The sequence below is a fragment of the Anomaloglossus baeobatrachus genome, chromosome 4 (assembly GCF_048569485.1).
Source record: "Anomaloglossus baeobatrachus isolate aAnoBae1 chromosome 4, aAnoBae1.hap1, whole genome shotgun sequence".
NCBI lineage: Eukaryota > Metazoa > Chordata > Amphibia > Anura > Aromobatidae > Anomaloglossus > Anomaloglossus baeobatrachus.
In genome coordinates this window covers 665,034,074-665,093,591 of record NC_134356.1, presented here as the reverse complement: position 1 = coordinate 665,093,591, position 59,518 = coordinate 665,034,074, and the positions used below count along the sequence as shown (strand labels likewise).

General features: G+C 46.5%; 2 protein-coding genes across 2 annotated transcripts; one reads left to right on the top strand and one right to left on the bottom strand.

Annotated features, from left to right (window-relative positions):
• Positions 1–6,824: 6,824 nt before the first annotated feature.
• Positions 6,825–13,546, bottom strand: LOC142302790 (uncharacterized). The gene is made up of 10 exons (XM_075343898.1): positions 13,397–13,546; positions 13,185–13,320; positions 12,888–13,021; positions 11,892–12,065; positions 11,546–11,657; positions 10,883–11,042; positions 10,373–10,473; positions 9,466–9,634; positions 8,680–9,335; positions 6,825–6,871 (listed from the first exon to the last, which is right to left on the bottom strand). The coding sequence occupies exons 1-10, from the start codon at positions 13,544–13,546 to the stop codon at positions 6,825–6,827; spliced, it is 1,839 nt and encodes a 612-aa protein (XP_075200013.1).
• A 10,593-nt stretch (positions 13,547–24,139) lies between these two features.
• Positions 24,140–34,034, top strand: ALKBH7 (alkB homolog 7). The gene is made up of 4 exons (XM_075343144.1): positions 24,140–24,447; positions 25,569–25,742; positions 25,813–25,937; positions 33,499–34,034. The coding sequence occupies exons 1-4, from the start codon at positions 24,160–24,162 to the stop codon at positions 33,620–33,622; spliced, it is 711 nt and encodes a 236-aa protein (XP_075199259.1). The 5' UTR covers positions 24,140–24,159; the 3' UTR covers positions 33,623–34,034.
• Positions 34,035–59,518: the final 25,484 nt, after the last annotated feature.

Genomic DNA, 59,518 nt, shown 5'->3' with positions numbered 1-59,518 from the left:
GAGATAAGATCCCGTGATCCCAATGTATGGTAACAGTCTATAAATCACTTGTAAGGCCACATCTGGAATATGGGATCTCTGTTTTGGGCTCCACATTTTAAAAAGGACATTAAGAAGTTAGTCAGTACAAAGGCGGGAAACTAGAGTACTACAAGCAATGGAGGCCGCCCGTATGATGAGAGGTTGGAAAAGACGTCTCAGAGTAGATCTCATTTAGGCCTAAAACCCACATCCGTGAAAACCACGCACGTGTAAAACGGGCCGTTTTTTGGGTCCGTTTTCCGTTTTTTAGGTCCGTTTTTATGGTATGTGTGGCCTGCGTGTGTATCCCGTATGTGCGTGTGGAATGTCCGTGTGTGCGTGAGTGAAATAACTGACGTGTGTGTGTTGTCCGTGTGAAATGTACGTGTGTGATGCAAAATGTCGTTACTACATGTCGGAAGACAGAGTAGCGGGATGAGAATGAACTTGGGTGAACTTCACCCGACTTCATTGTCATGCCGCAGCTCTGTCTGTGCCGTGTACTGATTAGCGGTCACCTGTGAAGGATTCACCGGTGACCGCTAATCCCCCGAGTGAATGAAGTGTCCCCCCCCCCTCTCTCATACTCACCGATCCCCGATCACCGGCGCTACACGGCGTTCACACTGCTCCAGCGGCTTTTTCTAATTTGAAAAAGCCGGCCGCTCATTAAACAATCTCGTATTCCCTGCTTTCTCCCCCCACCGGCGCCTATGATTGGTTGCAGTGAGACACGCCCCCACGCTGAGTGACAGGTGTCTCACTGCACCCAATCACAGCAGCTGGTGGGCGTGTCACTATGGAGTATTGAAATAAATAATTAAAAAAAACGGCGTGCGGTCCCCCCCCATTTTAATACCAGCCAGATAAAGCCATACGGCTCAAGGCTGGTATTCTCAGGATGGTGATCCCCCCCCAGCCTAACTATCAGTCAGCAGCCGCCCAGAATTGCCGCATACATTAGATGCGACGGTTCTGGGACTGTACCCGGCTCTTCCAGATTTGCTCTGGTGCATTGGCAAATCGGGGTAATAAGGAGTTATTGGCAGCCCATAGCTGCCAATAAGTCCTAGATTAATCATGTCAGGCGTCTCCCCGAGATACCTTCCATGATTAATCTGTAAGTGACAGTTAAAAAACACACACACACCCGAAAAAATAAATTATTAGAAATAAAAAAGACTAACAAAGTCCCTCATCACCAATTTATTAACCCCAACAAAGCCCTCCATGTCCGGCGTAATCCACGGACCTCCAGCGTCGCATCCAGCTCTGCTGCATGCAGGTGACAGGAGCAGCAGAATACACAGCAGAATAGTAGCGCGATCAGCTAAGCTGTCACTGAGGTTGCCCGCGGCCACCGCTGGATCCAGCGGTGGCCGCGAGTTACCTGACTGACAGCAGCTGATCGCGCTACTCACCTCAGTTGCTGCGTGGATCTGACAGGAGCGGCGGTGTATTCTGCTGCTCCTGTCACCTGCATGCAGCAGAGCTGGATGCGACGCTGGAGGTCCGTGGATTACGCCGGACATGGAGGGCTTTGTCGGGGTTAATAAATTGGTGATGAGGGACTTTGTTAGTCTTTTTTATTTCTAATAAATTATTTGTTCGGGTGTGTGTTTTTTAACTGTAATTTACAGATTAATCATGGAAGGTATCTCGGGGAGACGCCTGACATGATTAATCTAGGATTTAGTGGCAGCTATGGGCTGCCAAAAACTCCTTATTACCCCGATTTGCCAACGCACCAGGGCAAATCGGGAAGAGCCGGGTACAGTCCCAGAACTGTCGCATATAATGTATGCGGCAATTCTGGGTGGCTGCTGGCTGATATTGTTAGGCTGGGGGGCTCCCCATAACGTTGAGCTCCCCATCCTGAGAATACCAGCCTTCAGCCGTATGGCTTTATCTGGCTGGTATTAAAATGGGGGGGGACCGCACGCCGTTTTTTTTAATTATTTATTTATTTATTTTACTGCACAGTATAGACACGCCCACCGGCTGCTGTGATTGGGTGCAGTGACACAGCTGTCACTCAGCGTGGTGGGCGTGTGTGACTGCAACCAATCACAGGCGCCGGTGCGCGGGGAAAGCAGGGAATACGAGATTGATTAATGGGCGGCCGGCTTTTTCAAAATAGTAAAAGCCGCCGGAGTTTTTATAACAGCCGTGCAGCGCTGCGCCGGGGAACGGTAAGTATGAGAGAGGGGGGGATCTGACCGACAGACAGCGAGAGGGACAGATAAGACAGAGAGACCGACCGACGGACATAGAGACCGACCGACGGACTGAGGGAGAGAACGAAACAGAAAAAGAAAAAGACCGACATCACATGAAAAAAAGCACAAAACGTACAGGGAGCAAACAGAGATGCGTCCGTGTCATTCGGACGTGCACACAGACCCATTGACTTTCATTGGGTCCGTGCTGCGTGTTGCGTGCAGAAAACGGACATGCTTCCATGCAAAACGCACACAGGTACGGATCACGGACAAACGGACATGCATCAAAAACGCACGTGGAGCTTTTATCATACAATAACATTGGTGCACGTTTGGCCGTGTCTCCAGTATACACGGAAATGGACCAAACACGCACGTGTTTCACGGATGTGTGTTTCAGGCCTTATATGTATAAATACATGTGTGGTCAATATAAAGGACTGGCACATGACTTATTTCTTCCAAAGACAACACTAAGGACCAGGGGGCACTCACTGCGAGTGGAAGAAAAGCGATTCCGGCAGCTAAATAGGAAAGGGTTCTTTACAGTTAGAGCAGTCAGACTGTGGAATGCGACCACAAGAGGTAGTAATGGCAGATACTATAACAGCTTTATATCAGGGCTGGAGGATTTCCTCAGTACACAACATTGTTGGTTATAAATGACTTGGGGACACAATGTAGAATTGGTGGAGGAACGGGAACTAGATGGACCGAGGGCTTTTTTTCCAACCTAAGTAACTATGTAAAATGTTCACAATCTGGGGGTTGTTGCTTCTAGAAGAAATGACGGTGCAGTGCGAGATCGGCCATGGCAGCTTTTACTGGAAAAATTAAAGCAGCTGTACTCCATCCATGATGCTATGGCCACCTAATTGGTCCAAACACCAGGCTGTGATTTGATTTAGACTATGGCCGCCATGTTTCTCAGCCAATCAAGACGCTGCTTTTTCATAAATATCGTCAAATTGGCTCAGCCTCTTTAAATTGGCCTGTCCATCTTTATAAATTGGATAGCACTTGTAAATACAAGCACTTTTGTAATTTCCTGCTTATTAAAATTTTAATCTGTTCGTGAGATAAACACTTTTCTACATCTCATTGCCTTGGAGACCGACCACCACTGCCAGACAGCAGAACACAAGCCACGCTTACAAGCTCTTTCCTATCGAGCTTGTAAATCACTGTTTTAAAGCTGGCCAGGATCAGCAGAGCACAATATTACCTCCAAATCCTGGCCAGTTTCAGTATAGTACTTGCAAATGAAATACCAGCGGTGGTCGGTCTCCTTGATAACGAGTGATAACAGTGTTAATATCTCAAGAACGGCTAAAAATTTGAGCAGCAATAAATGGTAAAAGTATCCAACAGCTATGGCATTAACCCTTTAATTTGCTCAAAGACTCAGTAATACTGATGTGACCGCATAGTGCAGCGCCATTGTTGGATGTACAATATTCTGGAATTGTTCTATGCTGGACTTACATCATCTACTTCTTCTGTTAAGTTTTTTTTGGCCATTTTTTTTTGTCTTTTAGAATTCATTTAAAGGATTTTTTTATTTTATTTTTTTGTGTACAATCAAAAATGCACAAAATTTTACCACAATTTTTAACCATACAGATAAAACCTTTTATTTAACTTTAAAAACCACTTACGTTTTTTGATCGTGTGGTCGGCAGAGTCCAAAGTCAATGCCCCCTTAAGCTGTAGTCACAGCATTTTGCAGCACTTTTTATTTTAATTTTTTGGTACTTTTCGCTGCTGCAATCAGTAATTTCTTACATAAGTCATGTGGCCAAAAATGTTTCCAGGGCCCGCCAATTTTAGAGCAGTGATCAAGAGAAATTCAAGGGGGTTGGAAGAAACGCTTTTATAGTTCAATACTGGGCCATTTACCCCCTGTTCCTGACAAGGACCACTGTGTTTTCCCCCCCTATACATGTGGCTTCCATTTGTGTTTTCCATTTTATGATCAGAAAAAATTGCTAAAATATTTTTTCAAATTTCCCCTTTCTGTAACAATTTTATCTTTCGAACTTTTTTTTTTTTATACAGCAGTGGCGCTTGTAACTGGAATTTTGAGTGTAAGTGCTGTTTTTTTGTTTGTTTGTTTTTTTTACATTATTAATTTTATGTCCTTATTTTACAAAAGACTTTGGAGGGACATTACAATATTAAAATGTTTATTTTATTTCCCCTGTAACTGGAGCGGATATATTGGCACCAGTTACAGGGGAAATGCCACCTCTTGGCTGTACAGTATAGCTTTAAGGAATAACGTTTGGAACTCCATTCTATGTCTGAACTGGGTGCAAAAAACCTAAAAAACATCACTATGGGGAGATAAGGTATGCACACCAGTGACTATGGAAGGGGAATACATGTAATAGCAGAAACTGCTGTGTGAATACTGACATGAAAAATTCAATAGCTATATGGAAGAATGAAATGTGAAAAATGGAATCTGCATTACTGCCATGAATATATGAATAAAGAGAAATTTAGCTACTGAATTGATCAATGCAATAGAGCCCCAACACTACGCCAAAGTATTTCTCTACGTTGGGGTCCCTAGCTTGTGTGTTATTCCTTAATGTTAGTCGTTTTTCGTTTGTGAACCCTCCCCATACACACCTATTGCCAATCCACATCGTATATATAGCCTGGGTCTCAGCTTCCCATACAAGGTAGGTTTTTTAACTGCATGAGAGGACACACACAAGCTAGGGACCCCAACGTAGAGAAATACTTTGGCGTAGTGTTGGGGCTCTATTGCATTGATCAATTCAGTAGCTAAATTTCTCTTTATTCATATATTCATGGCAGTAATGCAGATTCCATTTTTCACATTTCATTCTTCCATATAGCTATTGAATTTTTCATGTCAGTATTCACACAGCAGTTTCTGCTATTACATGTATTCCCCTTCCATAGTCACTGGTGTGCATACCTTATCTCCCCATAGTACAGTATAGCTGACTGTCTCCTCTGACCGAGCATCCTCTGTTCTTCTCCATATACATGAGCGCTGTGTGTGGAGAAAGAATCACTGTCAGTGCAGATGAGCAAACCCGTTCGGGTGCTTTACTTATGCGGACTACACTCAAGAGCATTTTTGTACGCCGGTTGTCAAGGTTTTAGAGTTTCTCCCATGCTAGCCCCACGTTCAGGGTGCCATTTTGTTAGGGTGAACTCTTACAAAGTTCCACAAGTTGCCTACTGCCTGATTCTAATTGGTGTGGATCGAGTGCATGCTTCAAAAGTGAGATCAGACACACAGTCGGATATTCAGCTTTCCTCGACCAAAGTCGGTCCAGACTCAGAGATTTATTCAAGAACATGCCTTTATAAAAACTAGGAAAAGGGGCATGGTCAGCCCTACAGTGGGCATACTTGGATGGGTCCATTGGTCAGTGGGTTGAACAATGTGTTAGTCCATGAGCTGATTGGTTGTCATCATCATAGGCAGGTCTATGACCTCATTGGATGGATCCATGCTGATGGGAGGGTCTATGATGTCATAGACCCTTTTGAAAACCTGGCTCATGTAAGGCAAATTGACATTTCCCACAATCCCTTGTCAAGAGGTTAATCAAGTATTTGATCTAATGGCTCTCCTCAACAAGCCCAGTGCGAGCTGCTTGCTGTGTTTGAATGGCTTGCACTGGGGGGGGTAAAATCTGCGTTATCAGATGTAGCGTACACCAAAAAAAAAAAAAAAAAAAAAAAAAATATCCTGCCCACCCTCACCCAGCAGTGCTCTAATAATGGCTGGCCGCATGTGAAAGGAGTCCTAAACTGCCCATGTCAAGGGAGAGATTTGGGTAAGACTGCTAATGGAGTCTTTGTTCAGGGCAAATCCAGAGGTACAGGCCAAATTAGCGATCTGTGCAGATATGAGACTCAATCAACGAACACAGGACATGTTCTCGATTGAGCCCAGGCTTGCGTCTAAACTCGTGTATTCAATGGATCAGATATCAGCATTATATTTCAACCTTCAGACATGTACAAAAAGTATCTATCTTTTCACACACATCGAAACAGTACAGGGAGATGCGTAGGGACATAGAATCTCACATTTCATCCCATGGATGATACATTCTCTCTTTGTGTGAAACCATTAATAAGCATGAATACCTTCTCTGTTCATTGTTTGTACATTTGTACTTTGTTAACTCTTTCTTGACCACACAGCTTAGAATCATATTATGGCGTCTGTGCAATTGTCATATAGACACACATAATTATTCAATGACATCTATATTTTGATTATTTACATAATCTTATTACATTTGAACAAACGATCTATAGCCCAGGCTACCTTCACACCAGATTAGTGACTTCTATTGGGGTTCAGGTCAAGTCCGGGTCCCAACCAGAATTTTATCTAAAGGCGAACCGAACTTGCACTGAACTGCCCACTCATCTCTAGCAATGAAGAAGGCAGAGTTGGTAATAAACAGTCTCTGTATTTTCTGTAGGGACTGTCTTTGAGAGTCTGCTCCCTACTCCTCAAGGTCCATGGTGCTGCACTATTATACAGTGATGTTTTAGGATGGCACCGCAGGGTCGTTGTCAAGCTACCCAGATGTGTAATGACAGTCCAGAAGTAGTTAAGCATTCTGAACAATTAAAATAAAATTAAAGGGTAGACAATCCCTTTAAATGAACATTCCAAAACAGCGCCATACTAGTCCTTGGGTGACAGGTGGTATTACAGTTCCATTGAGGTGAACAAGCTGCTGTACTGAATGTGCAGCAAAATCTTTGAAATTGTAGGACAAGTGACTAAATAGAGGAGTCCGCTGTCTACACCCCAGTAGTCCGAACCCCCTTTTTATAGGCATACACCAGTCCATTGAACAATCATCTCTCCCAACTCCCCCGTACAAGAAGACGCTTTGCTCGGCCAGGAGCCCCTTTATCCCTCATGAGCACCAGTACAAGACTCATGGAAGTGGCTGATCAAGGCTCCAAACCAAGGGGGTCAGTAGTTTAGATTAAACCGGCCAAATCCTTATCTGTCAGAGGGGAAGTGGGGATCAGGTGACCCCCCCCCCATATACATTAGATGATCAGCATGTATTGTGGACACGCTGGAGGATCCTGCACATTTGTTGGTCTGACGCACCCCTGTGTAGTACTTACGGCTGGCAGATACCCCAAAAATTAAAGGAAATACTGGTAAACACAAATTTAAGTTTTTATTATTATTTTCAGAACATTAAAACACAAAACTTTAATTTTTTCATTATTGTGGTTTGGCCCCGACATCTGGAGCCTTAGCGTGCCTTTAGTGAGAGGGATGGGCGGACACATGTAAAAATTAGAGGATTTGTTTATTACGGGTATAAAAGCAAAAAATGTTAGCCGTGCATAACTGGGATTCCTCCACCGCCGGACGAAACTAGTGAATGAGGTCCATGAATGAACGCAGGTATGCGAGCGCAGGGCGGCCACCCCATCCGTCATGTGCCGTCTCATCACCATAGATCACCGGCATTACACCTGGTATGTGATCGCTCTTCTGAAGGGCTGAGCTCCATCGTGCACTCAATGGGTCAAAGTCACCAATTCCTGCTCAGTAATCGGAAGGTTCTCGTACCCAATACTACGGCAGTGCCCATTGCAGAAAACTTATTTTTTTTAAAAAAAAACATCGTAATTTACGTAACCCCAAATGCAAACCCTATTGTCAAACGTGCAAAAAAGGTGCTCTCTGGTCTATAAAACGAGAGGTCTGATCCGTTACCGTTTCCCAAAAAAAATATGGTCCACCAGTGGGAGTTCCTGCACCAAAAAATAACTACACAACCACAAACTTCTCATATTCCCATCAGTGGGAGTACGAGGGCATATATTGGATTTATCATTCCTCAAAAAACTGGATCTAGGATCTAGGATCTCCCCCCCCCCCCCACCCCCACCCCCAATGCCATGATGGATGGAGGTTAAGAGACCCCCTTTTAAGTGCCTTCAAAGTAGGAAGTCCAAATCCAAAAGTGATAATCTGGGAACCTCGAAAAAAAAAAAATGGTGGCACGTCTATATAAATAAACGGGTTCAATAATTTAAAGGGTGTTGTCCTCTAAAAGTGATCAAAGCTTTCCCAATTATCTAAGATCAGAGTCTTTCCAGGAACAATCCAAAAAGTGGCTGATCAGGTCAGCACACAGGGTTCCTGGCACCATATATTCGGTAGTGCACGGCGCCGCAATTCGGACAGATGGGCACGAGTGGCGTAAATGGAGAGGTGAACACCCCAAGCCTGAGGTGCATAGGGGTTCTCTGCAATGACTAGAGGATCTTTTTTGGAGAGAATGGGTCTCTTTCGGCTGGGCTTTGCAGTCTTGTTTGTGGTGAAGAGAGTCCAGGGATCTTCTCCTCTTGGGTGGGCCGTGAGAAGGTGCCTCGTTTCTTTCCACAGTACCATCAGAATGGAAAGCTACTTTGGTCTGGTGGCAGGGGAGGCTTCTGCGGCGAAGGTCTTCCTTGGACCTAGTTCTACATCTGTCTTTAGAGGGTCGTCTTTTTGGTGACCTCCTTCTGCAAGCATCCTGAGGATGGAGGGTCTCATGAGATCCACAGTCATCAGCATGGATGGTCACTTTTGGCTTTTTCTTCATATTGCTATTAGCATACAGCCTGTTGACAAACTTCTCCTTCTCTATCTCTTCACATTGCCACAAGCTTTGGTCAACGTCTTGGTGGCAGCAGTGGTCATCAACCCTAAGATGAGGCACGTTGTCTCCATACTGGATGTAGGTGGTGTCATGAAGTGGAGTCACTCTGTACAAAGAGTCATTGTCAAAACTTTCAGAGTTCTCGATCGTAGAGGACAGCGCTTCACTACAGGGGGTGTCCGCTTCTCCGTGCGTCTGTCTGGTATCGTCAGAAGACAGAGAATCCATCTCACAATGTGCTCTAGAGAACTCATAAGGACAATTTGGAGTCTCCTCGCTTCTCCTGACACCATCATTGTAACAAGGGGACTCCGCAGCCTTGGAGAGGCTGGCTCTGCGGTGGGAATGATGGAGGAGGGATCTTCTTAATTCATCCCCATGTCCCCTCTTTACTGAGGGTATGCTACAAGCCAAGAGGAGAGAGTCATCAGCACAAAATGTCTTCCCCCCCAAAATAAATAGTTCACCCATTATGTTAATTTATCCCGCCACCCGGAGTCTACATTTTTATTTTTTTTACTTTTACCCCTCACCTTTCAGCCGGAGTAAGGTGCAAGGTTCTGATGAGCTCTGCAGTAGTGGGAGTGCGAGGCTCAGCGTGGCTGCGAGGCAAGCTCACAGGGGTGGGCCTGGGGCGGAGGTAAGGGGTCATGCTCACCCTAAATGGAATCACGTATTGAGGAAGAGGGCGTAATTCTGGAGCTAGAAGAAGAAGACATAAAATCATTGTAAGATTAATAGTAGAAAAAGAACCCGAAACAGATCAAGAATTCTATACAGCAGTATTATAGTAGTTATATTCTTGTACATAAGAGCAGTATTATAGTAGTTATATTCTTGTACATAGGCGGCAGTATTATAGTAGTTATATTCTTGTACCTAGGGGGCAGTATTATTGTAGTTATATTCTTGTGTATATAGGGGCAGTATTATAGTAGTTATATTCTTGTGTATATAGGGGCAGTATTATAGTAGTTATATTCTTGTACATAAGAGCAGTATTATAGTAGTTATATTCTTATACATAAGAGCAGTATTATAGTAGTTATATTCTTGTACCTAGGGGGCAGTATTATTGTAGTTATATTCTTGTGTATATAGGGGCAGTATTATTGTAGTTATATTCTTGTGTATATAGGGGCAGTATTATAGTAGTTATATTCTTGTGTATATAGGGGCAGTATTATAGTAGTTATATTCTTGTACATAGGCGGCAGCATTATAGTAGTTATATTCTTGTACATAGGCGGCAGTATTATAGTAGTTATATTCTTGTACATAGCGGCAGTATTATAGCAGTTATATTCTTGTACATAGGAGCAGTATTATACTAGTTATATTCTTGTACATAGGGAGCAGTATTATAGTAGTTATATTCTTGCACATAGCGGCAGTATTGTAGTGGGTATATTTAGGAAATCAGAGCTGGATGTGTCTTACATTCGCAGCTTGGTGACAGGCTGTCACTCCATCTCTGGCTGCTCTCCTCTGACTCTGTGTCTTGGTGATTGCTGCTATCACGTCTTTGAGGCTTCGTGGACCTGGAGAAAAAAAAACAAACCAAAAACATTAAGCATTTATATAGATTATAAAAAAAAAACAAAAAACAAAAAAAAAGTGTATATATAAGGATATCCCTATGAGCTGCAACAGTTGTAGCAGTGCAAATCTCCTCCCGGCCTGAGGGTGCGCTAAAGAGCATCAGTCTGCTATAGCATTGTGTAGGCTGGAGACAATGCAGCAGATGCTCTGCTGTGAGAAGTATTATGTCTATTGGTAACAGGTCAGACACATACATGATTTTAGTGTGTAACCTTTGATGCACAGGTTAGCAGGGGAAATCTGTGCACAATATGGCAGAGGACAATTCGCACGTCACTTCTTGTAGGTGTAAATGTACAATAGTGTAATAATTCATGTATAAGTAATGTGTGATGTCCGTCTTGTCACCTGTTGGGGGTCACCAGCTTCAGGACCCGGTACAGCTCCTCCGTGCTTGGTGTCCCAGGATCTGATGAAGAAAAACCTCTGCGAGATTTACCGACACAGGACTGGCCACCCGTGGCCGTGTGTTTGGGGTTATTGGAGGCTCTTTTTGGGGTGTCCTCTGCTGTAGATTTAGAATATAATAATTCTTTATAGCCAATTTTGAGCCAGTCAAAAAATCCACAACATTTAGCCTGTAAATCAAGAATTACAATCTGCTTATCACCCTCAAGAACAAAGGATCGGGCATGTAAAAATTCAAGATGCCCAATCCTTCTTTTACAATATCTGCTATTGGACCGGAGGGGGCTCTCCGACTCAGACGACCACAATACACAATAAATTGTCTTCCGATCCCACCGATATTGAGGCGTTTGGCAAATGCTTGTCTGTTTACGGAGAGACTAATGTTGGAAATCCATTGTTGAATCTGGTGGATTTTGGTGTGACCCATAGAAGTGCAGGATTAGGCGGACCACATGTCATGGCATGGGTGCCCATCATCCACCCCATTAGGCCTCACGTGACACTTGAAAAATAAAAGGGTCAATTAAGTAGTAATCCAAGTGTTTTGTCCCAAATGCCGGCCATGTCCTATACACAACCTCAGAGTATAAACGTACTTACTAATAGTTGACCATGGAGGAGTCGTCTTCCAAGGAGGAGTCCCCAGACCAGGAGTCATATTCAAGAACTGCTGCTTCATGAAAAGAGCCTGATCGGCCTTAAACTGGAGACGCTGCAGAAGACATTACTCACTGGTCAATGTAAAGACTTGCTGGGATCCCAAGACGGCCATGTTATGTAGTTCTCCTCAATGGCTAGATATGGCAGTAATAGGGGAGAGAGCCTCCCCAAACTATAGGGTCTTTATTCCCCCTCAGAAGCTTAGTTTAGTCTGACAATATGCGTAAGAGTTGGAGATCAAGTGGTGGAGCCCCGGCCCTTTTATGAGTAGTAACGCTGCTGTTACCTCTCTCCCCAGACGGATAGCCGCCTCTGTGAACTTATCCCGCTCATCCTGGAAAGCCAACTTCTGCTCCTCAAAGGTCGTCCGGTCTTGTTCTAACCTCAGCTGTTCTTCCAAGAAGTATGCATCCCAGAGCGGAGACTGCTGTCCCTCACCGGGCTGGGGCATCAACTGGTCCTGTGCAAGACAAAACAACCTTCATTACTTCCACTAGAGTCACCAGAACTTATTCTAATGATGGTTTCCTTACTGGTTATCGCTACGTCTTAGTTGGCACCACATGCAGCTAGGCCCTGGACAAATTGTCATGTTGACCTCAGCTAGAAAACATTTGGGATGTACATTTCGATCTCCTACAAAACGAGCAAAGTGGGTCCAGACGTCTGCCTGGTTCTGCCATTGGCTCCACTTTCCCACCATGAACCATTGCAGTCATTTGTTCCAGTTTCTTCAATCAACCATTGCCACCATTCGTTCAGCTTTCCCACCACCAACCATTGTCTCAGTTTTCCACCATCAACTATTCTCACCATTGGCTCTGCTTTCCCACCAAACACTGGCTGTGCATTACCACCATAATGCATTTCCACCACTTGTCCGCCATAAACCATTGTCACCATTGGCTCCACCTTCCCGCCACCGGCTGCGCCTTCCCGCCACCAGCCACCACCGGCGCCTTCCCACCACCAGCCACCACCGGTGCCTTCCCGCCACCAGCGGCGCCTTCCCGTCACCAACCACTGGCGGCAACATCCCGACACCAACCATTGCTAGCAACATCCCGACACCAACCATTGCTGCCATTGGCTCCGCTTTTCCACCATTGCCAGTTCCCATTACCCGTACATAAAAAAATAATATGTATTGCCTTTTCAAATTATGTATTCACACAATTTCCATGTTCCCACAACCTATAACATCTGATCCATGATCCAAAATTGCCATTTAGGCAACCAAAACCCCAAAATCCTGTATCACCCCATCAGTGCACCCGCAGACCTGTAACAGCTGCTGCTGTTGACTGATCAGCTCCTGGCTCTGTCCTAGCTCCTCTTTAAGCTCCTCCATCTCCTTCTTGAGTCGGGTCAGTTCCTTCTCATGGTCGGTCACACTAATCACATTGGACTGTGTTGCTGGACAGAAGATACAGGGAAAAAAAAAAAAAAATGATGAAGCCTCGACAAAAAGCACCAAACTGGAGGGTGCGCCAGGCTAGGGACAAATTACTACCAAGTCCCGAGTGCCAGCCTGTGCCCACCACTTCCACACAGGGTGGAAATATTTCATTCTCCTCACCGCGTGTCTCCAGTATCTCCACCAGCTGTTTGAGGTTGTTCCACTGTCTCCTGAGGCTTCCCGTTATCCCAACATCCCCGACACGGTTGGGCCTCGAACGTCCGACCCCCGCACGCCTGTTTACTGATACAGAGTCCTCAAGAACATACACAAGAAAAAATAAACCTACAGGTGGAAGTCAAGGTGAAATAAGAGGCCGCGGCCTGACGTACATCTATGGTCACCCGGTCAAGGACGCCTTCATGTCTGCCAAGGATGGCCAACACCTCTCTCTTCATCTGCTCATAGAATTTCTTCAGCTCTGTGTTCTCTGACATGACTTCACGGACATTTTTCTCTGCCATCCATGATGAGCGATGCATGGCTCCTAATATCTCAAAGGGGCAGAAATTCATTACCCAGAAGAGGAACCCCCCACCCCCCCAAAAAAAAAAAAAAACCACACAACATCAGTTGTAAACCTAAATCCATAAAATGTCTCCTAGTATCCCAAAGCCTGACAGTTTACATATCCGGCTCCTGATCCTCTTATTTTATTAGAGCAAACTCGGCTCCTGATCCTCTTATTACAGTAACCCGGCTCCTGATCCTCTTATTACAGTAACCCGGCTCCTGATCCTCTTATTACCCCTGTAACCTTTTATTACAGTAACCCGGCTCCTGATCCTCTTATTACCCCTGTAACCTTTTATTACAGTAACCCGGCTCCTGATCCTCTTATTACCCCTGTAACCTTTTATTACAGTAACCCGGCTCCTGATCCTCTTATTACCCCTGTAACCTCTTATTACAGTAACCCGGCTCCTGATCCTCTTATTACTCCTGTAACCTCTTATTACAGTAACCCGGCTCCTGATCCTCTTATTACCCCTGTAACCTCTTATTACAGTAACCCGGCTCCTGATCCTCTTATTACCCCTGTAACCTCTTATTACAGTAACCCGGCTCCTGATCCTCTTATTACCCCTGTAACCTCTTATTACAGTAACCCGGCTCCTGATCCTCTTATTACCCCTGTAACCTCTTATTACAGTAACCCGGCTCCTGATCCTCTTATTACCCCTGTAACCTCTTATTACAGTAACCCGGCTCCTGATCCTCTTATTACCCCTGTATCCTCTTATTACAGTAACCCGGCTCCTGATCCTCTTATTACCCCTGTAACCTCTTATTACAGTAACCCGGCTCCTGATCCTCTTATTACCCCTGTAACCTCTTATTACAGTAACCCCCCTCTATGGCTTGTTGGCGGTTACCTGGCACCTCGGTCACCCGCTATACCACACATACAGCACGGTTATATACAGCAGCCAGCACATTAGCTATTGTGAGCGGACTCTATACGGTAAACACCATCCAGCTATAATATTTCCATATACAAATACACTAATGCAAATGACAAGCAAAGTGAGGACAAGTCATTTCCATAGCGTCAGTGAGGCCATCGGTGCACTATAGCGTCTAGGAGTATTCACACTTTGGGGTCACGGTGGGTTTTGCCAGTTTTTGGGGGGAAAAAAATAACGCAGCAATGACTGAATAGATCATTAATACTAGGAACAATATGACAAACCTCAAAATAATACAGAATATGCTGAAGCGCGGCCGGGGGCCAAACTGACACCCGACTTATTAAAAGGCTCATGCCCAGGAGGGAGTCCAGGATGGCACCTGAAGGGTGAATCAAAATGGCGTGACACTAGTGATATGTAACCCCCAGTGAGTATGCCCATTGGAGACAGCACCCCTTACCAGTGTCTGTTGATTGTCAGCTCTTGGGACAAGGTGCAGCTACAGTGAAGTATTAGATTTGTCCATATAACACTCTTGATTTCTCACCAGTGGGAGAGAGAGAGAAAAAAAAATGGCCACAATAGCCATGGTGATATTAACAACTCCCTCAATTGCCCACTGGGGATCAGCTGAAAACTATTAACTCCTGCCCTGCTGGTGAGAAATCAGGTGTGATGGTAATCCGACATCCAGGAGACGGACCTGACAATCAGTTTGGTCATTCCTATAATAATGTTATTATGGGGGCACTGTGGATGTCACTTATTATGGGACACTGTAGACATTGCTGTTATTATGGAGGCACTGTGGATATCGCTGTTATTATGGGGGCACTGTGGATATCGCTGTTATTATGGAGGCACTGTGGATATTGCTGTTATTATGGGGGCGCTGTGGATATCACTGTTATTATGGGGGCGCTGTGGATATCACTGTTATTATGGGGGCACTGTGGATATAGCTATTATTATGGGGGCACTGTGGATATCACTGTTATTATGAAGGCACTGTGGATGTCACTTATTATGGGACACTGTAGACATTGCTGTTATTATGGAGGCACTGTGGATATCGCTGTTATTATGGGGGCACTGTGGATATCACTGTTATTATGGAGGCACTGTGGATGTCACTTATTATGGGACACTGTAGACATTGCTGTTATTATGGAGGCACTGTGGATATCGCTGTTATTATGGGGGCACTGTGGATATCGCTGTTATTATGGAGGCACTGTGGATATTGCTGTTATTATGGGGGCGCTGTGGATATCACTGTTATTATGAAGGCACTGTGGATATTGCTGTTATTATGGGGGCGCTGTGGATATCACTGTTATTATGGAGGCACTGTGGATATTGCTGTTATTATGGGGGCACTGTGGATATCACTGTTATTATGGAGGCACTGTGGATATTGCTGTTATTATGGGGGCACTGTGGATATCACTGTTATTATGAAGGCACTGTGGCTAATGCTGTTATTATGGGGGCACTGTGGATATCGCTGTTATTATGGGGGCACTGTGGATATTGCTGTTATTATGGGGGCGCTGTGGATATCACTGTTATTATGGGGGCACTGTGGATATAGCTATTATTATGGGGGCACTGTGGATATCACTGTTATTATGAAGGCACTGTGGATATTGCTGTTATTATGGGGGCGCTGTGGATATCACTGTTATTATGGAGGCACTGTGGATATTGCTGTTATTATGGGGGCACTGTGGATATCACTGTTATTATGGAGGCACTGTGGATATTGCTGTTATTATGGGGGCACTGTGGATATCACTGTTATTATGAAGGCACTGTGGCTAATGCTGTTATTATGGGGGCACTGTGGATATAGCTGTTATTATGGGGGCACTGTGGATATAGCTATTATTATGGGGGCACTGTGGATATCACTGTTATTATGGGGGCGCTGTGGATGTCACTTATTATGGGACACTGTGGACATTGCTGTTATTATGGGGGCACTGTGGATATCGCTGTTATTATGGGGGCACTGTGGATATCACTGTTATTATGAAGGCACTGTGGATATAGCTGTTATTATGGGGGCACTGTGGATATAGCTGTTATTATGTGGGCACTGTGGATATAGCTGTTATTATGTGGGCACTGTGGATATAGCTGTTATTATGGGGGCACTGTGGATATAGCTGTTATTATGGGGGCACTGTGGATATCGCTGTTATTATGGGGGCATTGTGGATATAGCTGTTATTATGGGGGCACTGTGGATATAGCTATTATTATGGGGGCACTGTGGATATCACTGTTATTATGGGGGCGCTGTGGATGTCACTTATTATGGGACACTGTGGACATTGCTGTTATTATGGGGGCACTGTGGATATCGCTGTAATTATGGGGGCACTGTGGATGTCACTTATTATGGGACACTGTGGACATTGCTGTTATTATGGGGGCACTGTGGATATCGCTGTTATTATGGGGGCACTGTGGATATCGCTGTTATTATGGAGGCACTGTGGATATTGCTGTTATTATGGGGGCGCTGTGGATATCACTGTTATTATGGGGGCACTGTGGATATCACTGTTATTATGAAGGCACTGTGGCTAATGCTGTTATTATGGGGGCACTGTGGATATAGCTGTTATTATGGGGGCACTGTGGATATCGCTGTTATTATGTGGGCACTGTGGATATAGCTGTTATTATGGGGGCACTGTGGATATCGCTGTTATTATGTGGGCACTGTGGATATAGCTGTTATTATGGGGGCACTGTGGATATAGCTGTTATTATGGGGGCACTGTGGATATAGATGTTATTATGGGGGCACTGTGGATATCACTGTTATTATGGGGGCCCTGTGGATATAGCTGTTATTATGGGGGCACTGTGGATATAGCTGTTATTATGGGGGCACTGTGGATATCGCTGTTATTATGGGGGCATTGTGGATATAGCTGTTATTATGGGGGCACTGTGGATATAGCTATTATTATGGGGGCACTGTGGATATCACTGTTATTATGGGAGCGCTGTGGATGTCACTTATTATGGGACACTGTGGACATTGCTGTTATTATGGGGGCACTGTGGATATCGCTGTTATTATGGGGGCACTGTGGATGTCACTGTTATTATGGAGGCACTGTGGATATCGCTGTTATTATGGGGACACTGTGGATATCACTGTTATTATGAAGGCACTGTGGCTAATGCTGTTATTATGGGGGCACTGTGGATATCACTTATTATGGGGCACTGTGGAAATCGCTGTTATTATGGAGGCGCTGTGGATATCGCTGTTATTATGGAGGCACTGTGGATATAGCTGTTATTATGGGGGCACTGTGGATATCACTGTTATTATGGGGGCACTGTGGATATCGCTGTTATTATGGGGGCACTGTGGATATCGCTGTTATTATGGGGGCACTGTGGATATAGCTGTTATTATGGGGGCACTGTGGATATAGCTGTTATTATGGGGGCACTGTGGATATCGCTGTTATTATGGGGGCACTGTGGATATCGCTGTTATTATGGGGGCACTGTGAATGTCACTGTTATTATGGGGGCACTGTGGATATCGCTGTTATTATGGGGAGCACTGTGGATATCACTGTTATTATGGGGGCACTGTGGATATCGCTGTTATTATGGGGGCACTGTGGATATCGCTGTTATTATGGGGGCACTGTGGATATCGCTGTTATTATGGGGGCACTGTGGATGTCGCTGTTATTATGTGGGCACTGTGGATGTCGCTGTTATTATGGGGCACTGTGGATGTCGCTGTTATTATGGGGGCACTGTAGATATCGCTGTTATTATGGGGGCACTGTGGATGTCACTGTTATTATGGGGGCACTGTGGATATAGCTGTTATTATGGGGGCACTGTGGATGTCGCTGTTATTATGGGGCACTGTGGATGTCGCTGTTATTATGGGGGCACTGTAGATATCGCTGTTATTATGGGGGCACTGTGGATGTCACTGTTATTATGGGGGCACTGTGGATGTCACTGTTATTATGGAGGCACTGTGGATATCGCTGTTATTATGGGGAGCACTGTGGATATCACTGTTATTATGGGGGCACTGTGGATATCGCTGTTATTATGGGGGCACTGTGGATGTCACTGTTATTATGGGGGCACTGTGGATGTCGCTGTTATTATGGGGGCACTGTGGATGTCGCTGTTATTATGGGGGCACTGTGGATGTCACTGTTATTATGGGGGCACTGTGGATGTCACTGTTATTATGGGGGCACTGTGGATGTCACTGTTATTATGGGGGCACTGTGGATATTGCTGTTATTATGGGGGCACTGTGGATGTCACTGTAATTATGGGGGCACTGTGGATGTCACTGTTATTATCGGGGCACTGTGGATGTCACTGTTATTATGGGGGCACTGTGGATATAGCTATTATTATGGGGGCCCTGTGGATATTACTGTTATTATGGGGGCACTGTGGATGTCACTGTTATTATGTGGGCACTGTGGATATAGCTATTATTATGGGGGCCCTGTGGATATTACTGTTATTATGGGGGCACTGTGGATATCACTTATTATGGCGGCACTGTGGATATAGCTGTTATTATGGCGGCACTGTGGATATAGCTGTTATTATGGGGGCACTGTGGATATCATTGTTATTATGGGGGCACTGTGGATATAGCTGTTATTATGGGGGCACTGTGGATATCATTGTTATTATGGGGGCACTGTGGATATAGCTGTTATTATGGGGGCACTGTGGATATCGCTGTTATTATGGGGGCACTGTGGATATAGCTGTTATTATGGGGCACTGTGGATATAGCTGTTATTATGGGGGCACTGTGGATATCGCTGTTATTATGGGGACACTGTGGATATCACTGTTATTATGGGGGCACTGTGGATATCACTGTTATTATGGGGGCACTGTGGATATTACTGTTATTATGGGGGCACTGTGGATATCACTGTTATTATGGGAGCACTGTGGATGTCACTGTTATTATGGGGGCACTGTGGATATCACTGTTATTATGGGAGCACTGTGGATATCGCTGTTATTGTGGGGGCACTGTGGATATCACTGTTATTATGGGGGCACTGTGGATATTACTGTTATTATGGGGGCACTGTGGATATCACTGTTATTATGGGAGCACTGTGGATATCACTGTTATTATGGGAGCACTGTGGATATAGCTGTTATTATGGGGGCACTGTGGATATCACTGTTATTATGAAGGCACTGTGGATATCGCTGTTATTATGGGGGCACTGTGGATATAGCTGTTATTATGGGGGCACTGTGGATATCACTGTTATTATGGGGGCACTGTGGATATAGATGTTATTATGGGGGCACTGTGGATATCACTGTTATTATGGGGGCACTGTGGATATAGCTGTTATTATGGGGGCACTGTGGATATAGCTGTTATTATGGGGGCACTGTGGATATTGCTGTTATTATGGGGGCACTGTGGATGTCACTGTTATTATGTGGGCACTGTGGATATAGCTGTTATTATGGGGGCACTGTGGATATAGCTGTTATTATGGGGGCACTGTGGATATCACTGTTATTATGGGGGCACTGTGGATATAGCTGTTATTATGGGGGCACTGTGGATATCACTGTTATTATGGGGGCACTGTGGATATAGCTGTTATTATGGGGGCACTGTGGATATAGCTGTTATTATGGGGGCACTGTGGATAAAGCTGTTATTATGGGGGCACTGTGGATATCACTGTTATTATGGGGGCACTGTGGATATAGCGGTTATTATGGGGGCACTGTGGATATCACTGTTATTATGGGGGCACTGTGGATATTGCTGTTATTATGGGGGCACTGTGGATATCACTGTTATTATGGGGGCCCTGTGGATATCACTGTTATTATGGGGGCACTGTGGATATCACTGTTATTATGGGGGCACTGTGGATATAGCTGTTATTATGGGGGTTCCTGTGGATATATTGCTATTATGGGGGCCCTGTGGATATAGCTGTTATTATGGGGGCACTGTGGATAAAGCTGTTATTATGGGGGCACTGTGGATATAGCTGTTATTATGGGGACACTGTGGATATAGCTGTTATTATGGGGGCACTGTGGATATAGCTGTTATTATGGGGGCACTGTGGATAAAGCTGTTATTATGGGGGCACTGTGGATATAGCTGTTATTATGGGGGCACTGTGGATATCGCTGTTATTATGGGGGCATTGTGGATATAGCTGTTCTTATGGGGCACTGTGGATATAGCTGTTATTATGGGGGCACTGTGGATATAGCTGTTATTATGGGGGCATTGTGGATATAGCTGTTATTATGGGGCACTGTGGATATTGCTGTTATTATGGGGGCCCTGTGGATATTGCTGTTATTATGGGGGCCCTGTGGATATTGCTGTTATTATGGGGGCACTGTGGATATCACTGTTATTATGGGGGCACTGTGGATATCACTGTTATTATGGGGGCACTGTGGATATAGCTGTTATTATGGGGGCACTGTGGATAAAGCTGTTATTATGGGGGCACTGTGGATATAGCTGTTATTATGGGGGCACTGTGGATAAAGCTGTTATTATGGGGGCACTGTGGATATAGCTGTTATTATGGGGGCACTGTGGATATCGCTGTTATTATGGGGGCACTGTGGATATCACTGTTATTATGGGGCACTGTGGATATAGCTGTTATTATGGGGGCACTGTGGATATAGCTATTATGGGGGCACTGTGGATAAAGCTGTTATTATGGGGGCATTGTGGATATAGCTGTTATTATGGGGCACTGTGGATATCGCTGTTATTATGGGGGCATTGTGGATATAGCTGTTATTATGGGGCACTGTGGATATAGCTGTTATTATGGGGGCACTGTGGATATAGCTGTTATTATGGGGGCATTGTGGATATAGCTGTTATTATGGGGCACTGTGGATATTGCTGTTATTATGGGGGCCCTGTGGATATTGCTGTTATTATGGGGGCCCTGTGGATATTGGTGTTATTATGGGGGCACTGTGGATATCACTGTTATTATGGGGGCCCTGTGGATATCACTGTTATTATGGGGGCACTGTGGATATCACTGTTATTATGGGGGCACTGTGGATATAGCTGTTATTATGGGGGTTCCTGTGGATATATTGCTATTATGGGGGCCCTGTGGATATAGCTGTTATTATGGGGGCACTGTGGATATCACTGTTATTATGGGGGCACTGTGGATATAGCTGTTATTATGGGGGCACTGTGGATATAGCTGTTATTATGGGGACACTGTGGATATAGCTGTTATTATGGGGGCACTGTGGATATAGCTGTTATTATGGGGGCACTGTGGATAAAGCTGTTATTATGGGGGCACTGTGGATATAGCTGTTATTATGGGGGCACTGTGGATATCGCTGTTATTATGGGGGCACTGTGGATATCACTGTTATTATGGGGGCACTGTGGATATCACTGTTATTATGGGGCACTGTGGATATAGCTGTTATTATGGGGGCACTGTGGATATAGCTATTATGGGGGCACTGTGGATAAAGCTGTTTTTATGGGGGCACTGTGGATATAGCTGTTATTATGGGGGCACTGTGGATATAGCTGTTATTATGGGGGCACTGTGGATATAGCTGTTATTATGGGGGCACTGTGGATATAGCTGTTATTATGGGGGCACTGTGGATATCACTGTTATTATGGGGGCACTGTGGATATAGCTGTTATTATGGGGCACTGTGGATATAGCTGTTATTATGGGGGCACTGTGGATATAGCTGTTATTATGGGGGCACTGTGGATATAGCTGTTATTATGGGGGCACTGTGGATATAGCTGTTATTATGGGGTCCTGTGGATAAAGCTGTTATTATGGGGGCACTGTGGATATAGCTGTTATTATGGGGGCACTGTGGATAAAGCTGTTATTATGGGGGCACTGTGGATATAGCTGTTATTATGGAGGCACTATGGATATAGCTGTTATTATGGAGGCACTGTGAATATTGCTGTTATTATGGAGGCACTGTGGATATAGCTGTTATTATGGGGGCACTGTGGATATAGCTGTTATTATGGGGGCACTGTGGATATAGCTGTTATTATGGGGGCACTGTGGATATAGCTGTTATTATGGGGGTTCCTGTGGATATACCTGTTATTATGGGGGCCCTGTGGATATACCTGTTATTATGGGGGCACTGTGGATATCACTGTTATTATGGGGGCACTGTGGATATAGCTGTTATTATGGGGCACTGTGGATATCGCTGTTATTATGGGGGCACTGTGGATATAGCTGTTATTATGGGGGCACTGTGGATATAGCTGTTATTATGGGGGCACTGTGGATATAGCTGTTATTATGGGGGCACTGTGGATATCGCTGTTATTATGGGGGCACTGTGGATATCGCTGTTATTATGGGGGCACTGTGGATATAGCTGTTATTATGGGGGCACTGTGGATATCGCTGTTATTATGGGGGCACTGTGGATATAGCTGTTATTATGGGGGCACTGTGGATATCGCTGTTATTATGGGGGCACTGTGGATATCGCTGTTATTATGGGGGCACTGTGGATATCGCTGTTATTATGGGGGCACTGTGGATATAGCTGTTATTTTGGGGGCACTGTGGATAAAGCTGTTATTATGGGGGCACTGTGGATAAAGCTGTTATTATGGGGGCACTGTGGATATAGCTGTTATTATGGGGGCACTGTGGATATCGCTGTTATTATGGGGGCACTGTGGATATCGCTGTTATTATGGGGGCACTGTGGATATCGCTGTTATTATGGGGGCACTGTGGATATAGCTGTTATTATGGGGGCACTGTGGATATAGCTGTTATTATGGGGGCACTGTGGATATCGCTGTTATTATGGAGGCACTGTGGATATAGCTGTTATTATGGGGGCACTGTGGATAAAGCTGTTATTATGGGGGCACTGTGGATATAGCTGTTATTATGGGGGCACTGTGGATAAAGCTGTTATTATGGGGGCACTGTGGATAAAGCTGTTATTATGGGGGCATTGTGGATATAGCTGTTATTATGGGGGCACTGTGGATATAGCTGTTATTATGGGGGCACTGTGGATAAAGCTGTTATTATGGGGGCATTGTGGATATAGCTGTTATTATGGGGGCACTGTGGATATAGCTGTTATTATGGGGGCACTGTGGATATAGCTGTTATTATGGGGGCACTGTGGATATAGCTGTTATTATGGGGGCACTGTGGATATAGCTGTTATTATGGGGGCACTGTGGATATAGCTGTTATTATGGGGGCACTGTGGATGTCACTGTTATTAACAGACTGCTGTTTGGGTGATGGTTTTTGAGATGTTTACACTCATTTGGGATTGGTATACAGGAATATCACTGGTCTCTATCTATGAGAATAGTAATAGTCGACGCAATGAGCATTATTTCTATATAGAGAACTGTGAGGGATATAAAAGTGTATTGAGTACTACAAGTCCCAGAAGCTATGAACAGGTTACAGTTTGGAGAGGAAATGTGATAAAACCGGCAACCAATCAGGTAACGCCTATTATTTTCCAAAGGTCCGTGCTGCAGTAAGAGCTGAAATCTGATTGGCTACTTTTGGCGCGTCTCTCTGTCCTCCCAGAATGCACTCTGCGGTCGCAACATGGCGGCGCCCAGAGCTCGCTGTTGCCTTGGTAACTTGCGGCTGCGGTTCCTCGGTGTGAATAGGCCGCGGGTTGCTGTAGTAACATTAGGACCCCGGTGCCGGTCCCATCATGCGGCTCTGCCGGATAACCAGGTGATTCCGTCCTCGGCTGCTGTTCTGTCAACGCTGACTCCGGGCCTCACCCTGCAGCCCGACTTCATTACCGGCGAGGAGGAGGCCGCACTGTGCCGGGAGCTGGAGCCGGTACTGAGGAAGAAGCGCTACGAGAGCGGCCATTGGGATGACGTGAGTGCTGCTTTCTCTGTGCGACATATCCTTCAATCTGTCTCTCCTATATTCCTGACCTCTGTCATTCGCCCTCTCGTGTGAATAATGGCGGATAGTTCCTGTAAATGCCGGCACTGTTGTAGTTTACCTGTTGCCGTTCATGATATATTAACACTTTTTTCTTTTGTCAACAGCTCGTTGCCTAGGAGACCGACCACCGCACCTTTTGTAGCTTGTAAGTGCTGCACCTGTTCCTCTGTTTGGGAGCTGTGGTCGGTTTCCAAGGCAACGATCTGCAAACAAACAAAATATATTAATATCTCAAGAACAGCTCCAAATTTTAATAAGCAGCAAATGTCAATTTTTTTTCTGATTTTTCATCTGATTATACGCATTTATGAAGATAGGAATAATGTATTTACAACTAGGTGGACTGTCCTATTATGCCTACAGAGGGGTCAGGTTACAGCGGCCTGCTGAGGGATCGGGTTACAGCGGCCTGCTGAGGGGTCTGGTTACAGCGGCCTGCTGAGGGGTCTGATTACAGCGGCCTGCTGAGGGGTCTGATTACAGCGGCCTGCTGAGGGGTCTGATTACAGCGGCCTGCTGAGGGGTCTGATTACAGCGGCCTGCTGAGGGGTCTGGTTACAGCGGCCTGCTGAGGGGTCTGGTTACAGCGGCCTGCTGAGGGATCGGGTTACAGCGGCCTGCTGAGGGATCGGGTTACAGCGGCCTGCTGAGGGGTCTGGTTACAGCGGCCTGCTGAAGGATCTGATTACAGCGGCCTGGTGAGGGATCTGGTTACAGCGGCCTGCTGAAGGATCTGGTTACAGCGGCCTGGTTAGGGATCTGGTTACAGCGGCCTGCTGAGGGATCTGGTTACAGCGGCCTGCTGAGGGATCGGGTTACAGCGGCCTGCTGAGGGATTGGGTTACAGCGGCCTGCTGAGGTGTATGGGGAGGAAGGTAAGTGTTGTCTTTCTCCTCCCTAGTGTTGGATTCACATGTGCACTCCTCAGTACTTCTGTAACATTGTCCAATTTTACCCCCCACAGTGGGGACGCCTGCCCCCCATATACACCAGATGGTGGCCTGGCTGAGCTTTACTTTACCCTAGTTCTTTTTTTGTTTTCTCTGCAGGCGATCCATGGCTTCCGGGAGGTTGAGCGCCTGCACTGGTCCCCAGACTCCTCCGCCATCATACAGAGGGTGAGAGACAAAGCTTTTCCGCCCGGAGAGAACCAGCTGTCCCTCGTCCATGTCTTAGACCTTCAGAAAGATGGATACATCAAACCGCACGTGGACAGTGTGAAGGTGAGGCAGCCTGGGCCTGCCGGGGTGTGGGGTCTCTGATACAAAGCTAATGTCGCTTCTCCCTTACCAGTTCTGTGGTAGCACCATTGCCGGGATCTGCTTGCTGTCCGGCAGCGTCATGCGGCTGGTGTCTGTGGAGAACGGAGAGGAGCGAGCGGATGTATTGCTGCCCAGACGCTGCCTGTATATAATGAGGTCAGTAGTCCATGCTTCATGCCTGTGCGCTCCACCGCGGGGATTACTTCACCCATATCTGGCTGTATTACAAGGACCCGGCAGATCATTAGCAGGTTATGTTAAACACGGAACCCACTGATATCAGCCGACTATACAAAGTATATGGGGTGTCCTGACTTTACTTTAATGACACATGTTGAAGGTAGAGAAGGAGTGGACATGTTAGATTTCAACATGCCTGATTCTTTGTTTTCATAAGTGAAAACCAGAGGTGTCTTTTTTACTTTTTCTTTCTTTCTTTTTCTTTCTTTCCTGCCCCATTTTTGTCTTTTTTTTTCCTCTCTTCTTCTCTCCCTTTTTTTTTTTTTTTCTTTTTCCTTTTTTCACTTTTTCCTCTTTTTTTCTCTTTTTTTCTCTCCCCTTTTTCTCTCCTTTTGTCTCTTCCTTTTGTCTCTTCCTTTTGTCTCTTCCTTTTGTCTCTTCCTTTTGTCTCTTCCTTTTGTCTCTTCCTTTTTTCTCTTTTTTTTTTTTCCTCCCTTTCCTCCCTTTCCTCCCTTTCCTCCCTTTCCTCCCTTTCCTCCCTTTCCTCCCTTTCCTCCCTTTCCTCCCTTTCCCTCTCTTTTCTTTGTCGCTCCATTGGGAGACCCAGACAATTGGGTGTATAGGCTATGCCTCCGGAGGCCGCACAAAGTATTACACTAAAAGTGTAAAGCCCCTCCCCTTCTGCCTATACACCCCCCGTGCTCCCACGGGCTCCTCAGTTTTTTGCTTTGTGCGAAGGAGGCAGACATGCACGCATAAGCTCCACAGCTTAGTCAGCAGCAGCTGCTGACTATGTCGGATGGAAGAAAATGGGCCCTTAACAGGGCCCCCAGCATGCTCCCTTCTCACCCCACTCTTGTCGGCGGTGTTGTTAAGGTTGAGGTATTCATTGTGGGTACGGAGGCTGGAGTCCACATGCTGTTTTCCTTCCCCATCCCCCTTAGGGCTCTGGGTGAAGTGGGATCCTAATCGGTCTCAAGGCACTGAGACCGTGCTCCATCCACAGCTCCTGAGGACTCTGCTGGATAGGAGCCGAGTATCGTTCAGGGACATGGCCCTGCTACTTTGAGGTACTCTGTGTCCCCGTGGGGACCGCGCACAGCAACACTCCAGCATTGCTGGGTGTGCTAGTGCACCGGGGACCGCGGCGCTGACCGCGTTTGTGCCATTACACACTTCAGCGTCGCTGAGTGTGTTAGTGTATGGGGACTACCGCGCTGACCGCCGCTACCATTGTTATTACTGTGGCGCGGCTGGGACTGTTAGTGCGCCGGGGACTTCCGCGCCGACCGCGCTTATACGGCGGCCGCGCTTATAACTCGAGTCCCCGGCTTTTGCGGCCTAGTCTCTTTTTCTTCCCGCCCCCAGGCCTGCCAGTCAGGGGAAGGGCGGGACGCTGTGCAGGACGGCAGCACTGAGGGCTGGAGCATGCTTTGCATACTCCACTCCCCTCACTGTGCACAGTGGGGCACCAGTTCCCGCACTTTCTGGGTCACGCCCACGGCTCCCTCCTCTCCTCAGGACGCCGGCAGCCATTCCTGTCAGCTACTCTGACGCTGCAGAGGGGGGACAAGCTCTGGGAGACCCAGGCAGGGATTCTGGTGGCCACACAACCGCTTTAAGCGGCCGGTAAGCAGCACCTGAGGTGCTGGCCCCACTTGTGCAGAAGTGTAATTATAGGTTATATGTTTATAGGCTATTCTTTACACTGTATGGTGCACGGTTTAGTTCTGGCTATATACCCTATTGTGTTGCTCAGGGGAGACAACAGCATGGCGCCCACAAGAAGCAGGGGTGCCAAAACACAGGCTTACTATGCTGCCTGCGCCGCATGTACGACCTCGCTACCGGCAGGTTCCACTGACCCTCATTGTGTGCACTGCTCGGCCCCTGTGGCACTTACTCAGCCGGAGCCTCTGCTAAGGGGGGCCCAGGGGGAACCACCAGCTAACACTGTCCAGGTGACAGGGACGGAGTTTACAGTTTTTACTGAAAGACTTTCTGAGACTATGGCTAAGATTCTAGAAGCTTTGCAGTCCAGACCGGTATCTCAGACCATGGGCACTGTGGAATCATTGCCCCCTGGTTCCCCTCAGTTGGGACAACAATGTTCCCCCGGGGTGTCTCATAGATCCCGGGGTGAGGTCTCTGACACGGACCGCAGCCCCAGACCGCCTAAGCGAGCTCGCTGGGAAATCCCCTCGACCTCATCACATTGTTCAGGGTCTCAGAGGGATGACTCTCTGTATGATGACCCGGAGGTAGCTGATCAGGATTCTGATCCTGAGGCCGCTCTCAACCTTGATACTCCTGATGGTGACGCCATAGTGAATGATCTTATCGCGTCCATAAATCAAATGTTGGATATTTCTCCCTCGGCTCCTCCAGTGGAGGAGTCAGCCTCTCAGCAGGAGAAATTCCGTTTCAGGTTCCCCAAGCGTACAACGAGTATGTTTCTGGACCACTCCGACTTCAGAGAAGCAGTCCAGAAACACCGAGTTTGTCCAGATAAGCGTTTTTCCAAGCGCCTTAAGGATACACGTTATCCCTTCCCCCCTGACGTGGTCAAGGGCTGGACTCAGTGTCCCAAGGTGGATCCTCCAATCTCCAGACTGGCGGCTAGATCCATAGTTGCAGTGGAAGATGGAGCTTCGCTCAAAGATGCCACTGACAGACAGATGGAGCTCTGGTTGAAATCCATCTATGAAGCTATCGGCGCGTCTTTTGCTCCAGCATTCGCAGCCGTATGGGCACTCCAAGCTATTTCAGCGGGTCAGGCGCAAATTGACGCACTCACACGTACGTCTGCGCCGCAAGTGGCGTCCATAACCTCTCTAACGTCGGCATTTGCGTCCTACGCTATTAATGCTGTCCTGGACTCTGCGAGCCGTACGGCGGTTGCAGCCGACAATTCGGTGGCAATATGCAGGGCCTTGTGGCTACGGGAATGGAAGGCAGATTCGGCTTCCAAAAAGTGCTTAACCGGTTTGCCAATTTCTGGCGACCGTTTGTTTGGCGAGCGTTTGGATGAAATCATCAAACAATCCAAGGGAAAGGAAACATCCTTACCCCAGGCCAAACCAAAATTACCCCAACAGAGGAGGGGACAGTCGAGGTTTCGGTCCTTTCGGGGTGCGGGCAGGTCCCAATTCTCCTCGTCCAAAAGGCCTCAGAAGGATCAGAGGAACTCCGATCCATGGCGGTCTAAGTCACGCCCTAAAAAGACCGCCGGAGGTGCCGCTACCAAGGCGGCTTCCTCATGACTTACGGCCTCCTCACATCGCATCCTCGGTCGGTGGCAGGCTCTCCCGCTTTTCCGACACCTGGCTGCCACAGGTAAAAGACCGTTGGGTGAGAGACATTCTGTCTCACGGTTACAGGATAGAGTTCAACTCTCGTCCTCCGACTCGATTTTTCAGAACATCTCCGCCTCCCGAGCGAGCCGATGCTCTTCTGCAGGCGCTGGGCACTCTGAAGGCAGAAGGAGTGGTGGTCCCTGTTCCTCTTCAGCAACAGGGTCACGGTTTTTACTCCAACTTGTTTGTGGTTCCAAAGAAGGACGGGTCTTTCCGTCCTGTCCTGGACCTAAAACTGCTCAACAAACACGTAAAGACCAGGCGGTTCCGGATGGAATCCCTCCGCTCCGTCATCGCCTCAATATCCCAAGGAGATTTCCTTGCATCGATCGATATCAAAGATGCTTATCTCCACGTACCGATTGCTCCAGAGCATCAGCGCTTCCTGCGCTTCGCCATAGGAGACGAACACCTTCAGTTCGTGGCACTGCCGTTCGGCCTGGCGACAGCCCCACGGGTTTTCACCAAGGTCATGGCTGCAGTAGTTGCGGTCCTCCACTCTCAGGGTCACTCGGTGATCCCTTACTTAGACGACCTGCTGGTCAAGGCTCCCTCTCAAGTGGCATGCCAGCACAGCCTCACCGCTACTCTGGAGACTCTCCAGAGTTTCGGGTGGATCATCAATTTTCCAAAGTCAAATCTGACACCGGCCCAATCGCTGACATATCTTGGCATGGAGTTTCATACCCTCTCAGCGATAGTGAAGCTTCCGCTGAACAAGCAGCGTTCACTACAGACGGGGGTGCAATCTCTCCTTCAAGGTCAGTCACACCCCTTGAGGCGCCTCATGCACTTCCTGGGGAAGATGGTGGCAGCAATGGAGGCAGTTCCTTTCGCGCAGTTTCACCTGCGTCCTCTTCAATGGGACATCCTACGCAAATGGGACAGGAAGCCGACGTCCCTCGACAGGAACGTCTCCCTCTCTCAGGCAACCAAAGCTTCCCTTCGGTGGTGGCTTCTTCCCACTTCATTATCGAAGGGGAAATCCTTCCTACCCCCATCCTGGGCGGTGGTCACGACGGACGCGAGTCTGTCAGGGTGGGGAGCAGTCTTTCTCCACCACAGGGCTCAGGGTACGTGGACCCAGCAAGAGTCCTCACTTCAGATCAATGTTCTGGAGATCAGGGCAGTGTACCTTGCCCTGAAAGCGTTTCAGCAGTGGCTGGAAGGCAAGCAGATCCGAATCCAGTCGGACAACTCCACAGCGGTGGCTTACATCAACCACCAAGGAGGAACACGCAGTCGGCAAGCCTTCCAGGAAGTCCGGCGGATTTTGATGTGGGTGGAAGCCACGGCCTCCACCATCTCCGCAGTTCACATCCCAGGCGTGGAAAACTGGGAAGCAGATTTTCTCAGTCGCCAGGGCAAGGACGCAGGGGAATGGTCCCTTCACCCGGACGTGTTTCAGGAGATCTGTCGCCGCTGGGGGATGCCGGACGTCGACCTAATGGCGTCCCGGCACAACAACAAGGTCACGGCATTCATGGCACGTTCTCACGATCACAGAGCTCTGGCGGCAGACGCCTTAGTTCAAGATTGGTCGCAGTTTCAACTCCCTTATGTGTTTCCTCCGCTGGCACTGTTGCCCAGAGTGTTACGCAAGATCAGGGCCGACTGCCGCCGCGCCATCCTCGTCGCTCCAGACTGGCCGAGGAGGTCGTGGTACCCGGATCTGTGGCATCTCACGGTCGGCCAACCGTGGGCACTACCAGACCAACCAGACTTGCTGTCTCAAGGGCCGTTTTTCCATCTGAATTCTGCGGCCCTCAACCTGACTGTGTGGCCATTGAGTCCTGGATCCTAGCGTCTTCAGGGTTATCCCAAGAGGTCATTGCCACGATGAGACAGGCTAGGAAACCAACGTCCGCCAAGATCTACCACAGGACGTGGAAAATATTCCTGTCGTGGTGCTCTGCTCAGGGTTTTTCTCCCTGGCCATTTGGCTTGCCCAATTTCCTGTCCTTTCTTCAGTCCGAATTGGAAAAGGGTTTGTCACTCGGCTCCCTTAAGGGACAAGTCTCTGCGCTCTCTGTGTTTTTTCAGAAGCGCCTAGCCAGACTTCCACAGGTACTCACGTTCCTGCAGGGGGTCTGTCACATCGTTCCTCCTTACAAACGTCCGTTAGAACCCTGGGATCTGAACAGGGTGCTGACGGTTCTTCAGAAGCCACCATTCGAGCCAATGAGGGATATTTCTCTCTCACGCCTTTCGCAGAAAGTGGTTTTCCTAGTAGCAGTCACTTCACTTCGGAGAGTGTCTGAGCTAGCAGCTCTGTCATGCAAAGCCCCCTTCCTGGTGTTTCACCAGGACAAGGTGGTTCTGCGTCCGGTTCCGGAATTTCTCCCTAAGGTGGTATCCCCCTTTCATCTCAATCAGGATATCTCCTTACCCTCTTTTTGTCCTCATCCAGTTCACCAATATGAAAAGGATTTGCACTTGTTAGATCTGGTGAGAGCACTCAGACTCTACATTTCTCGTACGGCGCCCCTGCGCCGCTCGGATGCACTCTTTGTCCTTGTCGCTGGCCAGCGTAAAGGGTCACAGGCTTCCAAATCAACCCTGGCTCGTTGGATCAAGGAACCAATTCTCGAAGCTTACCGTTCTGCTGGGCTTCCGGTTCCCTCAGGGCTGAAGGCCCATTCTACCAGAGCCGTGGGAGCGTCCTGGGCTTTGAGGCACCAGGCTACGGCTCAGCAGGTGTGTCAGGCGGCTACCTGGTCGAGCCTGCACACTTTCACGAAACACTATCAGGTGCATACCTATGCTTCGGCAGATGCCAGCCTAGGTAGGCGAGTCCTTCAGGCGGCGGTTGCCCACCTGTAGGACGGAGCCGTTACGGCTCTATTATGAGGTATTATTTACCCACCCAGGGACTGCTTTTGGACGTCCCAATTGTCTGGGTCTCCCAATGGAGCGACAAAGAAGAAGGGAATTTTGTTTACTTATCTAGCTCCAATTGGGAGACCCAGCACCCGCCCCTGTTTTTTTGTGTACACATGTTGTTCATGTTCAATGGTTTCAGTTCTCCGATATTCCTTCGGATTGAATTTACTTTAAACCAGTTTATAATTTTTTTCCTCCTTCTTGCTTTTGCACCAAAACTGAGGAGCCCGTGGGAGCACGGGGGGTGTATAGGCAGAAGGGGAGGGGCTTTACACTTTTAAGTGTAATACTTTGTGCGGCCTCCGGAGGCATAGCCTATACACCCAATTGTCTGGGTCTCCCAATTGGAGCTAGAAGAAAAGGAATTTACGGTAAGTAAACAAAATTCCCTTCTTCTCTTTTTGTTTCTCCCTCTCTTTTTCTTTCTCTCTCTCTTCTCCTTTCCATCTCTCTTCTCTCTATCTTTTTTTTTTCTCTCTTGATCTTCTTTTTTTTTCTCTCTCTTTCTGTCTCTCTTTCTCTCTCTCTTTCTGTCTGTGTGTCTCTCTTTCTGTCTCTTTCTGTCTGTGTGTGTGTCTCTCTCTCTCTTTCTGTCTCTCTTTCTGTCTCTCTCTCTTTCTCTCTCACTTTCTGTCTGTGTGTGTCTCTCTCTCTCTCTCTTTCTGTCTCTCTTTCTGTCTGTGTGTGTCTCTCTCTCTCTTTCTGTCTCTCTCTGTCTCTCTTTCTGTCTCTCTCTCTCTCTTTCTCTCTCTCTTTCTGTCTGTGTGTCTCTCTCTCTCTTTCTGTCTGTGTCTCTCTCTCTCTTTCTGTCTCTCTTTCTGTCTGTGTCTCTCTCTCTCTTTCTGTCTTTCTTTCTGTCTGTGTCTCTCTCTCTCTTTCTGTCTCTCTTTCTGTCTCTCTTTCTGTCTCTCTTTCTGTCTCTCTTTCTGTCTCCCTTATAGATTACCATTAGTGCCAAGCCCGATATCCACTTCAATGCGAACCTCATAGTGACTAGGCCTTGAGCGTCGTCACCACTTTGCGGGTGGCCAGTAATCGCAGGATATGGGCATTTGAGGTCTGGCCGGTGAGGTTTGCCCTGCCCCCATGGAGTGCTGGAGTAGACACCGGATCAGCGCTTTGCTTATCTCTACCTGCAATTGTAGTAGTGCCAGCGGGTGGAGGGGGACACACTTTATCTGCTTATTTTCAAAATATATGAGAGCCATCCATCCATCTTTCCCATTATGTTACTTGATATATTTTTGTTGTATCATTCTTCTTGGACGTTTCTCACGTTTTGTTGCTTTCCATCTTAGCGGTGTCGCTCGCTACAAGTTTACCCATGAAATTCTTCGCGGTGAGGAGTCCTTCTTCAGTGGCGTGCCTGTGCCCCGGGAACGCCGTATATCAGTCATCTGCAGAAATCTCCCTGTGAGCTGACGCGGTCTCGTAGTAGGACTCTTGTACCGGTTATGATGCTTTGCTGCAGCTTTTACCCCTGTCCTAATGATCAGGTGAATTCAATGGCAAGAGATGATTTTTTTCCTTTTGTTGATACAATTATAAGAGGTAATTAAGGTGTCAGTTATGGTGATGAAATCCTGAATATAATTCTGTGTATGCCACCTAGTGGAGAGGTAATACGGGGGGAGGATCGGATTATGTAGGATTATTACCTCCCACAATTTTTCCCCATCTTTGTACACGGCGCTCCGAACAATCCTCCTCCTAAATGACATCCATCTTTGGTGGCGATAAAGACAATGAAGATCTGTTTAATTTATTTTATCAATGACATTTTATTTGTCTCAAATCTACAATGGAATAAATAAATAAGTTATTTGTACATAAATAGTTGTTGTTTTTTTTTAATTTTAATCTTCCTGGCTGCAAAAAGCAAGACTACTTATATAAGAAAATATGAGGGGAGGTACATAGCAACGTCCCCACCCAACATTCATCAACAGGTCCGCGGGAAGGTGAGGTGTACAGGGGCCTTTATTTCAAGGGAATGTGTCATTAAATAAAAAAAATAATAAATGAAATGTGGTGTAAATCACAATTAGTTTCTTCATTAAAAGTTTTCCTTATTACAAAGATAAAAAAAAATGAAGAATCTTACAATTTTCACTTTTGTCACGAAACCTAAGATTAGACTCATTTGCTGTTTTTTTTCAGCAGCCACATGGAGATAAGCCTGCAATAAATTGCCTCGGGCTGATGGATTTATACAGACGATTGCAATAGGGAAGGTGAGCTGTGATCCGTGGATCCTGTGTTATCTACTGTATATAAAGGGGTTATTTGACATTGTAATCCTGTCTGTGATGATAATGAAAGTGCTGAAAAGTGATGCAGGCAAAACAGTCAAGTATACGTCTATTAGGCTTGGTGACCTGTGTGAAAATTGCAAGATTTTTTTTTAATTTTATAGAGATTATCATCTGGAAAATAAATACAAAATTATTGTTAAAAAAAAAAAAAATGTTTTTAAAAAATACATATAAAGCGGTCATCTGGGCATATAAAATTGATGATCTATCCACAGGATAGGTCATAATATAAGAGCACGGTGGCTCATTGGTTAGCACTGCACTCTTGTGGTGGCTCAGTGGTTAGCACTCCACTCTTGTGGTGGCTCAGTGGTTAGCACTGCACTCTTGTGGTGGCTCAGTGGTTAGCACTGCACTCTTGTGGTGGCTCAGTGGTTAGCACTGCACTCTTGCGGTGGCTCAGTGGTTAGCACTGCAGTCTTGCAGTGCTGGGGTCCTGGTTTCAAATTCCACCGAGGACACTATCTGCAAGGAGTTTGTATGTTCTCCCCGTGTTTGCGTGGGTTTCCTCCGGGTTCTCCGGTTTCCTCCCACACTCCAAAGACATATAGATAGCGCTGTGGAATTAATAGCGCTATATAAATGAATAAATATTATTCTATTGGGGGTCCGAAACCAGTCCAGATGTTATTAGCTCCGGGGGTCTCAACAGCCCGGCTTAGTACAATGTGTAGCGATTGCTGCCAAGAATTGCAGCTCAGCTCTCATTCACTTCAATAGGAAGTAGTACCCCGCAGCGTCCACTACACACCGTATTGAGTTGTGCTGTTAAGCTCCGTTCAATGCTTTTTATTTTGGCCTCCGCTAGCAGTTAGAAATAACTGATCGCACTGATATGACGATGACCTTTCCTTTCCAATTTGGTGCTGCTAGTCCTAGATATCAGATTTAAGGATGCGCCGTCTTTTTTTAAAACAAAATAGTCATCAATTTCCTAATATACATAGGCCCCGATTCATCAAGACTGGAGATATTCACAGGAGGAATGCTGGAGGAAGACGCTCTTAATTCTTGATTGAGGTGCATCTGACACCACAAATATTACTCCAGTCTGGGACTAGAGTAAGATTTCTGGGGTCGGGAACACCACAGCTCGTCATGACTTAAACAGGCTGTGGCGTCATGTCCATTTTGGCGGAGCTGTGTTTACCCGGCGTGAAAACCTCAGAATTCTGGAGCAATCGCTTTGATGAAGCAGGGCCTTTGTGTTTCAGTTTTTCACCATTTTCAAATATATGTTATCATTGTATTGATACATTTTTGTACCCATCCAGAGACTACACTACTTAGAAAAGGCGCCAATCTATTTGCAGGACCGGGTCCACCAGCCGTGTCGGTGATCTGTAACCACTGGACGGGAGTCCTGAGTGCAGCCATGTACCTGATGACATCTCCTGCTCCTTTTTTGATTAGCCGGCCTGGGCATGATGTAACCATTGTGGTTGTTTGCACATGTGGCGTCACGCCAGGCCGACTAATCACATGCAGAGCTGCACATGCTGGTAAGGCCCCCTTCACATGTCTGTGATTCCGATACTTGGGGCATCCATTTTTCCCTTTCGCCCATGACCGCACCACCTGAACTAAGGGTGCTGTCATGGGCTTCTGAAAATCCCATTACCGGTAAGTAATTAAGATTTTTCCCTTTTGCCCATGACAGCACCCTTAGTTCAGGTGGTGCTGTCATGGGCTTCTAAAAATCTCATTACCGGTAAGTAATTAAGATTTTCATACGTACCGGAGACACTGACATAAAAGCCAATGGGTCTGCACAAACCTTTTTTTTTTTTTCTCATGAACATGTGGTGCACACGCATGTCTGTTTTTCTCCGGCAGCACTAATGACACACGGTCCACACACTGATGTTATCCGTGTGACCCGTACCGAAGAATACACATGTCTTTGAAATAAAATGATTTTTCTATAGTCGCCTGTCTCCAGCACTGCTGTCTTCGGCGCTGCTGTCACTTGCTTCCGGGCCTGCTCATTATGCTCATGAATATTCACTGCACCGCAGACCCAGAAGCACAAGCAGCGCCGGAGACAGCAGAGAGGGGAACAGGTGGGTTAAAAGTTCCTGATCTCCATGTGCTATCACGAAGAGCACACGTGCCATACGCACCTTCAACACAGACCGTGAAAAAACGTGTATTTTTATCACGGTTGTGTGAAGGGGGTCTAAGAAGAAGAGGTTTGCAGGCTCCCTTCGTGGTCACTGGATTAGATCTTGCTGATTGATTCACATGATCATATGAAACTTAAACCCTTTTATATGTAATAGCAGTGAGCGCTCTGCTGCCCTGTGACCGGCTGCTCGGCTATCGGCACGTTCTCCAGGACCTGTTTTTACCTTCTAAACCAGAAGGGAGCAAAGTTATCAGTGAACCAGGTCCCGTCTTTCATAGCCAGTGACTCCTTGCTGCCATGGGTCCGTAACCTTCTGCTCTAATTCCTATTTTTGTTTTCCATGTAGTCGAGTTTGCCTTTTTTTGCCTGAAACCTCTTGGTTGCCACCTTGGCCTGGGCTGAATAGATTACATTCATAAATAAGTTCACTACTGAGCGGCTCTACGTTACGTCGGTGGCTCGTCATCCCACGCAGCTACACGCTGCCGCCGACAGCTTTTCCACGGTGTGCCACCGGTGACTGTCATCCAAGAAGGCAACGTCTTCGTAGTGCGTGGGGCGGCAGCAGGGTCCGCCGAATATTTTATCCTCCAGAAGGGAAGGGAGGTCGCTCTTCTGCAGCAGCCGTGTAAGAGTCAGGTCGTGGTTTGTACGGGATCGGGCACATCCGCCACCGCAGTACTTGAACAGGACGGTCTCTTCGGAGTCATACCCAAGTCCCAGGTCTCCGACTCGCAGTAGCAGCGTCTTCAGACGACATTCCCGATCCTCCAAGCGAGGTCGCCCTGACTGCAGCCTTCTCCTGAAACGTGGGTGGGGGGCACCATCTGATAACAACGAAAAACTGCTGGCATCTGTGAAGAGACGAAAGGGGGATGTATGTGCCACCATTAATGTCTATTGTTAGAAAACGGCACCAACACTAAAAAAAAAAGAAAAAAAAAAGTGTAAAACCCATCCCACCGCGTCAAGGTGTATTCAATCAAGGTGGTTCTTAACTGTACTATTATATCTCACTAATAGTGTTGAGCGGACCCGAACTGTAAAAGTCTGGATCCACGCGGTTTCAGCGTCCGAATCGGATCCGACCTGAATCCGGAAATCCGGCTGCACGATCCGGGTTCGTATTTTTTTTTCTGTCTCTCACTCACTCACTCTCTCTTATTCCGGATCGGATCCGGACGTCTGTGCCAACCCGCAACGGATCCGCCGGACCCGGAGTATTAGCAATCCGCTCAACTCTACTCAGTAACAACAGACCTCAAAATAGACGGGGGCAGAGCAGGACCCAGGACACCTGCCCGTAAAAACGTATGTAGACATGATGCACAGCCCAAAAAGGAAGAGCCATGCTCCTCTATGTACCGAGTACGTATAGGTGCACATTCACACTGTGGACAATAACACACCAAAACAATGAGCAAATACCCCAGTCGTCTTCTATGAAGCCTGCTGTCACACAGGTATTTGCTCATTGTTTTTTATTTTAGCTTCTGTTAGTGGCCATACTGTGAATATGCACCTACACATTATATTTATACCAACCATTTCTTCAATTTTTTTTTTAAAGGGAACCTGTCAGGTGCAATATGCACCCAGACCCACGGGCAGTTCTTGGTGCATATTGCTAATCCCTGCCTAACAGTCCCTGCATCAAGTAGTATAGATAAAGAGATCTTTAGAAAAAGTATTTCTAAAGATCCTTTATCATATGTTAATGAGCGCAGGGACTAGTCGCAAGGGCGTTAGTTTCCCCCGACTAGTCCGCATTTTTAGCATCTTAGCACACCCAAAGTGCTATTCAATGCCCAACGTCATTGGCGGTGACACATGTACCTGTGTCTGTTGTCACCGCTTGAGACGCCGGGTGTAGGGTTCTGCAGATGATCAGAAGTCTCGGCACTTCCGGTCATGCGCACTATGAAGCCGGGTGTATGCGTCTCCACTTTAGAGAGGTCTAATGTATGTTTTAGAGTCCTATGTGTTAAATGTTTATGTACAATATGAGTAAGTAGCTAGGTTATGGCAAGCTTTTAATTGTTATTTATGGTAATGTACTGTATTGTATTGTATATACCCTTACGTTCAAATTATCCTATAAAAATATTTTAAACACAGAGAGGTCTAATGCGCATGACCGGAAGTGCAGGGATTTCTGATCATACACACTGACCCTAAACCCGGTGTCTGAGGCAGTGACAGTGGACAAGGGTACGCACGTCACCACCGATGACGCTGGGCCATGGACCTTGAATAGCATGTTAACACGCTCCTGTGGGTGTACAAACATGCTAAAAGAGTGGAATGAGCGCAGGAACTAACGCCCTTGTGACTAGTCCCTGCGCTCATTAGCATATCATAAAGGATCTTTATAAGTACTTTTGCTAAAGATCTCTTTATCTATGCTAGTGTATACAGGGTTAGGCAGGGATTAGCAATATACACCCAGAAATGCTCGTGGCTTTGCGTGCATATTTCACCTGGCAGGTTCCCTTTAAATAAAACCTCCACAAGTCGCATGTGGCGTGGGACCTGCGTTGACATCTACAGCAAGTGTGTTGCGTGTGACCAGTACAGAAAATCTTTGCAGTTGCAAGGTGACGGTATAGGAAATAATTTCATCCACTGTTGTGATATTTCGCACGATTTTAGCGTCACCCTGGCTTTATTGCTGCCATTATTAGTGTCGTGCACAATGAGCCCCCTGATCTTTCTGCACACAGTGCCACCCAAAATAAAACAAGCACTGGTTAATTGATACATGTGTGATTGTGAATGAATAATCATAATAATCAATTACTCAGATCGTCCCTCTCTAGCCTAAAACACCGTTCTCATCCATTCCAGGGCTGCTCATCCATTCCAGGGCTGTATATGACATAGTATAATGTATAACCAAAGCACAATGGAGGACGTGGGACACCACAGGGCGTAATGTAATACATAGCATGTGATGATTAATAGAGTACGTAGCAAAGAGACTATAGAACACAATGTAGCATCATGTAATGTAAACCAATATAATATTCAACGTAGAAGTTATCACATGTATTTTTATTAACTATATTTTTAAAACCAAAATGTCTCCTTAATTTGCACCTGAGCAAAAATATTTATTATTTCTTTTTGCCCAAATTATATAGGAAAAAAAAAACAACATCTGACGTCTGGAAACCAATTAAATTGCACATTTTTCATCCCGAATAAGAAACGTTTTCGAGCCCCACAGACAAGTTCAGTGCTTTGTAGTACATTCTTAGGTATGTCAGTCTTTTTTATGATAACTCTGCCACAAGGGGGCATTATACCCCACACATAAATAAATGAATGTACCTTGCCAAGATGGTCCTCCACCCAGTATCCCCCCAGTAGAGTCCAAAGGTAAGGGGGCCACAGATCCGAGCAGTCCAACCAGGAGGGTGACCCAGAGGGGTTCCCCGCACCTCATCTTGTATACTGTATCAGGCCGTCTCTGCGAGAAAAAACTCCAGTCCCCCAAAATTTATATGCGTTAGCCGGGGATGGTTTAACCTGTCACGTGCCGGATCTTTCCATATAAAGCACATGGTGCTTACAGGGATGGAGGGGAGTGCTTCAAAAATTAAAGCTGGATTTCATTGATTTCTCAAACCTGCCTCACCCACCCACACCAAAGAATGTGCTTTATGTAGTAGTGTGGTATACATTATATACCATAGATTTATGTTGTGCGTGTATGTATGAGTATATATGTGCGTGTATATGTGGAGGAAAAAAAAAATGACAGCTATAATAATACTGTCTATATGCATGTGCTGTAATATGAGGACTTGTGGTAACTTTCCATACTCTTAATACACTTTATCTATGCACCCCCCAACTGTTATGGCTCTTGCTGTGAAATATTCATTTTTAATGTACAGTTATATACTTCAGTATTGTATTAGTGAACCAATAGAGGAAAAATAGACTGCAGACAGAATGTGTGTGTGTGTGGGCGTGCGTGCGTGCGCGCGTGCGCATGCGTGTGTGTGTGTATATATATATATATATATATATTATATATATATATATATATATATATATATATATATATATATATATATATATATATATATATCTATATATATATATCTGTTTTTTATTTTTATATATATATATATATATATATATATATATATATATATATATATATATTGTTTTTATTTTTGTATATATATATAAAAATAAAAACAGTGTATATATTTATATATATATATATATAAATAAAAACAATATATATATATATATCTCAATAATAACAGATGGAAATATATATTTTCTGTATTGCTTATTACTGCTATATTTTTTTTTATTACCATTTATTTCTCTTAAACAATAAAACAAATATTTGGTATTTATTATAAAAAAAATCTATATTATATGTGTGTGTGTGTATGTATGTATATATATGTATGTATATATATGTATATATATATATAATATATATATATATATATATTTAAAATAAATTAAAATTATACTATAACATATATATAATTTTAATTTCTTTTAAATAATAAAATATTTTTTATTTATTATAATATATTTTACCAATATATAGTGCAATAGTAATAATAAAAAATAAAAAAATATATATTTAATAATACATATAAAATATATATTTTATTTTATTGTGCAGGAAATTATATTTTCCTTTGAAAACCACTATTTGCAATTTACCATTACTCAGAACAGCAAGGGGTTAAATATGTGAAAGCAAATGGGGGTAGTGGTGTTTAAGGATCGGAACTGAATTCCTGCGCTGATTACAGACAGATGAATACCTTTTACCTAATGAAATATATAGGATTAGGTGTTCATGACAGTCACGAAATCATAGCGCAGCTCCCCTCCTCCTCCTCCCTCCATACGTCTGGTAAAAAGATCAGACAGAGTCTTCCTCCCCTGCACTTCACCTGTCATCATATATCTGAGAGATAGGGCAACCTCGTATTAAAGCCATCTTCCTATTGTAGCTCCCATATCCTCAGAGGGATGGCTGTATTACGTAGCGCAGCATGATCCATCCAATGCAATAGAATGCGGAGGTGTTAAAAAAGTTAGTGAACCCTTTAGGATTTATTTATTTTTTTTTTTTTTTTACTAAATTTTACCGTATTTTTCGGACTATAAGACGCACCGAACTATAAGACGCACCCTGGTTTTAGAGGAGGAAAGAGGAGGAAAATAAGCAAAAAATGTGGTCATGACACACTGTTATGGGGCGAGGATCTGCTGCTGACACTGTTATGGGGTTAATGTCCCCAAATTCTCTACTAAGGTACCCCATCCTGGTAATGATCCTCCTGCCTTGTATATACAGTATATGTCCTTTATCCTGCTATATACCGTCATCCTGCTATATGGCCGCATCCTGCTATATACTGGCATATGGCCGCATCCTGCTATATAACCCATCATGGCATATGGCCCCATCCTGCTATATACCCCCATCCTGCTCATAATATACCCCCATCCTGCTATATACTCCCATCCTGCTGATGTCCCCCCATCCTGCTCATATGACCCCCATCCTGCTCATATGACCCCATCCTGCTCATATATCCCCATCCTGCTCATAATATTCCCCCATCCTGGTGTATGGCCGCATCCTGTGGCACATAAAAAAAATAAACGTTCATACTCCCCTCACCTTACCTCACTCCCTGCAGCATCGCTCGTCCTCCCGTCTGTGTCAGCGGCAGCGCCGCTGAGTGGAGTCGTCACCGTTACCCTGCTGCATCGCGATCATCTCCGGTGTCTGTGCCGGCGGCTGCGCGTGGACACGTGCACACAGCGATGACGTCATTGCTGTGGCGCTGCTAGTGTCCACCCAGCTGCCGGCACAGACACAGGAGATGATCGCGATGCAGCAGGGTAACTGGGACGGCTCCACTCAGCGGTGCTGCCGCTGACACAGACGGGAGGACGAGCGATTCTGCAGCGGAACGGTGAGTACTATACACTGATTCACTGCTCCCCGCGCTGATGATGATGCGTGGGGAGCAGTGAATACAGCCGCACATGATCACTCCAGGCCGTAGTTGCCAGGGGTGATCATGCGGGCCGGCTGTTTATCCCCCGCCCATCATCCCGTCCACCTGTCAGTGCTTGCTTCAGCGCTGAGGGATGATGGGCGGGGGATGGGCGTGCATATTACATGAGCGGGTTCACGTGGTCACGGCAGGCTGCTACAGCCTGCTCGTGCCCCCGATGACCCGCTCCACCGCAGCACCCTCATTCCCCTCAGCCACATTCAGACCATAAGACGCACCCCCCACTTTCCCCCAACATTTTGGGGAAAAAAAGTGCGTCTTACGGTCCGAAAAATACGGTAACTTTTCATTAGTTTATTACTTATTAAAAAGCCTTTGTAAAGATAGGTATGTGAACCCTTTTGCTGCAAATCAGTTGGTCCCATTTTCTTTACAGAGGTGCTTTAAATTTTATTTTGTACTTTTTTGCTAAAAGGGTTTGCATCATGTTTATATTTTATTGCTCACTGGATGTCTGACTACTGGAACGCCTTGCCAATGGCTGTTGGGCTCACATAAAACTGGCCAATTTTGTGTGCTAAGTATCATCTAAATTTTTACATGCTTTTCATAGCAGTAATGCATGTCTAATGTGAGGTAGCGCGGTCGGCTGCGCAGCAGAAGACACGGGATCCAGGCATCAAGGTTCACAGCACACGGATTTAATGTCCAAACAAAAAGTCCATAACAAAATACATGTGCCTCTCCAGCAGAGGGCTCAGGAAGTTCTGGTCACTTCCCCCACACCCGGCACACCTGCCCTCGTTCCTGTTTCCTTTTAACCCTTCCTTAAGCCTGTAGGGAAACAGCATTAACCCTATAGTGGATTTACTTTCTATCATGGAGTGAGCACAACCTGGGCGAGACATACCGGCCGTCATAGATAACCCCGGTCACAGTCTCACATACCCCCCCCCTCAGTTCAAGCGTGCGGGGTTGAACTCCAGCCATCAAGCACGGGCCGCGGGACAAGGCATCGGCGTTGCCCTGCAACCTACCGGCCCGGTGTTCAACCGTAAACCGGAAGTTCTGCAGAGAAAGGAACCACCGGGTAACCCGGGCATTCCGTTCCTTGGCGGACCTCATCCAGACCAGTGGAGAGTGATCCGTCACCAAGCGAAACTGCCGTCCCAGCAGGTAATAGCGTAGGGACTCCAAGGCCCACTTGATCGCCAGGCACTCCTTCTCCACTACGCTATAATTCCGCTCGGGAGGGGTGAGCTTCCTACTCAAGAAGGTGACGGGGTGTTCCTCCCCCTGAACCACCTGAGACAGCACTGCCCCCAGGCCGACCTCCGAGGCGTCAGTCTGTACAATGAACTCCTTCCGGAAATCAGGGTTGACCAGAACGGGCTGTCCGCACAGGACCCCCTTCAGGGCCCGGAAGGAGTCCTCGGCCTGCGGAGTCCACCGCACCATGACGGACTTCTTGCCTTTGAGAAGGTCCGTCAAGGGGGCTGATAGTCCCGCAAAATCCTTTACAAACCTCCTGTAGTACCCCACGATACCCAGGAAGGCCCTAACCTGCTTCGTGGTCAGGGGTCTAGGCCACTTCTGGATCGCCTCAACCTTGTTAATTTGGGGCTTAATCACTCCTTGGCCTATCACGTAGCCCAAGTAGCGGGCTTCCGTGAGTCCCAATGCACATTTCTTGGGATTGGCTGTCAATCCGGCTGATCGAAGCGCGTCCACCACCGCTTGTACCTGTTCCAAGTGGGTCTGCCAATCGGAGCTGTAAATAATGATGTCATCCAGGTACGCTGATGCATACGCCTGGTGGGGTTCCAGCACTAAGTCCATCAACCTCTGGAACGTGGCCGGAGCGCCATGTAACCCAAAAGGCAAGACAACATAGTGGAAGAGACCCTCCGGCGTAACAAAAGCGGTTTTCTCCTTGGCGGACTCCGTTAGTGGCACCTGCCAGTACCCTTTGGTCAGGTCGAGCGTGGTAAAATATCGCGCCTGTCCCAGCCTATCAATCAGCTCATCCACCCGGGGCATGGGGTAGAGATCGAACTTGGATATTTCGTTCAATCTCCTAAAGTCATTGCAGAACCTTAAGGAGCCATCGGGTTTTGGTATTAGGACAATCGGACTAGCCCATTCACTCCGGGATTTTTCGATGACCCCCAGGCGTAACATTGTCTTTACTTCCTCCGATATGGCTTGTCGTCGAGCCTCCGGTACCCGGTATGACTTCAGGCGTACCTTCAGGTGGGGCTCGGTGACAATATCATGTCGTATCAGACTGGTCCTACCGGGCAGCTCGGAGAAGACATCGGGGTTCTGCTGAACCAACCGTCTGGCCTCTCGCCTCTGTTGCTTGGTGAGGGCTTCTCCAATCCTTACTTCCGGTTCGTCCTCTCCGGAGGTCGCTGGAGCCGGATGTGAACGACCCGAAGAGGAGGGAGGTGGGGAAAAAACAGCCATCAGGCTTTCCCGTTCCTGCCAAGGTTTTAATAGGTTGACATGGTATATTTGTTCAGGTTTCCGCCTACCGGGCTGCAATACTTTATAGTTGACCACCCCTACTCTTTCCTTTATCTCGTAGGGGCCTTGCCACTGAGCCAGGAATTTGCTCTCCGCCGTGGGGATCAATACCAACACCCGATCACCGGGTTTAAAGGTCCGCACGGTGGCTTGTCTATTGTAGCGGCCGCTTTGCGCGGCCTGAGCCTCCTGTAAGTGCTCCTTCACAATTGGCATGACCGCGCTTATGCGGTTCTGCATACCCAAAATGTGTTCAATCACACTTTTATGGGGGGTGGGCTCTTGTTCCCATGTTTCCTTTGCCAGGTCCAACAATCCCCGGGGATGTCGCCCGTATAACAATTCAAAAGGCGAAAACCCCGTGGATGCCTGTGGCACCTCTCGTATGGCAAACATCAAATAGGGAAGCATCATATCCCAGTCTTTCCCGTCTTTTGAAATCACCCTTCTTAGCATGGTTTTCAGGGTTTTATTGAAACGCTCGACTAAACCGTCCGTTTGCGGATGATACACAGACGTACGCAACTGCTTGATCTGGAGTAGCCGGCATAGCTCTTTGGTCACTTTAGACATGAATGGGGTCCCCTGATCCGTAAGGATCTCCTTGGGCAATCCCACCCGGCAGAACACAGCAAACAACTCCCGAGCTATAAGCTTTGCTGCAGTATGTCTGAGAGGTATCGCCTCGGGATACCGGGTGGCATAGTCAACGATCACTAGGATGTGTTGGTGCCCTCGAGCGGACTTTACGAGGGGCCCCACCAGATCCATCCCTATCCGTTCAAAAGGGACTTCTATAATGGGTAACGGTACCAACGGACTGCGAAAATGGGTCAGGGGTGCAGTAAGCTGACACTCCGGGCAGGTTTCGCAGAACCGTTTTACCTCCCCAAAGACCCCGGGCCAATAGAACCTTTGCAATATTCGCTCCTGCGTTTTCTTGACCCCTAGGTGGCCACTCATCAGGTGTTTATGAGCCAAGTCGAGGACCCGCCGGCGATGCGGCTGGGGCACCACCAACTGTTCTACCCCTACGCCCCGTATTTCATCTACCCGGTAGAGTAAATCCTGCTTAAGAGCGAAATGGGGGTACCTTACCTGGGCACTGGGCAGCTGTGCCACCCCGTCAACTACTGTCACCCGACTCCGGGCATGTATTAACGTAGGGTCCTGGAGTTGGGCTGTCCCAAACGTATCCGGGGACGCCTCCAACTCCGGGATGGGCTCGACCGTCTCAGCCTCTCCTGCCAATACCTCTAGGGGTGACCTATCGGGTTCACACTCTGTCCCTATCATCGTGACCCCTACGGCAGGTGTCCCGGATTCAGGATTGTAGGGCTCAGGTCCCGGACCGACCAATATCTGAGGGGACTTAGGGGGTCCCCTCCATAAAGTCCAAAAATAGGGCAGATCCCTTCCTAGGATCACGTCATAAGGAAGAGTGTTAAGAAGTCCCACCTCATGTTGCACCTGACCGCAAGGTGCTGTGATGGTGACAATCCCCGTGGGATAGTCGTGGCGGTCCCCATGTATGCAAACCACCCCCACAGTGCGTCCTGTGGCCTTTACTTTAGCTCTCAAGGTGGATCGCACAAGGGTCACTAAGCTTCCGGAATCCAACAATCCTGTAACCGGACATCCATTCACCTGTATTTGGCACAAGTGGGGCTCTGTCTCTGGGGAGACCAGGTCAGCGGTACACACCACCTGAGCATACATTGAACCCCGCCGGGTAACCCCACAATCCATGGGCTCCGTGGTGAGTGGACACTGGGCTTCCATATGTCCCACCCGCTGGCACCGCCAACATCTAATGGGGACGGAAACCCCCTTGACGGGTTGTCGTTTAGGGTACAGAACCTTCCGGACCTCAGGAATGGCGGCCGCGGCCTCAGACGGGACGGTAGGGGACTCCTGTACCGTTGTCAGCGGTGGGTCCTTGGCCCTAGGCTTGGAGGGGCCGGACCGACGGGCGGTACGCAAAGTCTCAGTGTCCCGTATCAAGTCCTGCGTAGCCACATGCCGCTCTACCAGGGACACTAATTGGTCCAGGGTACTCGGGTCACCCTGTCCTACCCACCGTTGAACGGTGACGGGTAAAGTGCGCACAAAACGATCCACTACTACCCTTTCCACCATTTGCGCCGGGCTCAGAGTGTCAGGCTGCAACCACTTTTTTACAAGATGTAATAAGTCATAGGCCTGGGAGCGTACGGGTTTGGCTTCCTCATAGAACCACTGATTTACCCGCTGAGCCCGTACATAGGTATTCACCCCCAACCGAGCCAGTATTTCGGCTTTCAGGGTCACATAGTCAATGGCGTCCTCGGTACCGAGGTCCAGGTACGCTTTTTGGGGTTCCCCCGTCAGATAGGGCGACAATACCTCAGCCCACTGCGGGGTCGGCAGCTTTTCCCGCTCGGCCACCCGCTCAAACACCGCCAGGAACGCTTCCACATCATCACCCGGGGTCATCTTTTGCAACGCTTGTCTCACCGCTTTCCGGACGCTGCCGTCGTCACCCGGTCCCGGGGTTGTTGCTGCCGGTCCGGCACGGATCGACTTGGCCAGGAGAACCATCTGTTCTTGGTGCCTTTTTTCCTGCAATTGTAAGGCTTGCTGCTGACGTGCATTGGCCTGCTCCATCTGTTCTTGGTGCATTTTGACCTGCACTTGCAAGGATTGCTGCTGACGTGCATTGGCCTGATCCAACTGTTCTTGGAGTTTTTTTTCCTGCACTTGCAAGGATTGGAGCAGGTGTGCATTGGTCTGTTGCTGCTGTGCATTAGCCTGAGCCAAATGCTTTAGTATGTCCTCCATGGCGTCGCCGGGTTTGGGCTGTAGTATAGCCGCTCGAATCCAGGACATGCGCAGCTGGGTCACCAGGGATGGATGCTACACCTCACCGGCTGTCATGCCCGCATTCTCCACCATATGTGAGGTAGCGCGGTCGGCTGCGCAGCAGAAGACACGGGATCCAGGCATCAAGGTTCACAGCACACGGATTTAATGTCCAAACAAAAAGTCCATAACAAAATACATGTGCCTCTCCAGCAGAGGGCTCAGGAAGTTCTGGTCACTTCCCCCACACCCGGCACACCTGCCCTCGTTCCTGTTTCCTTTTAACCCTTCCTTAAGCCTGTAGGGAAACAGCATTAACCCTATAGTGGATTTACTTTCTATCATGGAGTGAGCACAACCTGGGCGAGACATACCGGCCGTCATATATAACCCCGGTCACAGTCTCACACTATATTCCTATATTCATTGTTCCACATATCTTAGCACTGCAGCGTGCAACTGTCTCCTTTTTGTGACCACTGTTACGCCACTGATCCAAAGGAAGGGGCACTACAAAATCTCTAATTGTAGCGCAAGTCGAGCAATCACACCTCTATTCCTTTATCTATTTCATTCTTTCTGTTGGACTAACAGAGATGGCTGAGTGCAGTACTCTAAAGGCCGCTTTACACGCTGCGATATCGGTACCGATATCGCTAGCGTGCGTTCCCGCCCCCATCTGTTGTGCGACACTGGCAAATCGTTGACCGTGTCGCACAACATCGCCCAGACCCGTCACACTACTTACCTGCCTAGCGACGTCGCTGTGACCGGCGAACCGCCTCCTTTCTAAGGGGGTGGTCCGTGCGGCGTCACAGCGACGTCACTAAGCGGCCGCCCAATAGAAGCGGAGGGGCGGAGATGAGTGGGACGTAACATCCCGCCCACCTCCTTCCTTCCGCTTTGCGGCCGGCGGCAGGTAAGGACAGCTTCCTCGTTCCTGCGGCGTCACACGGAGTGATGTGTGCTGCCACAGGAGCGACAAACTACTTCGTACCTGCAGCTCCAACGATATTTGAGAATGGACCCCCATGTCATTGATGAGCGATTTTGCACGTTTTTGCGACGATGCAAAATCGCTCATAGGTGTCACACGCAACAACATCGCTAATGCGGCCGGATGTGCGTCACCAATTCCGTGACCCCAACGACATCGCATTAGCGATGTCGTAGCGTGTAAAGCCCCCTTAACTTACAGGACTGAAATGCGTTGTCCAGTGACCTTCATGTCCACAACCCCACATACACGCGCGAGAAAAAATATTCTGTTAAAGTAAGAAAAACCTGCAATGGTCACTGAAATAACTTGAAACTTAAAGTAATTTTCAATTTAAATTTATTGACTATCAACAAATGAGAATCAGACATTGCTTCTGAATTGTGGCTCAACAAAAAAAAAAAAAATTAAAAATAACAAAATAATAAATGGTTTGGAAAAAACTGATGGTCCTTCTAGAAAAACACTAATAATTGTGAGCCCTTGCAGGCAGGATCTTCTCCTCCTGTACCAGTCTGGGCCTTGTGTTGTTCATGATTATTGTACTTGTGTACAGTGCTGGCCAAAAGTATTGGCACCCCTGCAATTCTGTCAGATAATACTCAGTTTCTTCCTGAACATGATTGCAATCACAAATTCTTTGGTATTATTAACTTCATTTAATTTGTCTTCAATGAAAGAAAAAAAAATTGTCAAAAAGCTAAATTGGATATAATTCCCCACCAAACATAAAAAAAAGGGGTGGACAAAAGTATTGGCACTGTTTGAAAAATCATGTGATGCTTCTCTAATTTGTGTAATAGCAGCCCCTGTAACTTACCTGTGGCACCTAACAGGGGTTGGCAATAACTAAATCACACTTGCAGCCAGGTGACATGGATTAAAGTTGACTCAACCTCTGTCCTGTGTCCTTGTGTGCACCACATTGAGCATGGACAAAAGAAAGAAGACCAAAGAACTGTCTGAGGACTTGAGAATCCAAATTGTGAGGAAGCATGAGCAATCTCAAGGCTACAAGTCCATCTCCAAAGACCTGAAAGTTCCTGTGTTTACGGTGCGCAGTGTCATCGAGAAGTGTAAAGCCCATGGCACTGTGGCTAACCTCCCTAGATGTGGAAGGAAAAGAAAAATTGACGAGAGATTTCAACGCAAGATTGTGCGGATGGTGGATAAAGAACCTCGACTAACATCCAAACAAGTTCAAGCTGCCCTGCAGTCCGAGGGTACAACAGTGTCAACCCGTACTATCCGTCGGCGTCTGAATGAAAAGGGACTACTGTATGGTAGGATACCCAGGAAAACCCCACTTCTTACCCCGAGACATAAAAAAGCCAGGCTGGAGTTTGCCAAAACTTACCTGAGAAAGCCTAAAACGTTTTGGAAGAATGTTCTCTGGTCAGATGAGACAAAAGTAGAGCTTTTTGGGAAAAGCCATCAACATAGAGTCTACAGGAAAAAAAAAGAGGCATTCAAAGAAAAGAACACGGTCCCTACAGTCAAACACGGCGGAGGTTCCCTGATGTTTTGGGGTTGCTTTGCTGCCTCTGGCACTGGACTGCTTGACCGTGTGCATGGCATTATGAAATCTGAAGACTACCAACAAATTTTGCAGCATAATGTAGGGCCCAGTGTGAGAAATCTGGGTCTCCATCAGAGGTCATGGGTCTTCCAGCAGGACAGTGACCCAAAACACACTTCAAAAAGCACTAGAAAATGGTGTGAGAGAAAGCACTAAAGTGGCCAGCAATGAGTCCAGACCTGAACCCCATAGAACTCCTGTGGAGAGATCTCATAATGGCAGTTTGGAGAAGGCACCCTTCAATCTCAGGGACCTGGAGCAGTTTGCCAAAGAAGAATGGTCTAAAATTCCTGCAGAGTATTGTAAGAGACTCATTGATGGTTACCGGAAGCTGTTGTTCGCAGTTATTTTGGCTAATGGTTGTGCAACCAAGTATTAGGCTAAGGGTGCCAATACTTTTGTCTGGCCCATTTTTGGAGTTTTGTGTGAAATGATCAATGATTTGATTTTTGTTTCATTCTCTTTTGTGTTTTTTTCATTGCAAGCAAAATAAATGAAGATAATAAAACCAAGAATTTGTGACTGCAATCATTTTCAAGAAGAAACTGAGTATTATCTGAGAGAATTGCAGGGGTGCCAATACTTTTGGCCAGCACTGTATGTATGCTCCCCCCCCCCCCTTTCACATGTAAAGCACCATAGAATGAATGGCGATGTCAAAATAAATAGTAATACAGGGACATGTGAAACTGATGTGTGTCCTGTGATTAGCATCACAGGTGTTTATAAACTTGTAACAGTCACCATCTAGTTACATAGTTACTTATGTTGAAAAAAGCCCTAGGTCCATCTCGTTCACCCTTCCTCCACTAGTTCTACATTTTGTCACTAAGTCATTTATAACCAACAATGTTATGTGTACTGAGGATGAAAAGTAGTCACTGTGCTGTTTAGTATCGGGCTCTGTACCACACTGAATGTGGAGCATAGAAAGCTAAGGAGAGAGTTGTCTCAGGAGGTTAGAAAGAAAATGATAGACAAACATATTAAAGGTAAACTGTTACTACAGTTGTCAATACTATTCAGAAGATTAAGGTCTATGGGACTGTAGCTGAGCTCCGTGGATGTGGCCGCAAGAGGATAATTGGTGACAAATTGAAGAGATGGATAATACGAATGCTAACCGAAAAGCCCAGAACAACTTCCAAGGAGATTAGAGATTAGATTAGGCGCCAGTCCCGGAGAACGGAGACATCCATCCGACTGGTGTGCACCGGAGCAACCTTCTAGGTGAGTATTATAAAGTGTTTTTTAATGTTCTACACAGCGGCCTGAGCTCTAATAGACAGCATGTTAGAATAGTAATAGTGAGATCACATATGTCTGTGTGACGCACGTTGCACAAGTCTGGAATACGGACCCAAAAAAAGGTGGAGAAACCTCAACTTTAATATCACTATAAGAAGTGTCGGCTCGGGTTTGCAGAGCTGTACGAAAAGGAGACAGTAGAAGAGTGGAAACTGGTGATTTGGAGCTAAGAGATGAAAGTCAAAAGACGGCTCTGGTGGGTGCAAATGGGTCTGGAAGAAACGAGAAAAAGGGGCTAACAGACTGAAAAAATGAAGAAACTGTCAAGTTCAATGGAGGAAGCCTAATTATATGGGGGTGTTTAACATGCAAAGGGGTTGGCTACTTGACCAAGTTCGATGATGGTCTCAATGCTCAGCTCTGTATGAGTATACTAGAAGGCGAGTTACTTCGTACACTCTAGTACTATGGGTGTGAAAAGGACGACTGTTTTCCAGCAGGACAATGGCGTGAAGCATACGACGAGATTGGCAAGTATATGGCTCAATGACCATGAAGTAGAGATGTTGGATTGCCCCCACAGTCTCCAGACCTGAATCCTATCAAATACTTGTGGGTAGAGTTGAAGAAAATGTATATATGTCACAGTGACTATGGAATAGTGGGGAACCGGGGCTCCTAAGCTGTCACAAAGCTAGGGGGCCCTATGCTGTCTTAATCTCAGGAATACTCCTGATGGTATAGAGGCCAGAGTCTCCTTCCTGGCCCTTCTCCTGACCAGTCCTGATCTCATTCCTATTCCCTCTCCCCCCCAGGGAGGGTTGGGACAGGATTGAGAAGAAACCCACAGATAAAGACAGACAAGGGAAAACCAAACTCTGTCACAGCTTGCACACAGAAAGGTTAAGACAAAAAAAGATTCAGGAGGAAAAACAAGAGCAGGAAGGAAGCTACAAAACAACAGGGGTACATTCTACAACTGCACCAAGCAATAAGTACAACTTTCTACAGTAAATCTGGGATACCACACAAACCAACATAGACAAACTATAGCTAGCATGGGTGGAAGGATTCAACAAGCATAAATAGGAGATGAGCAGATGTGATAGGTCTCCTCACAACATGAGGTCAAATGAGCAAGGAGACCAGCAGAGACTAAAGCGGGCTTTACACGCTACAATATCGTTAATGAATTATCGTCGGGGTCACGGTGTTTGTGACGCACATCCGGCGTCATTAACGATATCGCAGTGTGTGACACTTATGAGCGACCTTAAACGATCGCAAAATCGGTCAAAATCGTTTGCCGTGGAGAGGTCGTCCTAAAACATAAAATCGTTTTCTGCTTATTAGCGATGTTATTTGTCGGTCCTGCAGCAGCACACATCGCTGTGTGTGACACCGCAGGGGCAATGAACATCTTACTTGCCTCCACCGGCAAAGTGGAAGGAAGGAGGTGGGCGAGATGTTACGTCCCGCTCCTCTCCGCCCCTCCACTTCTATTGGACGGCTGCCGTGTGACGTCGCTGTGACAGCACGAACCGCCCCCTTAGAAAGGAGGCGGTTCCCAGCTAGAGCGACGTCGCAGGGCAGGTAAGTCCGTGTGACGGGGTAAGCAAGGTTGTGCGGCACGGGCAGCGATTTGCCCATGTCGCACAACCGACGGGGGCGGGTACGATCGTTTGCGATCTCGCTAGCAAGATCGCAGCGTGTAAAGCCCGCCCACTTTAACTCTTGCTAGCCTGCCTATGAATCAGCACATAGCAGGTCGACGCCTGAGTCTGCCTGTGTTGATCCCAGACACCAGAGAAACCATCAGGCTGAGTTTCAAAATCTGCAATCTAAACAGAGCCTGAAACCGCTATGACAGTCGGCGAAGTTTGTGCAAAACTCCATGTAACAATACATATCCAAGTGAGTTGACCAGTATGCACCAACATTGGGAACATGTAGAAGAAACCTGGGATCAGATATTGATCATGCTTAAGCTAGAGCATGCCCAGAAGGATTCAAGCATTGTTGAAAGCCAAAGGTGGATTTATAAAATACAAACAAAATAATAAAATTGAAAATTAGGAGCAAAACTGTAACAATGCAGTGACATGACAACAATCTAGACAACTAATCATCTGCTAAATAGTTGCAAGTCAAATTTATGTATGAGATAGCCAGGATGATTGTCTACAAAATTAAGCTTATCTCACGCACAAATCTGTAGTTTAGACAGAATTCCCAGCTTCTCCTATGTGATGTATCTAGAGCGGTCTCCATGTCTCCTATTTATTGTATATACTGCCGCTCCTATGTCTCCTATGTGATGTATATACAGCAGTCCCAATGTCTCCTATGTGATGTATATACAGGAGTATCAGTGTCTCCTATGAGATGTATATACATCAGTCACCGTGTCTCCTTTGTGTATATACAGCAGTCCTAACGTCTCCTATGTGATGTATATCTTGCAGTCCCAGCATCTCCTATGTGATGTATATACAGCAGTCCCATCATCCCCTATGTGATGTATGTACAGCAGTATCACTGTCTCATATGTGACGTATATGCTGCAGTCCCAGCGTCTCCTATGTGATGTACATGTAGCAGTCCCAGCGTCTCCAATATGACGGACATACAGCAGTCCCAGCATCTCCTATGTGATTATATGCAGCAGTATCAGCGTCTCCTATGTGATGTACATGCAGCAGTCCCAGCATCTCTAATATAACATATACAGAAGTCCCAGTGTCTCCTATGTGATGTGTATATACAGCAATCTCAGTGTCTCCTATGTGATATATATACAGCAGTATCAGCATCTCCAATATGACGGACATACAGCAGTCCCAGCATCTCCTATGTGATTATATGCAGCAGTATCAGTGTCTCCTATGTGATGTAAATGCAACAGTCCCAGCGTCTCCATTATGACAGACATACAGCAGTCCCAGCATCTAATATGTGATTATATGCAGCAGTATCAGCGTCTGCTATGTGAGGTACATGCAGCAGTTGCAGCGTCTCTAATATAACGTATATACAGCAGTCCCAGTGTCTCCTATGGGATGTATATACAGCAGTCCAAGCATCTCCTATGTGATGTATATGCTTTGCTAAACTTATTATCACAAAGAGTTGATTACGCTCCAAGCCGACACAAACCTGGAAAAGTAGTTGTGAGAAGCAACATGATCAATACCATATAACATCACAGCCACACCAAGATGCCGCTCCAGCCACCATTGTTGATTACCAACTTTAGCAGGGTAATTTACAAGTTGATAACCTTGTGCGGCCCCCGAATGATGGCAGAAATTTCCAAATGGTCCTTGACAAAAAAAAAAAGTTCCCCGACCCTGATGTATACAAATACCATGGCTGTAACTATGTTAGTATCTTATATTATTGTTTTCTCTTCATGTTTGGAAAAAGGAAAACTGTATGTAAAGTGTTTTTTTTAATTATAATGATCTGATCCAAAAGAAAATGTCTCTCCTCCCAGATACAAAACTACCAGAAGTAGAGTGCTTGCTTAGTCTCTCCCTGGAATGGCGACCATGTCTGCATATACAAAGGACTACTTAAAAGAGAGCTTTATCCAGAAATCCACATCCACTCTCTGAGACCACCGACGTATTCGGTATTGACTACCAAAGCTTACACAAGACCACACTAAAATATTGCTACCCTGTGGTCATTATTTTTGAACTCTTAGATTAAATCAAGGAATCCAATTTTTTTTAATTTACTAAACTGAATCTTTGCTAGTTCTATAATATGAATCGCTTGAAATAAAGGGATGAATGGAAAAATAGCATCTAAAAACACATGAGACGGTCACCGTGGGTATCTGGTATCATGCCCTTTGGCCTATCCCTCCATCACCTGTCCTCAGCCTTTGACACTGTCGACCACTCCCTCCTATTACAGATCCTCTCTTCCCTTGGTGTCAGAAACATTACCCTAGCCTGGATCTCTTTATACATTTCCAACCGCACTTTTAGTGTCTCCCACCCCCACACAACCTCGTCATCTCGCCCCCTCTCTGTTGGCGTCCCTCAAGGTCCTGTTATGGGACCCTTACTCTTCTACATCTATTCCTTTTTCCTGGCACAACTCATAAAGTCCCATGGCTTCTAGCACAACCCATATGCTGATGTCCCTCAGATCTACTGCTCTGGTCCAGATGTCACATCTCTGCTGTCCAGAATCCCGGAGTGTCTATCGGCAATATCCTTCTCCTCTCGCTTCTTAAAGCTCAATGTGGCCAAAACTGAACTAATCCTCTTCCTTCCATCTAAGCTATGTTCCCTACCTGATCTATCTACTACAACTACTACAATAAATAACATCACACTCTCCCCAGTACCCGAAGTCCGTTGCTTCGGAGTAACACTTGACTCTGCCTTGTCCTTCATACCACACATCCAATCCCTCACCACCTCCTGCCGTCTTCAACTAAAAAATATTTGCAGAATCCGTCCTTTCCTCAGTTCTCAATCTACGAAAATGCTAGTGCATGCCCTCATACTCTCCCACCTCGACTACTGCAGCATCCTCCTCTGTGGCCTTCTTGCTAACACGTACGCCCCTCTCAAGTCCATCCTTAACTCTGCTGCCCGACTGATCCACCTCTCTCCTCACTACCACCCCACTTCTCCCCTCTGCAAATCCCTCAATTGGCTCCCAATTCTGTACCGTATCCAATTCAAACTGAATACTAAGATTGACCTAAAAAGCCGTCTATAATCTGTCTCCTCCTATATCTCTGAACTAATCTCCCACTACACTACAGCACGTAATCTCCAGTCCTCCCAAGATCTCCTTCTCTCCTCCACACTCATTCGCTCCTAATCCAACTGCCTCCAAGACTTTTCCCGAGTATCCTATGTCTTCTGGAATTCACTGCCTCAACACGTCAGATTATCGGCGACACTGGCAAGCTTCAAAAGCAAAAGGAATAGTCATCTATTGAGAAACACCTATAGCGTCCAATGAACTCCCGAATGTGTCTTCTCTGATATCCCGTAGACACATTCCACAGTACAAGCCTTTTTGTCTCCTCAATTCTCGCTTCCTCTCTGCACTGATTCTGTGCCACTCTCACGTTAACTAGCCATTTATTGTACATCCTACCTCTAAGGCCCACTTCACACATCTGTGTCTCCGGTACGTGTAACGTCCGTTTTCACATGTACCGGAGACCCTGACACAAGTAGACCTATTAAAATTAATAGGTCTGCACACACGTTCGTGTTTTCACATGTACCTTGTGTCCGTGTGGAGCATGTGTGTCAGTGTGCTCCACACGTAGACATGTATGTTTTTCTTCAGCAGCACGGGTGTTACATGGACCGCACGGATGTGATCCGTGTGACATCAGTGTGACACGTACCGGAGAAAACCACGTTTCTGTGAAATAAAATGAATTTCTACACTCACCTTCTCCAGCGCTGCTGTCTCTGCTGATGCTGTCACTTGCTTCCGATCCCCGCTCGTTATGCTCATCACATATTCACTGCACCGAGGACCGGAAGCAGCAGCAACAGGGAGTCCGCAGGGCCAGAGACCGCAGAGCTGAAGACATCAGCACCATGGACAGCAGTGCCAGGGACAGGTGAGCATAGAGTTCCTGTTCTCCGTGTATTATCATGGATAGCACACAGACAACACTCATGTGCCAAAATCACGGCACACGGAGGGACATACGCACCTTTTACATGTCCATGCAAAATGTGTGTGGTTTTGCAGTAGCCCAAGAACCACCCTTGAAGCTTCTTCTGCAAAAAGTTTACTTCAGCAGAGAAGGACTATTTCACTTTTTTACTGTGAACTCCTTTGCTTATAAATTAGCTTGGAGTGCTGGCTTTTCCTCAAGTGAGATACATTTTGAGTAACTAACTATAATTACCACTAAAATCTTGAATATCATGAATCGGCCAATAAATTGAATCCTCACCATACATGTTGGGTGTTTATCACACTGTGTTTGACTCTAAACTCGCCAAGAGTCATGGTGGTTCACTGTTCACACTGCAGACTCTGACACTCCACACTATGCTTTCTCTGGTGCTTCTGAGTTGCACAGGCAGGCTCGGGTGTCGACCAGCCGTGTGCTCATTAGTGAGTTAATCCCTGCTACCTTTCTGGTTACCTCTTGGATCACCTGTTGCGGGAGACCTATCACATTTACTTCCCACCTTTTTAAGATGGTGAAGCCTGTCTTCCCATGCCGACTATAGCTTTTGCTAATCCGGTCCTTGTGCTGGTGATTTATTGTGAGATGCTTGGTGTGCTGTGGAAATCCTCCTGTTGTTTGGTTATTTCTTCCCTGATCTTTATTTCTTCTTATCATGTATTGTCCTGTATCTCCGTGTGTGCTAGCTGTGTGTTAGAGTTTTGGTTTCCTCATTTGTTCATTTGTCCATATCTGTGAGTTCAACCACTCCTGTCCCAGTACTCCCCTGGGGATGGATAGAAGGGGTATTAGATCAGGGATGGCCAGGAGCAGGGCAAGGAAGGCGGCCCAGACATCTTCACCATTAGAAGTATCTTTGGGAGTACAGAGACGTAGGGCTCCCTAGCCTGAGGGCCAGTCCAAGAGCCCTGGTTTCTGTTGTCCCCTCACAACCCGTGACACTGCTATTCTCCCAGTTCAACTTTATTCTCATATATTTTACTGCTGTAAAAAATACTGAACTGATGCATTTTCCAGATCCTTTAATCCTTCATCTCCAAGGAGAGGCCAACACACATCATTAATCCCAAGTGTATTTAGCACCAATCAGTATACAGTTAGGTCCAGAAATATTTGGACAGGGACACAAGTTTTGTTATTTTAGCTGTTTACAAAAACATGTTCAGAAATACAATTATATATATAATATGGGCTGAAAGTGCACACTCCCAGCTGCAATATGAGAGTTTTCACATCCAAATCGGAGAAAGGGTTTAGGAATCATAGCTCTGTAATGCATAGCCACCTCTTTTTCAAGGGACCAAAAGTAATTGGACAAGGGACTCTAAGGGCTGCAATTAACTCTGAAGGCGTCTCCCTCGTTAACCTGTAATCAATGAAGTAGTTAAAAGGTCTGGGGTTGATTACAGGTGTGTGGTTTTGCATTTGGAAGTTGTTGCTGTGACCAGACAACATGCGGTCTAGGGAACTCTCAATTGAGGTGAAGCAGAACATCCTGAGGCTGAAAAAAAAGAAAAAATCCATCAGAGAGATAGCAGACATGCTTGGAGTAGCAAAATCAACAGTCGGGTACATTCTGATAAAAAAGGAATTGACTGGTGAGCTTGGGAACTCAAAAAGGCCTGGGCGTCCACGGATGACAACAGTGGTGGATGATCGCCGCATACTTTCTTTGGTGAAGAAGAACCCGTTCACAACATCAACTGAAGTCCAGAACACTCTCAGTGAAGTAGGTGTATCTGTCTCTAAGTCAACAGTAAAGAGAAGACTCCATGAAAGTAAATACAAAGGGTTCACATCTAGATGCAAACCATTCATCAATTCCAAAAATAGACAGGCCAGAGTTAAATTTGCTGAAAAACACCTCATGAAGCCAGCTCAGTTCTGGAAAAGTATTCTATGGACAGATGAGACAAAGATCAACCTGTACCAGAATGATGGGAAGAAAAAAGTTTGGAGAAGAAAGGGAACG

What these genes read in the sequence shown, in the direction of transcription:
- ALKBH7 (XM_075343144.1), top strand. Translation starts at nt 24,160, where the DNA reads ATGGCGGCGCCCAGAGCTCGCTGTTGCCTTGGTAACTTGCGGCTGCGG. An exon ending in CGCACGTGGACAGTGTGAAG is followed by an intron (nt 25,743 to 25,812) that starts GTGAGGCAGCCT and finishes CTCCCTTACCAG; the next exon opens with TTCTGTGGTAGCACCATTGC. An exon ending in CGCTGCCTGTATATAATGAG is followed by an intron (nt 25,938 to 33,498) that starts GTCAGTAGTCCA and finishes TTTCCATCTTAG; the next exon opens with CGGTGTCGCTCGCTACAAGT.
- LOC142302790 (XM_075343898.1), bottom strand. Translation starts at nt 13,546, where the DNA reads ATGCATCGCTCATCATGGATGGCAGAGAAAAATGTCCGTGAAGTCATG. An exon ending in TTGACCGGGTGACCATAGAT is followed by an intron (nt 13,321 to 13,396) that starts GTACGTCAGGCC and finishes TATGTTCTTGAG; the next exon opens with GACTCTGTATCAGTAAACAG. An exon ending in AACAGCAGCAGCTGTTACAG is followed by an intron (nt 12,066 to 12,887) that starts GTCTGCGGGTGC and finishes TGTCTTGCACAG; the next exon opens with GACCAGTTGATGCCCCAGCC.